The sequence below is a fragment of the Cherax quadricarinatus genome, chromosome 23 (assembly GCF_038502225.1).
Source record: "Cherax quadricarinatus isolate ZL_2023a chromosome 23, ASM3850222v1, whole genome shotgun sequence".
NCBI lineage: Eukaryota > Metazoa > Arthropoda > Malacostraca > Decapoda > Parastacidae > Cherax > Cherax quadricarinatus.
The window spans coordinates 4,323,924-4,396,012 of record NC_091314.1 but is presented as its reverse complement, the minus strand read 5'-3'; the positions used below and the strand labels follow the sequence as shown (position 1 = coordinate 4,396,012).

At 39.4% G+C, this 72,089-nt stretch overlaps 2 protein-coding genes across 5 annotated transcripts in view; one reads left to right on the top strand and one right to left on the bottom strand.

Moving 5' to 3' along the window:
- LOC128686141 (protein turtle homolog A) overlaps positions 1–19,544 on the top strand; it is a 509,174-nt gene extending 489,630 nt beyond the window's left edge. The window contains exons 14-17 of one of the 3 annotated variants that reach the window (XM_070087793.1): positions 6,667–6,749; positions 13,105–13,338; positions 14,271–14,453; positions 16,076–19,544. In XM_070087793.1, coding sequence (XP_069943894.1) covers positions 6,667–6,749; positions 13,105–13,254 — 233 coding nt within the window. In that variant the 3' untranslated portion in view covers positions 13,255–13,338; positions 14,271–14,453; positions 16,076–19,544. The remainder of the gene's footprint in view (positions 1–6,666; positions 6,750–13,104; positions 13,339–14,270; positions 14,454–16,075) is intronic. The other 2 variants (XM_070087792.1, XM_070087791.1) reach the window with 2 other exon arrangements.
- An 8,011-nt stretch (positions 19,545–27,555) lies between these two features.
- Trap1 (TNF receptor associated protein 1) lies at positions 27,556–68,875 on the bottom strand. 2 transcript variants are annotated; one of them, XM_070087794.1, is made up of 13 exons: positions 68,716–68,875; positions 65,895–66,103; positions 64,309–64,482; positions 63,517–63,680; positions 56,617–56,726; positions 51,280–51,516; positions 50,831–50,944; positions 47,062–47,247; positions 35,998–36,200; positions 32,283–32,424; positions 31,217–31,448; positions 29,425–29,497; positions 27,556–28,686 (listed from the first exon to the last, which is right to left on the bottom strand). In XM_070087794.1, the coding sequence occupies exons 1-13, from the start codon at positions 68,828–68,830 to the stop codon at positions 28,585–28,587; spliced, it is 2,061 nt and encodes a 686-aa protein (XP_069943895.1). In that variant the 5' UTR covers positions 68,831–68,875; the 3' UTR covers positions 27,556–28,584. The 2 variants fall into 2 exon arrangements, with proteins under 2 accessions (XP_069943895.1, XP_069943896.1); XM_070087795.1 differs by having other exon boundaries at positions 32,286–32,424.
- Between the last annotated feature and the right edge of the window lie 3,214 nt (positions 68,876–72,089).

The window sequence follows — 72,089 nt, the reverse complement described above, 5'->3', positions numbered from 1 at the left end:
GACTTATTCTTGGCGCACACGTCCGGACTCCCAGGGAATTTCACCCTCATCTTTCTTCCCAACTTCAGTGGAGGTTTAGGCTTCTCTCCTCTTTGTAACACCTGACCTGAGATTAAGACACATGTGCAACATCTGGGTATCTTTATTGTAGACGTTTCGCCATCCAATGGCTTTATCAATACAAATTCTAGGACATAACTTGAAGACAGTAGAACTATGTACAGAAGATGAGGTAATCAGTCCCTCAACCTAGGAGTAGGTGCGAAGAGCACCATAGTCGTGGAGATTCTGAAGCAGATACGATACGATAGGACTCACAGGTAAGTACCCACAAGGGGCGAGGGGCAAGTGGGGACAGTGCGAAGAATAGACGGGGAGAGGAATCTCTTGACCGAAGAGAGAAGAGTCAGGACTAAACCCAACTGCTAAGCCTGAATGACGATGATGAAAGACGATGTAGACAACAGGAACTCTGCAGGAGCTGACTGCAACTTGCTGGATGGAAGATTTCTGCTTCTTGATGGTGATTGGTGGCTGCAGGCGACAAGGGAGGGGCTCGACGTTGATTGGTCATTTCATAATGGCTTGGTGGTTACTTGGAATTGTGGCGTTTTTTGACGAAGAAAGCTTCCTTGGAGAGGCAAGTTCCATTTCTAAGATGTTTAAAGCGTTGGAGAGGAATTATCATGAGGCGAGTTAAGGAGTGTTCAAATTCAGGAGTTTTACACCAAATGTCAAGGTTCGCTATAATGGTTGAAAGATTAATGAGCTCAGCTTCTTTAGAATCTCCAACGACATACTTGACTGTCTTGTTGATGAGGTGAGATTTTAGTTCAGCTGGCTCCATGTCCTGAGGATAATTTGCTGTGGTACAGAAAGATACGTTGAACCATCTGGCATAGTGTTCTGGTCTAGTATCGAATCTTGGGTCTTGAGATGGTATTATTGGTGCTGGTGTTTGTACATTTATTTCTTCATCTGCAATGGACGAATGGGAAGATGGTTCTGGTGGAAAGGCTTCTGATTGGTCGGGTTCATTGAGGAGTGGAGGCGATGGAGACTTCTCATTGGACGTTACTGGAGTGACGTCACTAGGTGTTGGTGGTGTTGGAGCTGCTGATGCAGAAGTGTTGATTAGGTCCTTGGTAAATTTGAGTATATCTTCCGAAGATGGAGATGCTGGGAATATAAATGATGGCATGTTATTTAGTGCAAATAACTCGTTGATGGTAGAGTTAAAAGATCCAGGTACAGCCATATTTTGCATGTGAGCGTATAGTAGACAGTAGTGGATCTTGGTTACGTCACATGCTGGAGGAGTGATGATGGTGGAGGCTGGCTGAGTAGTAGCTTGAAGTAATTTTGTAGTGTTAGCTTGTATCTTTGCAATTGCTGCATACGTTGGTGTGTTGCTAGTAGGTTTTTTCTTTGCTGCTTCTTGTGTTTTCTTCACAATATCCTTTCGTGTAGGACATTTTGCTGCCAGTGTATGGTGGTCGTTACTCTTACAGTTTAAGCACGATGGTTGTGGTGGAGTAGCAGCGGTGCATGAACTGAAGGTGTGTCCCTCACTACCACATGTAGTGCAGAACTTCTTGTCTTTTACTGGACATGCTTTGGTGGTGTGATGGTAAGAATAACAGTTCCAGCAGTGTTGGATGTACTGATATATCTCTGCTTCGATGTAGGTTGGACTGATGAAGTAGTAGTAAACAGCAAGACCTTCGTTCAGAGCAGTGGCAGCCATGTTAACGTCAGTGAAGGTGACCTTGAGCATGGACGATGCATTCGGGATTTTTGTGATACTGTCAACAGTAGCCCAAGTATTTTGCGTCTCGATGGATGTCTTGAGTTCTGCAGGTGATTGAGACGTCAGAATCTTGTCCAGTTTTTTTAAGGAATACTGATTTCCTGGCCCTGAGGGCAGGAGATGACATAACAGTAAACCCTTGAGCGGTAAGTGTAGTGGTGGCATCTGTAGTGAGTAGCTTCTCTGCTTCAGCATCATCGTGACACACAAGAATGAATGCTTCTTTCAGGGACAAAATGGTGTTGAATTTAACTTGCAGTGCTCCTTGAACAACAGTTGCAAGAGCAATCTTCGTTGAATCATCAACGGTACCACTTGTTGGCTTGATCTTTACACGATTTGCGTAGCTCATCGTGCAAGTCAAGGTGAAGACGACGCTGGTAAGGTTCCCCTCCCCAACGGGGATCGTAGGGAGACAGAGTAGGGAAGACTTCACCCAGCTACAAGAGTGCAGAGGCCAACTGTCTGCCCAGGGGCAGGCAGCCAGCTACGCACCAAGTCCTGGAGCAGGATGAAGAGTTCCTCTTCTCTTGCCTGTTCTATTTGCTGAGTGTCGAGGTCTGATCCTCCCAACCGGGAGCAGGTACGTCTTTCCAGTGCAGAAGCCAGTCGAAGAGTCCGTCTCTGTCTGAAGCAGAAGAAAGGAGCCTGGCGCTTATATAGTAACGTCAGGTGTAGCAGACGAGGGCATATTCACTGGTAGGCGGGATTCCCCAGTGGAAGTAGGTCCTTCCCAAAGAGATGGGTTAGTTGTAGTAGTAGTTGTCGTAGTCGTGAAGGTTGTGTACATTCGTACACAACTTGTCAGACACTGCAACATCATGGAATCTTAATTCTGAGGACATGTACATAACCTTCACGACTACGACAACTACTACTACAACTAACCCATCTCTTTGGGAAGGACCTACTTCCACTGGGGAATCCCGCCTACCAGTGAATATGCCCTCGTCTGCTACACCTGACGTTACTATATAAGCGCCAGGCTCCTTTCTTCTGCTTCAGAATCTCCACGACTATGGTGCTCTTCGCACCTACTCCTAGGTTGAGGGACTGATTACCTCATCTTCTGTACATAGTTCTACTGTCTTCAAGTTATGTCCTAGAATTTGTATTGATAAAACCACTGGATGGCGAAACGTCTACAATAAAGATACCCAGATGTTGCACATGTCTTAATCTCATCTTGTCGGTATTATATACCATTCGTACACAACACCTGACCTCTCGAGCCAACCAAGACGGCTCCACTTCAGAATTTACCCTGATACAGGAAAACCCTTTTTCAAAAGTACTTAGTGACATCTGACACTGACCTAACTCTCGGTGACTTGGAAGAGTCAGTGTATAAGTGGAAAACATGAATTAATAAAGGGGATGTAAATAGCATGCTAAAAATATCTACCATAGACAGGACTCGCAGCAGTGGTTTTAAAGTGAAAAAAAATTCAGATTCAGGAAGGATATAGGAAAGTACTGGTTTGGTAATGGAGTTGTGGATTGGTGGAATGAACTCCCGAGTACCGTCATAGAAGCTAAGACGTTGTGTAGTTTTAAAAATAGGTTGGATAAAGACATGAGTGGGTGTGAGTTGAACCTGACTAGCTTGTGCTATTAGGTCGGATGCCGTGGTCCTCCCTTAAGTGAATGTGACCTGACCTGACTAGGTCAAGGCATTGGGAGAATTGGACCTGCCTCGCATGAGCCAGTAGGCCTGCTGCAGTGTTCCTTCTTATGTTCATCATCCTCCAGTGTGTGAGGCTGATAATTGAAGCCTGGGAAAAACTGCTTCGAACATCGAACTTTTCGCAGGTCGAATACCACCTAGGAACCAATTTAGTTCAAACACAGAGATTCCAGTGTATTATTATTAGTAGTAATAGCAATAGTAGCAGCATATCTTTAAATCCTTGCAGGTCATTCAGAAAAGAGGCCGGGAGCAGCAATTCAACCATGTGCCGGGGGAAACCATCCTTGATAATACCGATCCAAAGAAGCATAACACAGCACTTATCACGTTGAAGCAAACATCCTCCTCATCATCCATCATCCACTCATCTTGTTCACCTGTCATCATCCTGGTCACTCATGTTGTTCTCCTGTCATCTTGGTCACCTGCCATCATCCTGGTCACTCATGTTGCTCTCCTGTCATCTTGTTCACCTGTCATCATCCTGGTCACTCATGTTGTTCTCCTGTCATCTTGGTCACCTGCCATCATCCTGGTCACTCATGTTGCTCTCCTGTCATCTTGGTCACCTGTCATCATCCTGGTCACTCATGTTGTTCTCCTGTCATCTTGGTCACCTGCCATCATCCTGGTCACTCATGTTGCTCTCCAGTCATCTTGGTCACCTGCCATCATCCTGGTCACTCATGTTGCTCTCCAGTCATCTTGGTCACCTGCCATCATCCTGGTCACTCATGTTGCTCTCCAGTCATCTTGGTCACCTGCCATCATCCTGGTCACTCAAGTTGCTCTCCTGTCATCTTGGTCACCTGCCATCATCCTGGTCACTCATGTTGCTCTCCTGTCATCTTGGTTACCCGCCATCATCCTGGTCACTCATGTTGCTCTCCTGTCATCTTGGTCACCCGCCATCATCCTGGTCACTCATGTTGCTCTCCTGTCATCTTGGTCACCCGCCATCATCCTGGTCACTCATGTTGCTCTCCTGTCATCTTGGTCACCCGCCATCATCCTGGTCACTCATGTTGCTCTCCTGTCATCTTGGTCACCTGCCATCATCCTGGTCACTCAAGTTGCTCTCCTGTCATCTTGGTCACCTGCCATCATCCTGGTCACTCATGTTGCTCTCCTGTCATCTTGGTCACCTGCCATCATCCTGGTCACTCATGTTGCTCTCCTGTCATCTTGGTCACCTGCCATCATCCTGGTCACTCATGTTGCTCTCCTGTCATCTTGGTTACCCGCCATCATCCTGGTCACTCATGTTGCTCTCCTGTCATCTTGGTCACCCGCCATCATCCTGGTCACTCATGTTGCTCTCCTGTCATCTTGGTCACCTGTCATCATCCTGGTCACTCATGTTGCTCTCCTGTCATCTTGGTCACCTGTCATCATCCTGGTCACTCATGTTGCTCTCCTGTCATCTTGGTCACCTGTCATCATCCTGGTCACTCATGTTGCTCTCCTGTCATCTTGGTCACCCGCCATCATCCTGGTCACTCATGTTGCTCTCCTGTCATCTTGGTCACCTGTCATCATCCTGGTCACTCATGTTGCTCTCCTGTCATCTTGGTCACCCGCCATCATCCTGGTCACTCATGTTGCTCTCCTGTCATCTTGGTCACCCGCCATCATCCTGGTCACTCATGTTGCTCTCCTGTCATCTTGGTCACCTGTCATCATCCTGGTCACTCATGTTGCTCTCCTGTCATCTTGGTCACCTGTCATCATCCTGGTCACTCATGTTGCTCTCCTGTCATCTTGGTCACCTGTCATCATCCTGGTCACTCATGTTGCTCTCCTGTCATCTTGGTCACCCGCCATCATCCTGGTCACTCATGTTGCTCTCCTGTCATCTTGGTCACCTGTCATCATCCTGGTCACTCATGTTGCTCTCCTGTCATCTTGGTCACCCGCCATCATCCTGGTCACTCATGTTGCTCTCCTGTCATCTTGGTCACCTGTCATCATCCTGGTCACTCATGTTGCTCTCCTGTCATCTTGGTCACCTGTCATCATCCTGGTCACTCATGTTGCTCTCCTGTCATCTTGGTCACCCGCCATCATCCTGGTCACTCATGTTGCTCTCCTGTCATCTTGGTCACCTGTCATCATCCTGGTCACTCATGTTGCTCTCCTGTCATCTTGGTCACCTGCCATCATCCTGGTCACTCATGTTGCTCTCCTGTCATCTTGGTCACCTGTCATCATCCTGGTCACTCATGTTGCTCTCCTGTCATCTTGGTCACCTGTCATCATCCTGGTCACTCATGTTGCTCTCCTCTCATCTTGGTCACCTGTCATCATCCTGGTCACTCATGTTGCTCTCCTGTCATCTTGGTCACCTGCCATCATCCTGGTCACTCATGTTGCTCTCCTGTCATCTTGGTCACCTGTCATCATCCTGGTCACTCATGTTGCTCTCCTGTCATCTTGGTCACCTGTCATCATCCTGGTCACTCATGTTGCTCTCCTGTCATCTTGGTCACCTAACCTCCTACAATTTTGTTAACCCTAAAACCAGCATACCCAATAAGCATTACCTGACGGCATTAGTAAGCTTACATCGCTGTTTACATTGTTATATCTGTGGAGAAACATTGTTATATCTGTGGAGAAACATTGTTATATCTGTGGAGAAACATTGTTATATCTGTGGAGAAACATTGTTATATCTGTGGAGAAACATTGTTATATCTGTGGAGAAACATTGTTATATCTGTGGAGAAACATTGTTATATCTGTGGAGAAACATTGTTATATCTGTGGAGAAACATTGTTATATCTTGTGGAGAAACATTGTTATATCTGTGGAGAAACATTGTTATATCTTGTGAAGAAACATTGTTATATCTTGTGGAGAAACATTGTTATATCTTGTGGAGAAACACAGGTTGCTGATCTCTCTTTATTGTGATAACGTTTCATACTGTATAGAGCTTTTCAGAGTTCAGAACTTCGCTCCACATACGAAACGTTGACCCCATAAAAGCTTGTTCTCTTTCCTTCGATGTTTCGTCAGTACTTCATTTGGGGCCTTTTTAATACTATTATTATCCCTTCATAATATTCTGTTAATTATACATTATTGAAATTTTTAAATGTGCACACGACGTGTCAAGCAATCATTTTTGGTGGGCCTGTGGGATAACACTGTCTTTCCCAGAAACAGCTGAGCTCTTGGACACTCACGTATGTCCGGAAATCATACCTACGCGTGTGCCACCTCCGCCTTATTCTCGCTCGCAGGTATGTCCCTTCCCCATCTTGTGAACAGTTTATATTGATGTGTACTCTGTGTATGTACTAAGATTTGTGTGTACTCTTATATAATTTGTTCGAGAGGTTTAAAACCTATCTGCTGCATGAGGTTCATTTAAGGCTTTATTTCACCCACTTATTCCACTAGTCGAGGATACTTGAATCCCAGAGGGATAAACGGTGTATATACAGTTAAAGATGCAACACGACCACTGTGAAAAAATAGTTAGGTATATGGATAGGGCGTTCTGCTTGAAGGACAGGAGTAGGAGACAGAGAGTTTGCTTTCCTGGGGCTTATCGTTAGCCGTCTGGATGACATCATGAGAGGTAATGGGAGCAATCCTATTATCTGTCTCAGTGCTGGAGGCAACGATGTTGGCAGACGTAGGAGTGAAGACCTGATTAGCAGGTATAGGTCAGCAATAGAAATAATTAGGAGTAAGGGTGGGAACCCTGTCATATGTGGTATTTTGCCAAGGAGAGGAGTTGGAAATGAATGGTTGTCCAGGGCAATTGGTGTCAATTGCGGGCTGGACAAATACTGTAAGGAAAATGCGGTAACATTCATTGACAACTGGGACCTCTTCTATGGCAGAAATGACATGTATGCCAGGGATGGGGTTCACTTATCTAGGTCTGGGATGGTAGCACTGGCAACTGCAGTGGAGGGAGCAGTTAGGACTTTAAACTAGGAATAGTTAGTGGTATGGGTTTTGGCAGGAAAACAGTGAAGTCCCAGTGTAGTAATATTACGAGTTCTAGGGGAACTAGTAATAAGCAGAACGAGGTAGATATTGAAAACCCAGGGACTTTGGGTGATAAGGACAGTAATAGGTTTAGTAGAAAAACAGAAATGAGCAGGAAGGGTAAAGAGAAAGGAGAGTCTTTCAATGTTTATTATGCTAATTGCCGTAGTGCTAGGAATAAGATGGACGAGTTGAGATTAGTTGCTAGTGCAGGTAACATTGATGTATTTGCCTTAACTGAGACGTGGTTTAATTCAAAAAAGTCGGGACATGCCTGCGGAATGTCATATTCAGGGCTTTAAATTGTTCCAAGTAGATAGAAGTATCGGGAAGGGGGGTGGGGTGGCATTGTATGTCCGAGATCGCTTGAACTGTTGCATAAAAACGGGTATTAAGTCTGAAGTAACACATACAGAGTCTGTTTGGATAGAATTTTCAGAGGGGCATGAAAAACTGATTTTAGGAGTGATATACCGTCCCCCAAACTTAGATAGGGACCAAGGGAGACTACTATGGGAGGAAATTGTTAAGGCCACAAGGCACGATAATGTAGTAATTCTAGGAGACTTTAACTTTAGTCATATTGATTGGAATTTCTTGACTGGGAATTTAGAATCATACGACTTCTTAGAAGTAGTTCAGGATTGTTTTTTGAAGCAGTTTGTGACAGAACCTACAAGGGGAAATAACCTGCTTGACTTAGTTATGGCAAACAATGAATCCCTTGTTAATAATTTAGAAATTTCAGAGGAACTGGGTGCTAGCGACCACAAATCAATTACATTTAGCATTGAATGGAAGTACGATAGTAGCGATAACTCAGTAACAGTCCCAGATTTTCGCTTAGCAGATTACGATGGGCTTAGAGAACACTTATCATCTGTTGACTGGGGTAACGAAGAGAGCTATCAATATGACAGTTTTCTGAACACTATACATGCTGCTCAAAGAACGTTTATCCCATATAAAGAAATTAGATCAAATAGAAATGACCCAAAATGGATGAATAATAGGCTCAAATATCTACTAGGGCATAAGAAAGGAATTTATAGGCGTATCTAAAGAGGTGAGGGTCATCTTATGAATCAGTATATTGACATTAAGAAGGACATTAAAAAGGAGATAAGAAAAGCTAAAAGGGACTATGAAATTAAAGTTGCTAGGGATTCTAAAACTAACCCAAAAAGTTTTTTCCAGGTCTATAGAACAAAAGTTAGAGATAAGATAGGTCCCCTTAAAAATAACTATGGGCATCTTACTGACAAAGAGAATGAAATGTGCTCGATTTTAAATAATTATTTTCTCTCAGTTTTTACACAGGAAGACACTAACAATATTCCAGTAATTAATTTTTATAGTGGGCTAGAAGATAAATTATGTAACATCACAGTCACTAGTGAAATGGTTGTGAAGCAGATAGACCGACTGAAGCAAAATAAGTCGCCGGGTCCTGATGAGGTTTTTTCAAGGGTTCTTAAGGAATGCAAAATGGAACTCTGTGAACCATTAACTAATATTTTTAATTTATCTCTTCAAACAGGTGTAGTGTCTGATATGTGGAAGATGGCTAATGTAATTCCTATTTTTAAAACAGGGGACAAGTCGCTACCGTCAAATTACCGCCCAGTAAGCCTGACCTCAATTGTAGGCAAATTACTAGAGTCAATTATAGCTGAGATTATAAGAAGCCATCTCGATAAGCATAGCTTGATTAATGATACTCAGCATGGATTCACAAGAGGCCGGTCTTGTCTAACTAATTTATTAACTTTCTTCAGTAAAGCTTTTGAGGCTGTTGACCACGATAAAGAATTTGATATTATTTACTTAGATTTTAGTAAGGCTTTTGATAGAGTTCCGCACCATAGACTGTTAAAGAAAGTGGCAGCTCATGGCATTGGGGGAAAAATGCTCTCGTGGATCGAGTCATGGCTCACTGACAGGAAGCAGTGTCCATAAATGGGGTTAAATCCGAGTGGGGATCTGTAACAAGTGGCGTTCCACAGGGATCAGTCTTGGGCCCGTTGTTGTTTATAATATATATCAATGATCTTGATGAGGGAATTACTAGTGATATGAGCAGATTCGCCGATGACACAAAGATAGGTAGGATAATTGATTCAAACGTAGATGTTATGGAACTTCAGGAGGATTTAAACAAGCTCTATTCTTGGTCAGAAAAGTGGCAGATGCAGTTCAATGTAGATAAATGCAAGGTTCTGAAGCTTAGGAGTGCCCATAACCCTAATACTTATAAGTTAAATGATGTAGAACTTAGCCATACAGATTGCGAAAAGGACTTGGTGAGCAGCAACCTTAAACCAAGACAGCAATGTGATGAATGGTTTGAAAAACCGACAAGTTGAAGATTGAGACACTTATGCAGCATATGGGAAGCTTTATTCAGGAAACGTTTCGCCACACAGTGGCTTCAACAGTCCAATACAAAGAGGAAGGCGTAAGGAGAGGAGGAGAATGAGGTAATCAGTCCCTCAACCTGGAGTCGATGTGTTCAGTCCATCAATCTTGTAGATTGATGGACTGAACACATCGACTCCAGGTTGAGGGACTGATTACCTCATTCTCCTCCTCTCCTTACGCCTTCCTCTTTGTATTGGACTGTTGAAGCCACTGTGTGGCGAAACGTTTCCTGAATAAAGCTTCCCATATGCTGCATAAGTGTCTCAATCTTCAAGACAGCAATGCCTAAGCGTACGTAATAAGGCAAATAGATTACTGGGATTTATATCAAGAAGTGTAAGCAACAGAAGTCCAGAGGTCATACTGCAGCTTTATACATCATTAGTAAGGCCTCACCTAGATTATGCAGCTCAGTTCTGGTCTCCATATTACAGAATGGACATAAATTCGTTAGAAAACATTCAGCGTAGGATGACTAAAATAATACATAGCATTAGAAATCTTCCTTATGAAGAAAGATTGAAGACTCTTAAGTTACATTCACTTGTTAGACGAAGAATGAAGGGAGACCTGATCGAAGTGTTTAAGTGGAAGATAGGTATTAATAAAGGGGATATTAATAAGGTCTTGAGGATGTCTCTCCAAGAGAGAACCCGCAGTAATGGATTTAAATTAGATAAGTTTAGATTTAGAAAGGACATAGGAAAGTATTGGTTTGGAAATAGGGTAGTTGATGAGTGGAACAGTCTACCTAGTTGGGTTATTGAGGCTGGGACTTTGGGTAGTTTCAAATTTAGGTTGGATAAGTACATGAGTGGGAGGGGTTGGATTTGAGTGGGACTTTCACATCAGAGCTTATTTCTTGGGTGGCATTGAAAATTGGGTTGGGCAAATGTTTTGTTAGTGGGATGAATTGTAAAGGACCTGCCTAGTATGGGCCAACAGGCCTGCTGCAGTGTTCCTCCTTTCTTATGTTCTTATTATCAAGGAACTGTTCCTTGATAATGTGAGAAATCACGAAAGTGCTTGGAATTTCACTATTTTTTCACAGTGGTTGCTTTCCATATTGTGATATCACATGTTTACTGTGATCTGTTGCATGCCGTTAGAGATATATACCTCTTGGTGTATACATGAGAATGTTTTAGTCTAGAGGCAAGATTTATGTCATTCCCTGATTAACTCCCACGGGTTTAGCGCATATGTAAATAAATTAGAATGAGCGTTTCCTATTTTTCCACCACACATTTAAAATTGTATTCTTACAGGTCTATCCTAGATGATGATAATATACAGCTATTGGATGAATAATGGTGAATGTTTCCCTTTTTTTCGGGTCATCCAGCTCTGATAAGAGGCGGCCTTTGTGGTATTTTTTTTTTTTTTTTTTTTTTTTTTTTTTTTTTTTTTTTTTTTTTTTTTTTGAGATTCATATCTGTTGTAGAAGGATACGCTGCTGGTACATAGATATAATTTATTTATACATAGAGGGGAGGGATGCATGCTAATCTTTTAGCAAATTATTCAACATTTAAATTGCGTTTGTTAATTGATAAAAAAAAATGTTTTTGGTCAGTGTTGTCCATAAACATTTTTTTTAACGGATCATAATTGTATTTCATGAAGCTCATTTTATTCCCATGGCAGAAACATACACCGTGAGGTGTATATTCCTCTGGGTGTGTATTTCTGTATTTATACTGAGAGTTTACTTGAATCCATTGGACCGGTAAGCCAGCGGAAGGCCTCGGTCAGATGACCAAAAGCTCCAGCTGCTGGTCATCATATGACTAAGACCCGCGTCAGGAAACACTTGTCCTGTTTGCTGACCTAGCCTACCCTTGAATCCCTATTTTAGGGTTAAAAAGGTGAGAGGCAGCATTAATAACCCCCAGTAATAGTGGTAAAATTACCGACCAAAATGGTAGGTAAATGGACATAGATGCAACTAATATGACGTTTTATTGTGGCAACGTTTCGCGCTCCAGGAGCTTTGTCAAGCCGGCTTGACAAAGCTCCTGGAGAGCGAAACGTTGCCACAGTAAAATGTCACGTTAGTTCCACCTGTGTCTGTTTACCTGACTTAATAACCCTCGAGTAGTTAATAGACTTGAAAAGTGTGCTGATCCAAAACGTCAACATTTCCACTAACAGTCGTTGGACGGCGCTTTAAACCACCTTCCAAAAATAATGTTCTCTTTACGCCTTTCAAAGTTTTGACACTGAAGAGGCGTTCTTCGTTAAAGGAAATGAACCCATTTTTCCTTTCTTTGCATCGAACCTAATTAGTTAACTTGTCCCAGGCACTGTTACGCCCCTTACGTGTTTAGGGCTTCTCTGTGAATATCAACAGAATCTCTTCAAAAAGATATCAACGGAATTTTGATCTTTTGAACACATTTAACGTTTAAAATGTCTTGATCTAGGCTTCACTCGTGAAAAGATTTTGAAAGACCAAAAATAGTTGAGTTCAAACTCCCGCAAGAAATATAAAAGCGTAATATTCAGATAGTGTGGGTTCATCACGCCCTATCCATGCTGTCGTATGCAGAGAACAGCTAAGATAGGTTATTTAGGGTTTGTCAGGAAACAGGACAAGTGTCTCCTGACGCGGGTCTTAGCAATAAAGTTCTGAATTAGAGAAAAGGGCTTTGTGAACACCGTGGTGTCCGTAACAAATACGACTTCTCTATGCCTAATACAGACGACTATTCCTAACAAATGTGTTGTACTGCATGTAAGCAGAGACGGCATCAATTTCTGTATAGAAGAGGCTTAGGGATAGCAATCTGGTTGTAAGCAAGCACACGCTGTATGTCAGATCAGTAAAAATGCTTTTGTTCGCACCTAACCGGGCTTTACAGAAGCGAAATCTGGGATTTTGTTTTGCTTCCCAAGTCACAGTAGGTTATAGTCAGTGCTGTAGTTCTCTATCAGTAGATAGGTATTTTATCCCTGCAATGTTTGAGAACAAATGAGGCTGTGACATCGTTAGTCTAAGGATTTTAAACGCACAATTTGCCAATTTACTTATTTTTATTATTTTTATTTGGGGTAGTTTTGGAGGCTTAAGATTATGGAGGACTGGAGCCCTCCTCCAAGCCTCTGGTGCCTCCACTGCATACAAATTGCTGCACATGTACCTAGCAGCAATAATAGACTTTGATATTGCAGGCAGCACTGGTAGAATCTCTGCAGGTAGCGCCGCTGTCTGCTGTCGCTACCCCTAGCTCTCCTGCAAGTGGTGGTGGCGGGTCAGGACTTCCTCTGTACAGGGACACAGGTAGCCCCCTTCACCTTCTCCATGATGAGAGCTTCGTGTAGGCGTGGCCATCCCCCGCCCTCACGCCCACCACCACGCCCACCAGTGTTTTATCCAGAGTGAAGTCGGATTGAAGCTCTGAGGGGGTGAGTATGGCTGCTCACTGTCCCCCAGTCCTTTATTGTTTTCAATGAAAAGAGATGATTAAATGCATACGGATCTAATGGCGCCTGTGGAATGAAGATAATAGGCTTGAGCCCCCCAAAAATGTGGAAGTATCTCCAATTCCCTCGATAAAGAACCCTTCAGCATCAAGTTAGCCCTTTTGAAGGTTCTGACAAGTTTCCATACACTCCTACTTTTCCCATCTAGCACTGAAATTAAGCAGCTGTAATTAAATAACTTGTGGGTTGTATCCAGGTAAAATTAAAACTTCTACAAGAAAACTCCAGTTTTGTTGGAAGTATTAAAATGTATACAACGCAACATGGTGGTTTCAATGACGTTAATTAAAAAGTGTAATTGATTCAACCAGTAACTGGTGCTGTCCTGGGGTAACATGCAAGATTCTCTGGCCACAGCATTTAGTTTATTTTTTTAGTGACTTGTTTAGAGTCGCCTGAAATAAATTTAATCAATATCATTACTTCGTTGGGACTAATTTTTACTCTTCCCCTATTTCCATTATGCCATTTGTCTGTATTAAAATAATTATTGTTCTTATTTTTGCCTACACCCCAGTTTCTTACATTCTTATATTGAGACTATTTTCAGTCACTATATTTATAAACTATACAACAGTCAGGAAGCCCATAGGATGTACAACATTTCTTGTGGATATACACTTTTATTCTCGACTTAAAGCTCCCTATATTTCGAAGAAATTCTCAAAGTCAAAAGATAAAAGGCTATTGATCCCCTGTCAGCTATATTCCTTTCCTTTGTCCAGCCTTTACAGGTTCAAGCAATTACGTGAGCAGACATTGTCAGTAACTCTTGTCGCTTTTACTTTTATGAAAGGAAAAGAAAAGAAAAGACTGACTTGCTGACCACTTTGTAATGTTTGTTGGTGTGGCAGGGAGGTGGTGGTGTGGTGCGCGGGAGGTGCACACCTGCGCCTGTACAGAAGAACGTTGGTAAAGAAGGTGAAGGTTTATTAGGGTCAGATGTCTGGCCTTCTGGTGTGTGGGTGGGTGCCATCCCTGGCCCTCCCTCACCTGCCACACTCGTCTCATTCACACCGCCTCCTGTGTCGCATATGGTGAGTTGGCATCGTATTCATACAAATACAATTTTATATGCAGTAAGATTACAGTAAACAGGTGATATCACAATGTGTAAAACAAACTCTGTAAAAAATAATGAAATAACAAGCGATTTCGTGGTTTCTCACATTATTAAGTCCTTGATAAATAACAAAAAAAAAAGGCACAATACGGTGACTGGAACGATACACAAATAACCCGCACATGAAAGAGAGAAGCTGACGACGACGTTTCGATCCGACTTGGACCATTTACAAAGTGACTGTAAATGGTCCAAGTCGGACCGAAACGTCGTCGTCAGCTTCTCTCTTTTATGTGCGGGTTATTTATGTACAAGTCCTTGATAATGTGAAAAATTACGAAAGCACTAGAAATTTCACTATTTTTTTTTCACTATTTTTTATATATATTTAAGTGGTACAAAATAATGTAATTTACATGTAATAAAACATTGGTAAGCACAAAAGATGCACACTAGTATGCAATGCAAAAGTTATATTGCTCTTGGGGAATGATAGATAATCCGGTTTAATAAAGAGAGCATCATGGGAGGCAGAGATCTGTGGCTTGAGACAAGAAAATAAAACAGCGAGTAGCGGAGTATAAGGGAGTGCAGAGAAGACTAATGTGAATGAGGGAGGAATGCTGTAGAGCCGAAAACTCATACGCTCTAAATTAAAGTTTTCAGCTTAAAGCTAACTACGGCCTAGTTACCTCTACTTAAGTAAATATAAATTATTTAGCTAGATAGTGATGGCGAGGAGATGGGTGGAGGGAAGATTGTAAGTGGAGAGTGTATGAAACGGAAAAGTAAAACATTCGTGTTGGATAATCAAAATATTGTTTATATCTGTCATTAGTTCCAGGGGTCACTCCCCTCAGGGAAAGTTCCTTGATGTTGGTGAGGGGCTCTTGATTTAGGGAATTGGGCCTGTGCTCCAGTTCCCCGAATTAGCCTGAATGCCTTCCACATCCCCCCCAGGCGCTGCATAATCCTACGGGTTTAGCGCTTCCCCTTGATTATAATAATAATAATCCAGGGGTCACTAACATCCTAAATTGTTAAGAAACGTTGGAGAGCAAAAAACTATATGAAATGCAGGAAAGTAAAGTGTATAATGTATATAAGCTTGTTCAGTTTACCTGTCATCCTACATATTTGACAAAGAAAAGAGCAGCAATCCTGCCAGAGTCAAAAACATTAAACAGGGTTCTGTTATACAATTATATGAGGATCGTAATAAGAGATAATTCAGTTTAATTAGACTGCTGAGAAATTAATATGAAGAACATGTGCCAGATAGGTTTGCCTCCATTAGGGTCTAGTGTAATTATGACCTCATGAAAAAAGGATGACTTCTAAAGCCCAGCTGTAAGTGGCCAGAAATAAGGTGTTAATACACAGATAATCCGCACATAGGAGAGAGGAGGAACTTAACGACAACATTTCGGTCCGACTTGGACCATTTACAATGCGAGAATAATTTGTGTATTGTTCCAATAACGGTATTGTGCCTTTTTGTTCTTTAAGGTGGTGTAGTGCTTTTTTATAATAATAATAATAATAATAATAATAATAATGTTCTTTAAGGTGTTAATTCATACTACTCCCTTTCAGATGTTTCCAGCAAGCTGGCCAAGCTAAAACAATTGCATACACAACCAGTGATGGCGGCGAGATGACTACAGGTAGTAGCCAGTGTAAAAACACGAGTAATTTATATAGTCAAGATAGACGAATGAGTATTGTTCATGAGGCAGTGGTCAGGAGTAAGGCTTAACTAACGTGATGCTGTGATATTGTTTAAGCCTATAACTGATGCTTAAAATTGTGTTTCTGGTAAATTACAAGGAATTAATAAAGTGTTTTGGCAGGCATATGCAAAAAGGTTAAAAGGTATGATATAGAACTGTATAGTTTTGTATTGGCAAGGTTATTTAATGTTTTGTATGGTTGATGCCCATATGTATTGTTCATGGCATTCGAGGTCACTAAGAACAAGGATGCAGATACGCCTGTTTGTCAGGAAAAGCGTGTCATTTGCAATGACATGTTGAGAGGTTTCATAACCAACTTGTATTTACCTTCTCCATCAGTATATAACAACCAACTCCAAGCATTGCCCTCCTAATGGCACCATTAAGTTAATAAAAGCTGAACAAACAGTTCTCAAGAGTCTTTAATGGGATACAAATGAGGTTACCTGCTGGAGTGTGTCTGGTGAGTAGGTATAAGTGAGGTCACCAGCACGAGTCTATAGTGAGCAAGTATGAGCGGGGTTACCTGCTGGAGAATATCTAGTAAGAAGATACAAGGTCACTGCTGGACGGAATCTAGTGAGCAGGTATGAGCAAGGTCAGCATGCTGGACGTGTGCTTCCGACGCAGCTGTGATATGGGTACCGTCCATGTTAGTTGTCTACATCATGTAGCAGGAAACTTTGCATTTCCTGCCACATTAATTTTAGCTACTACATCACTAACATTTTTTTTCAGTGCTGTTGATTACCTCAGTGAAACTGTAGAGGAGGCAGCTGCATTGTAATTAACACATAATGGTGAAATGTATTAAATTACCAAAGTGTGTAACTGGCAGTGTAATTAACTGGAAGTAAACTAATTTACCTTTGTTCTCCAACAGTATATAACCTTCAAAATTAATCTTTTAATGAAGGTGATTATTGACTATGTAAGCAGTTTTCGTTAGTAAATTCACTATGTGAATGATGAGTGATTGCTAAAAAAAGTTAACTATTTGCAATGGCTAAATTTCTGGTGGCATTGTCTTGTTAGTATTTGCCACCAAGTGCCTGGTCAGTGTCATATGATCAGTATGATCAGGTATGTCCAGGTAGAAACCAAAACATTAGAGGCAGTCTAGCTATGTATGACTGTAATTTGTGTGTATATATATACATACACAGTACACAAATACACACAATACATATGCATACTGTAATTGTATTCATGGGGCAGTGCTAAACCCCTAGGGGATGTGTACAGTATAGTACAAAAAACTTATTTAGAACGTGCAATTTTGTCTCATTAATCAGTTAATTTGCCAAACACTGAGTGAATTCATGGTTGCAGTAATGCTGCAGAAACCAGTCTAAGCATAAAGAAACTAATATATTGATGTTAAATACAAATCGCTAAATTTAGGTTGACCTAAGATAGGAAATGTCTTGGTGCTGAAGGGCTCTTTATCCAAGAAGTTAGATGTACTCTCACTTTTCTCAGATCAAACCTGATTATTTTCCATCCCACATGCTGGATGACCTACGAGTTTAGCATCTTCCTCTGAATATAATACCTTATGTTAATTTTAGGAAAATTCAATGAGGTAGGTAAGGTTGAGGTGCAAAATTATTTTTATACCTTGTTAATTACCAAGAATATATCTATCAATGTACAGGATAATTTTCCTTAAATATTATTATTGGGCAGTTCAGCTGATTTCACAGACTGCCTTAAAAGCAATGCTTGTGCACACAAAATTATAAATCGTGTGTGTGTATCATATACAGATATTTATTTTTATTTATTAATTTATTTTGCTTAAATGTTACAGCTGGTTCTTTGTATTGCTGAAGTTGTTTTTGAATACAAAATAAACCCAAAGATAGACGATGCCATTTCTCTTCTGCCTTTGGGCTTGGTGAAACTGCTCCAAGAAAGAATGTAATGTCTGTCTGTGCTGCTCACTAACACAATACTACATGCAGAAAGAAGACTGGTGATGTAATATAGACTGGGAAGACAGAAGCTGAAAATTTTGAGCAGGAAAAAATTCATAAGGTAAGCAGAGTAGGGAATTAGGGTAAGATATAAACAACTATTGGAGGATAGATGGTCTAGTAAGAGTATAGGCAATGGGGTCGAAGATGTATGGGTTAGGTTTAAAAATGTAGTGTTAGTGTTCACCAGAAGTTTGTGGTTACAGGAAAGTGTGTGCGGGAGGGAAGAAAAGCGATTGGTGGAATGATAATGTAAAGAGAGTAGTAAGGGAGAAAAAGTTAGCATATGAGAGATTTTTTACAAAACAGAAGTGATGCAGGGTGGAAAGAGTATGTGGAGAGAAAGAGAGTGGTGCAGCAATGTAAAAAGAGAGCAAATGAGAGACTGGGTGAGATGTTATCAACAAATTTTGTTGAAAATAAGAAAAAAGTTTTGGAGTGAGATTAATAAGTTGAGGAAGCCTAGGGAACAAGTGGATGTGTCAATTAAAAATAGGAGAGGAGAGTTATTAAATGGAAAGTTAGAGGTATTGGGAAGATGGAGGTAATATTTTGAGGAATTGTTAAATGTGATGAAGATTGGGAAGCTGTGATTTCGTGTAAGAAAACCCTTACTGTCGCTCATTCAGTCAGTCTTGCCAGAAGGGCACTGACATCCCTGTTCAGGTGACTCTCAAAACCACATCATCTCCACCCCTCCTCAAGGGTGAGGCACATAGTTCCTTGTAGATACAGTACATTCATTTGAATGTTTATCAAAACTGTCTTAAATTTCAACCAAAGCAATATTTACATAATTTTTTAACATTTGTGAAAAGTAATTGATAAAACTAATAATTCCTTAATTTTTTTTCAACAAGTCGGCCGTCTCCCACCGAGGCAGGGTGACCCAAAAAGAAAGAAAATCCCCAAAAAGAAAATACTTTCATCATCATTCAACACTTTCGCTTTACTCACACATAACCACTGTCTTTGCAGAGGTGCTCAGAATACAACAGTTTAGAAGCATATACGTATAAAGATACACAACATATCCCTCCAAATTGCCAATATTCCAAACCCCTCCTTTAAAGTACAGGCATTGTACTTCCCATTTCCAGGACTCAAGTCCGGCTATATAAAAATAACCAGTTTCCCTGAATCCCTTCACTAAATATTACCCTGCTCACATTCCAACAGCTCGTCAGGTCCCAAATACCATTCGTTTCCAGTCACTCCTATCTAACACGCTCGCGCACGCTTGCTGGAAGTCCAACCCCCTCGCCTACGAAACCTCCTTTACACCCTCCCTCCAACCTTTTCGAGGACGACCCCTACCCCGCCTTCCTTCCCCTACAGATTTATACGCTCTCCATGTCATTCTACTTTGATCCATTCTCTCTAAATAACCAAACCACCTCAACAACCCCTCTTCAGCCCTCTGACCAATACTTTTATTAACTCCACACCTTCTCCTAATTTCCACACTCCGAATTTTCTGCCTAATATTTACACCACACAGGACATCTCCACTGCCTCCAACCGCCTCCTCGCTGCAACATTTACAACCCAAGCTTCACACCCATATAAGAGTGTTGGTACTACTATACTTTCATACATTCCCTTCTTTGCCTCCTTGGATAACTTTTGTCTCCACAGATACCTCAACTCGCCACTCGCCTTTTTTCCCTCATCAATTCTGTGGTTAACTTCATCCTTCATAAACCCATCTGCTGACAAGTCAACTCCCAAGTATTTGAAAACATTCACTTCTTCCATACTCCTTCCCTCCAATCTGATATCCAATTTTTCGTTACCTAACTCGTTTGATACCCTCACCACCTTACTCGTATCTCTGTTCACTTTCAACTTTCGTACTTTACACAAACTCTCAAACTCATCCACTAACCTTTGTAATTTTTCTTTTGATTAGAATCTCCCATAAGCACAGTATCATCAGCAAAAAGTAACTGTGTTGATTTCCCATAATTTAATCCCACCCCTCTCCTGAACACCCTAGCATTTACTTATTTTACAACCCCATGGTGACATTATACATCCCTGTCTAAGACCTACTTTTACCGGGAAGTAATCTCCCTCTCTCCTACACACCCTAACCTGAGCCTCACTATCCTCTTAAAAACTCTTTACAGTATTTAGTAACTTACTACTTGCAACATCTGCCACATTGCTCCCCTATCCATTCTATCATGCCTTTTCTAAATCCGTTAAATGCAATTTAAACTTCCCTACGTTTATCTAAATACTGTTCACATACATGCTTCCATGTAAACACTTGATCTACACATCCCCTACCCACTCTAAAACCTCCTTGCTCATCTGCAATCCTACTCTCTGTCTTACCTCTAATTCTTTCAATAATAACCCTACCGTACACTTTTCCTGGTATACTCAGTAAACTACTACTACTATAATTTTTACAATCTCTTTTGTTCCCCTTCCCCTTATATAAAGGAAATATACATGTTCTCTGCCAATCCCTAAGTACCTTCCCCTCTTTCATACATTTATTAAATAAAAATTCCAACCACTCCAACACTGTATCCCCCCTGCTTTTAACATGTCATGATCCTGTCAATTCCAGCTGCTTTACCAACTTTCAATTTTATCAACTTCAGTTTTAAGAGAAAAATACAAATTTCTTCATTTTCAGTACTGATAGGGCATGTCAGAAAGGTAAGGATCAGGAATACTAGAGCTCACCTGAAAATTAAGAGGCAGGTGAATCATAGGAATGTTAGGAAACATTTTTTTTTTTTACTGGCCTCATTTTTTTTAAGAAAAAAGTGAGGATGCATTCCTAGATTTTCCTGTCTTACATTGACAGTTGAATCATGTATGACCCTGTCTCGTCTATTTTCCCATAGGTTAGTACAAACTTGTCTGGCACTTCTGGCTGAAAATTAGTACTTTCCATGGTGGATCATCCACTGAACTAATCCCCCTAGTTGTACTTAAGCCAGAAGATGCTTCATTTCTTTGTAGTTAGAAGTTTTTGCAGTTTAAATTGAAAATCAGAATATAGTTGTGCTTGTATAAACCACCAGATGCAACTTTCCAGCAGTTCAAAGACCAGCTTTGGAAATTGAATACTGTCTTGAAAAGCTATCAAACCCAACCCCCAAAAATGGGACTCAAAGTGAGCAAAATTGCCAATGCACAGATTGCACCCAGACTGCTAACTTTGGGCCTGTGTAATTCCATAAATTTTCCATCAAATTTCATACTTCTGGTGCCATTACCTTCAGAAAAAGAATCTACCATTTCAGATTTTTTTTTAGGGGGGGGGATGTGGATACTAAGAGCAATATTAATTTTAGGGGTCTGGACAGTGAAGGGGTTAAACATCTAAATAATTATATCAGTAACTGACACCCAGTATGCGTTTTTATACAAACACAGGGGAAGGGGAAAGGAGTTAAACCTGTATCACATTTACTGGAAAGCATTAAACCCATGGGGGTCTTGCAGGGCTTGAGGAATGAGAGGTAATCAGGTTTGATCCAAGGAAGGGTAATGCCAGTATCTTGACTTATTCTCTTGTGTTCATTATTTTAAGATGTTGCAACTATTTCCATTGAAAATACATTCAGCTGCAGGTACCAGTCAATATGTTCAGTGATTAATTTGGCATGCCAGGAGCTGTCCACTTCCAGCATTAAAATTGAATCAAATTTCTGCATGTAGAATTCGTTTCCCATTTCTTGTTTTAAACACCTTGATAAGCCGTCTGATTGCCCCCTCTGCAAGCCCCACTCTTCACCACTATATATAACTGAAACTGATATATCACCCCTACTTTCACTATTTATAATTATGGGGAAGCACTAAATCCATACTTTTCTCTTTAGCACATGAATAATAATTATAATAATCAAAAAGAAGTGCTAAACCCAGGGTCATACAGCTCTGTAGCACATGAATAAACCTTCATATTTTTTCCCCATGCTGTCAGCTTCCTGCCACTCTATGGCCCTGTATGATCCACATGAGTATGGTGCATTTTTGAGATACTTTATACTGTATTAACAAAAAGTACTAAAAATGTATGGGTTATTGAGTGGTGTATTGTACTGGACAACAAAGCTAACAAGTGGGTATAAAAATGCAATGTAAATCAAGCTTTTAATTTTTTAGATAATGTTTCACTGGTTGAGCTTTATCAAGTCTACAAACCCTAAACCCATGTCTTTATACATTCCAGTGAGGTGGAGAGAGGAAAGATTACATATATAGTGGAGATAGAAGCTGGTCAGATCACAGATGGAGCCGTGTGAGAAGGGATTTGTAGAAATGCCTGGGTTGAAGTCCCTCTATTTTGCTCCCTGGAGTTTTATACCTGATGAGGGCTGCTTCCGAGCACTTCCTAACCCAATTGTCATTTCTTAAGATGAGTATGGCCTTATCCCACATGAGGTGTGAAAAGTTTATCTTTGATGTATACATTGCATTATGGAACCTGCATGCATAGTTGTAAAATATAACAGTAAGGCTGTGTGTGGTCCACTTCCATAATACTTGCACATTATGCAAAGGATGGTGTAAACACCATTGTAGGAAGTTCGGTCGAGGTTAGTGGGTGATGGCCATGATGGTTTTTGGAGCTTAATACCGAAATGACAGTGTTGAATTTTGGAGAGTAGGTGTGATGTAGACTGCTGTTTTATTATTATGAAGACCGTCTTATCAACTTTGCTATTTTTCCTGTGATCTATGTCTGCAATCAAGAATGAAATGAACTGGAAATTTAAGGGGTGTCACAAATGAAACTATTCTTCCTCAGTATGTTCACTACTACAAACTCTGTAGGCTTGGAAGAAGCCTAGTATAGTGAGAATTGTGTAAGACTGTCATTGTTAATGGCTCATGGTATGCTGTAAGCTTGTGTAAATAATCATGTTTTAAGAGACAGGCATCAAGGGTAAAGTGTCTTTCTCATTTTCAAGTGTGAACTAGATGGATGGTTTTGTGTTGCAGCACTCTTAAAAATTGAAATTCCTAAGTGATGAGTATTCTGTCTATGCGTTACAGTTGAATAACAGACAATGTTAGCAAAGCATTCAGTTTTCAGATCATCTCTGTCAAATGCCTGAAAATGTAATATTTCACTGACATTAACTCTAACTTCTACCTGGCTGCACTAGACTACATTCTGATCACTACTAGTACAGTCTTGAAGAGTTCTGTAGCCAAGTGCAGTGAAACAGTCATCCAGTTCATCCTTGAAGATGAAAAATACTACTTCCCTTCCCCAGTGTATTTCCTAAAACAATTTACTCGAGCTTTAATAAAAATATACCAGAAACCTACCAACAGTGACCACATAACTATGCATACCATACCAGAACCAAACTTTTTATAGGCTTCCTCCTAGCCTACAGCTTTTGTTGCAGATTATCTTCAGGAAGAATGCCATTCCAGCTGCAGTACCACTCAGATTCTTCCTCTATTTCATTCTTAATTGCAGACATAGAGCACTTATGCATCTATAAACCAAGTTTAAAGATGCACAAGTCCAACACTGACATCACAGTAAAAGCTTACAGAACCATGAAGGACATTGCCAGCCCAACCTATACAGAACTTCCAATACAGCCCGTTTCTCCATTATACTCTGCATAAGGTTTAATCAGTATTAGGGTGAGACTGTATGCAACTTTGATGTCAGATAACAGGAACACAGGTTCCATTATACAATACATGCATCATACAGACAAATTTGCCCATCTCACTGTGTGACAAGGTTAAAATCTTAACAGAATATACTAGGGTTAAAAAGAAATGCCTGGAGATAGTCATCAGGGTACAAAATATCCATGAATAGAATCAAAGCATTTTGATGTTTGCATACACCTATTTGGTAACTGTTCCAACACAAGGAAAGCCCACTCACATGACCTGACCAACTGCCTTGAAATTCACTACTTACTGAATGTCATAACTCCACCTCGCTGGATCACACCCAGTTAATATGCAGTCAGAGCTAAGCACTTCTCTCATCTCAAATAGGTGACAGCAATGCTAGGTAAAAGGGCACAAGTGCAACTAATATGACATTTTATTGTGGCAATGTTTCACTCTCCAGGAGTGTGGTCAAGCCGTTACAAACAATACATGGACACAGGATATATATATACTTATAGTGGGGTATAAGGCACAGTATATTAATTGTAGAAGTAGCTGTAATACTAGTGGTAGTAAAAGTTGACTTGTACAGGAGTTAAAAAGGTTACTAATGCTTATTGCTTGGGTACCATAAAAATAGGTTGGGCAAATATTTGTTAGTGGGTTTGATTGGAGAATGCCTGTTTCAGTGTTTCCTCCTCTTTTATGGTCTTGTGTAGTATCAGCAGTAGCAACTATGTGATGGCAGAGTTGGTTAATGTTTTGAGAATGATTCTTGCTAATACTTAAGAGATGATGAAGCTGCCTTTATTTTGCCTTGTTAGAAATAATGATTAATGATGATTCAAGGCATTTATGTCTGGAAATCATGTTCTTTGATCACTAGTTGGGCATTGTTAAATTTTATGAGGTGATTGGTGGAACTCAGGTGTTGTATGCATTGTTCAAGTTATTGTTCCTACATGCATGTGTTCACCGAGATGCGTTTCAAGGTTTCTTCCTGTTTCTCCTACATATATTCTGTCACAGGCCTCCACAGGGTATAGTGCAAACCTCTGCATTGGCTGGTTCATGGTGCTTCAATTTTGTCCAAGTTAGATCCCTTGTGGAAGTGCTGGTTGCGATGGCGACTAGTATTAGCTTGTGCGATTACTTTAGAAACGTTTGCTGTATAGTCCTTGTGGCTTAGCGCTTCTTTTTGATTATAATAATTTAGAAACATTCAATGCAACCTGGCTGTTAGGAAGGATTGTAATTTTGTTAGGAGTGGTGTTGGTGCATGGAGAATTAATGATTTGAAGGCCTCTTTTCCTGCAGTCTTTGATGGAAAAAGGAAGGAAAATGTAGATCAGTGAAGGTTTGGTATATATATGTACACTCCTCATCGAGAAGCTCAGGACTACAAATTCAGTATGCACTTGGAAAAAATCTCATGATGATGCCTATTTTGGTCTTGGTATTTTGACTGGAATAGAAGTGTGCGAGATCGCTTTTGTTTGTAGGTTTTTGGTAAACTTGAAATCTTAAGATAATCATCTGTGTGAATGTGTACATCTAGAAAAGGTAGCTTGTCATTGGACTCTTCGAGTGTAAACTGGATAGCCGGTTCCACTGCATTGAGCCTTACCTGAAAATTCTACATCAAAACGTTTGGGAGGTATTATGAGGACATCATTCATATAATGTAACAGTGATACTGGTGGGGATGATGTTGGCAAAGTGTTCAGCTTACAGGTGTTCCATATACAAGTTGGCTAAGATGGCGCTGACGGGGGACCCCATTCCCATACCATACGTTTATTTGTAGAGCCTGTTATTGAATGAAAAATTATTAAAAGAAATGCAGAGTTCAATCAAGTCAGAATCTCCGGGAGGAAGATTAAGGTCCTGATTGACTTTTCGTTATAGAACTTCAGTGGCTTGTGTGGTGGGTACTTTTGTGAAGAGGGAAGCTACATCTAAACTGCTTAGTTTCTTGTTTCAGAGGGAGAGGTCTCTGATGTGTTCCCTGAATGCTTTCAGTAATGCACCTAATACCCAGCAACCCTAAACCAGCACACATGTAGGGTAAACGTAAGACCCATAAATGTATTCCTCTCAGACCAATTGCATCAGGTATAGGCAATGCACCACACAAAGTAGCTGGAGTTCTTGCCAAACATCTTTCCTGCCTTCTGGGGACAAGCCCTGCTCATGTAAAGCATTCAGGCAACCTCAACCACATCAGAGCCCTCTCCATCCAAAATGAGAAACTAAGTGGTTTGGACGTAACTTCCCTCTTCATGATAATGCCCACCACAAGCCACTGACGTTCTATGATGTAAATTCAATCAGGACCTTAATCTTCCAATGCCTCCCGGAGATTTCATTGACTTGATTGAACTCTGCATTAATTTCAACCGTTTTTCTTCCAATAACAGGCTTTACAAACAAATCTATGTATGGGAATAGAGTCCCCGATCAGTACTGTCTTAGCTAACTTGTATATGGAACACTTGGAAGATGAACAGTTTGCCAGCATCATCCCTACCAGCGTCGCTTGGTTAAGTTACATGGACGACGTCCTCATAATAACTCCCAAACATTTTGATGTGTGGAATCTTCAGGCAAGGCTCAACAGTTGAACTGGCTATCCAGTTTACACCTGAAGAAGAGTCCAGTGACACGTTACCTTTTCTAGATGTCCTCATTCACAAAGATAACAATCTTAAGATTTCAAGTTTACCAAAAACCTACAAACAAAAATGATCTTGCACATTCCTATTCCAGCCAAGGTACAAAGACCAAAAAAGGTATCAGATTTTTCCCAAGGCATACTGAATTTGTAGTCCAGAGTTTCTTGACAAGCAGTATACATATGTATACGCTAAACCTTCACTGATCTACATTTTCCTTCCTTTCTCATCAGCCCTTCAAATCATTAATTCTCCATGTACCAATACCATTCCTAACAAAGTTATAATCCTTCCCAACAGCCAAGTTGCACTGAACATTTCTAATGACCCTTGTCAGTTTAGTGCTTTCCCTGATTTGATTATAATAATGAACATTTCTAAAGAACTCTTGCAAGGTAACACTAGTCGCTACTGCAACCAGCACTTCCATAAAATCAAAGCACCATGAACCAGTCAATGCAGGGTTTTACACTACCTTGGGGAGGCTGCGACAGAATAAGTGTAGGAGAAACGGCAAGAAACCTTACAACACGTCTCCATGAACACAATGCATGTATGAACAATAACTTGAACAGTGGCAGAATTCTGACGTAGGCAAGCAATCACCTCACGAAATTCAACAATGCCCGACTAGTGATCAAAGAACCTAATATCTGCAAATGCCTCGAATAATCGTTAATCGCCATATCTAACACAGGCAAAATAAAGGCAGCTTCATCATCTATAAGTATCAGCAAGAATCCTCCTCAAAACAAACCCTGCCATCACATAGTTGCTGCTGCTACTACATAAAAAAAAAAAAAAAGAGGAGGAATACTGAAACAGTTCTTCTTCACTCCACCCTTCTAACAAATATTGGCCCCAAGCAATAAGCTTTTTAACTCCTGTACAAGTTGACTTTTACTACCACCACACACATTATATTATAACTGACAAAGCTCCTGAAGAGCAAAATGTTGCCACAATAAAATGTCACACTAGTTGCACTTGTCCTTTCCTTTTACCTAACATTGTCAGTAATAAAGGCTTGCAACAGAAGGTATGACAAAACATTCCCCAAGAACATTTTAAATCTCTTTATTAAACTTGTGTATAAAGTTTTCATATACAAACTGTTCATCTCTTTGACAAGTATAACATGACAGTTTCTTAACTTTAGTGACAAGACATTTTTTCTGCCTGCCTGCTCAGCAGACTTCAGTCAAAATACTGGAGACAAGAGATAGTGAAAGTGTAGATGCGAAGTGATCAGTCACTCTTGTACAACTGGCTCCATAGCATCGTGAGAAAGCAGCCTTTTACTGTCAAGAGTGAGAATGGCATTGCAGAAGACAGGGCTTACTAGTGGAAGAAACAATTAGAGTATTACAGAAAGTCTACTGGCCTATGCCAGGCAGTTCCTCAAAACCAACTCTTCTCACTCATAACTAGTGGCTGAGCAACAAAGTTGTAAATGACCTCTCTCGATATACAATGGGCATGCTGTCAAGTATAATTATATTGATATAATGACTAGAAGAGTAAATCATTAATGATACTTGACAGCATGCCCATTGTATATTAAGAAAGATGTCATTTACAACTTTGTTGCTCAGCCACTAGTTGAGTGAGAAGAGTTGGTTTTGAGGAACTGCCTAGCATAAGCCAGCAGACTTTCTGCAGTACTCTAATTGTTTCTTCCACTAGTAAGCCCTGTCTTCTGCAATGCCATCCTCACTCTTGACAGTAAAAGGCTGCTTTCTCATGATGCTATGGAGCCAGTTGTACAGTGACTGATCACTGCTTGCTGCAGTACTCCTCAGTTCCTGTGTTATTTTCCTAGTGAACCCACCTATGATGCCAGCCTCACTTCTGGAAGTATAAAAAGCTTCTCTCTCATGCCTTAGTTTCACAATTATAATAATGAACATGCACTAAGACTGAGGGACTGGTCACCTTATATCTACATGGCCACTTCCCCCATATGTATTTTCATAAGAAGCCTGTCGAGTAGGCAAAATGTCTCATCAATAACGATAACCTATTACTGCATGTATATTACTCCTCCACTGGTCTAAGTAACCATTAACAGACATAAACTAGCATTAGACTTAATGCTTCTCCAAAGCCAACTGAAGGAGTTCGTTCATGGAAGATAGCACTATGCGTGGATCTTCTACTAGACCTGCTAGAACCATGGCATTGCTGAATAACTGAAAAATAAAATGCAACAATATTTAACTTACACATTTAAATAAAAATCAAAATATTTTCAGGAACTTATAAAATTTAAAGTAAATACTTGGAAAGGTGTCACATTTAGAAAAAAAAAAAATTGGAAAGAATCACCAGATAGCAGCACTAAGAATCTTAAAGCTTTCCATGAATATACTGTACTGCATTCATAGGGAAGCACTAAACCTGCAGGTGAATCAGTCTTTTCCACAAACATTAACTTGAGCCGTACCAGCACTATGACCCTTGTGGGTTTAGTGCTTGGTTTTTATATTAATCTTCACCTGTACACATTACAGGTGGATGTGTACTTGCCTCTCAGCACTGTATGACCCTTATGGGTTTAGCATTTGGTTATTATAATAATGGCCCTGCCTCAACTTGCTTCTCTGCAGATTCACTCCCTTATAGGGCCCTATCGTACCTATTCAAAAAAACCTGCATGGAGTCTGCTTTCACTTCCTCGCCAAGATCATTCCACTTCCTGACCACTCTGGGTCTAAAGAAATACTCCTAACATACTTGTGGTTCATTTATGATCAACTTCCAGCTGTGTTCCGGAGTTCCCTTTTCATGTCATGGGTACTTTGTATGTTATATAATGTCCCCTCTCCTTTCCCAGTTCTTCTGCCCTCCAGTGTCTTAGTGCTTCTCACTTTTCAATGATTTAAATTATTATACTTAATGTCCATACACAAAACATTTTTTCTACTTGCCTGTTTCGCAGTTAATTCTGCCAACCGAGGATTGTTGATACGCAGTTCATTCAGCTTCATTATGATAGGGTGGCTGAGAAAATAATCTCTGGTTAGAAAAATCAAATGCAAGGGGGTATGCAGTATAAGTATTATCCAAGAAATAACCATCACCTATCTTTGAACAAGACCAAAGATGAATCTCGTATAAAAGAATGGTTGTTGGAAAGATAGTGACAATCACTAATGTACAAAGTTGGCTATAACTACTCATCATATTATACTTTTAACTTTGTCTTTCTTGATATTACTGTACAGCAAAAGTGGTTACACAGAATGCAAAATATTATATTTACAGGGAGCCGCTTTACCTGTAGGTGTCATACAGCAGCTGGGGGAATGGAAGGCATTCAAACTTGATTTAAGGAATTGGAGCACAGGTCTCATTCCTTAGTTAAGGAGCCTCTTGAGGGGAGAATGCAAAACACCAACAATTCTAATCTGTATTATCTGATTATCAAAATTCAAATTATTTAATTTCCAAAAAATCCCCTAGATGGCACCATTATAAAAAAAAGACTGCAAAACCTTTGAGTCATTCAGTATTGTTATGGTAAAGGGAGTTTCAATTTAAGGAAAAGCATGATGAGCTATATGCAATGAAGGCATAATACAATAAATTAGTTTCAGTTAAAAACCTGTCAGAGTGCACATTAAAGATGGAGCTCTCAATGAGAAAGGCAGCCAGGCCAAAGGTTATTCATTCTGATGCAAAGTATGCCACTTTGAAATAAAACCTTTTCTTGGCAGTGACACCCTGAACGTTTTCATTGTCCAGACCCCTGATCTGATACTTGTCTACAGTACCCAAGAAGTTTAAATTTTTTTTTTTTATGAAATGGTAGAGAATCTTTTTCTGAAGGTAATAAAACAAAAAGTACGAAATTTGATAGAAAACTGATGAAATTATGCCTTCGTGAATTTTGCTGTGTAAGTGATATTTACGCATTGGCATTCTGCCCACTTTTGCGTCCTATTTTAGGCCATTACTCCAGTAGTTATCGACTGAGCACAAGGAACCGCCCAATCAACTACCCAATAAAGTGATCAGAAATTGGTAATTTGGCCAATTTCATACAAATTTCAAAATGGGGTCCAGAATAAACAATGCATACATTCCCAGGCTACATATGAATTCCATTTTGATTTTACATTTCACACAATTTTTATTCACACACAAAAAAATAGAGAGAGAAGAATTACTGTTATGTGGTACTGTAATAATTGTACAAATAACATCAGCACATTCGTGAATGCATATTAGATCCAGGGACGAGGGACATTTGTTTACTCTTGAATATCAGCAAAAATCGAACATTTCCGCTAATCTGAGCCGAGTTTCAAGCTATTTTCAGTCCTGAATCCAATCAAAATCATTTCTATTTCTGTAATGTACCTTCCATTCTATCAACTGAGCTCAAGAAACCAAGAATACAACCATAAAAACCACATGAAAATTTACCGCAAAGGTGCCGTTTTAAACCAAAAAGAAAAAAAGTTTTTTCTCATCATGCACTACATGCTGCAGGATTTTTTTTTTTTGTGGTGCACACTTACCACATAGACCCATTCTCTCATGTCTAGGCCCAAATTTTCTGCTCACAGCTTATCTGAGTGAGCTGAGCTCATGGTGTAGTACTACGGCACTAACAATGACCTCAAACCCATAGTACTATGGCCAAAAAAATTGAAAATGGATTGAGCAACAATCCTTTTTAACCTCTGCCAAAAGCCAACTCATACAAATCCATACCTTGGATTAATTTCCAACTGTGGCTGCAAAAGAGAGTATCTGGTCTCTTCAGGGATCTGTGTGAACTGAGTGCGTACGAAGTGTCTGGCTGCTCCCATCTCCTCCACAGTGACAGCACACGGATGTGATTCCAAACGAGGGGTGGCCTTCACTCCCCAGCATCGTCCACTCAATACAGTCTTAAGCCAGTCCATCAACTCGTTTGCCTGGGTACGACGTAAGCCACTCTCAGCTGACAGACAAAAGCAGAAGACAACATATTTCATCCCATTTAAAATAAATTTATTTTGACGTAGTATTTACACACCACAAAAAACCTGTAATACGAATGAAGGATTAATCTATTCCAGCTTGAATGAAATGCTAATATAATGATTGGTTAATTATCAACTTTTTTCAAATTAATAATACTGTAATCCCAATGAAACCCAAAAAATTATATAATCTTCCTTAAAAATATTTGACAAGCAATATGGTGATAAAATATGTGACCTAAAATTCCAATACAGGTCGGCAATCAGCTATCCAGTTCCATCAGTAATCTGGCACTAATTTCGGACACCATAATTTCAAATTTCATCATTATACTAATTCAGAAATTGTGCAGATGGTTGTAAATCCACACCAGGAAGCCAGTGGAGGAGAAAGCAGTGATGAAAATGAGGAAGATGTAGCAGAAAGTGTGTCTATTGATGAGTTAATTAAGTGTATTCTAACCTAACCACTCTGTAATCCAGCAAACTCTATAATCCAGCACACTGCAGGTCCCAATGATGCCAGATTAGTGATGGCCAACCTATACTTAAGTGACAATAACACCATTACAGATTATCGTGTGAGTTCGCTGAACCTTTTTTGTTTTCTTGAAAGAATAAAAAATATCTAGATATAAAGTTAACGGCAAATGTGCAATAGAGAGGAAACATCCCCATCTCCCATTTATACATCTGACTTCAGATTCATTCAGTTTTATAAAAAGTAAACTACCCTCCTCCTGAAATCAATAATTATAAAATAAGCAGAGGGTTAAGTACCCTAGACACCTAACCCCTTCCTGATTACATACTACCTTCATAGTCAACAGCATCTTTATCCTGACGCATTTCTTTTTCTACTGAAATGATTTTCCTGTTAGTGAATTCACGTAGCTGCATCAGAACCACTTCATCATATGGCTCATAGCAGAAGAGCACTTCAACATTCCGCTTCTGTAAAAACATTATTGTAGTGAAAATAAATTCATTATTGAAACTAAAAACTGCCCAACACAGTAGTCTCAACTTTCTACATACTGTCTAAAATAACATTAAATACAGTAAAACTGTGATTTAATGGAACAGGGGAGAGATGATCTGATATTGATAATTGTCTGGTAATTCCAAATAACATATAAAAAAAAAAAACACCATTTTCATAACCTCTGTATCATCAGGGCTACAATGTGAGGAAACGGGTGATAATGCTCTTTTTTTTTTTTCAACAAGTTGGCCGTCTCCCACCGAGGCAGGGTGACCCAAAAAGAAAGAAAATCCCCAAAAATAAAATACTTTCATCATCATTCAACACTTTCACCTCATTCACACATAATCATTGTATTTGCAGAGGCACCCAGATACAACAGTTTAGAAGCATATATAACATACCCCTCCTTTAGAGTGCAGGCATTGTACTTACCATTTCCAGTACTCGAGTCCGGCTATATAAAAATAACCGGTTTCCCTGAATCATAGTGGACCCCCACCTTATGATATTAATCCGTTCCTGAGAGCTCATCGTAAGCCGAAATTATCGTTAACCAAATTAATTTTCCCCATAAGAAATAATGGAAATCAAATTAATCCGTTCCTGACACCCCAAAGTATGAAAAAAAAATTTTTACCACATGAAATATTAATTTTAATATACACAAACTGAAGAAGACATGCACAATTACTACTCTACTAAGAATAGAATACATGACACTTACCTTTATTGAAGATCTGGTGATTGATGGGATGAGGAGAGAGTGTGGAAGTTATTGTTTAGAAGGGGAATCCCCTTCCATTAGGACTTGAGATAGCAAGTCCTTTTCCGGGGTTACTTCCCTTCTTTTAATGCCACTAGGACCAGCTTGAGTGTCACTGGACCTCTGTCGAACAACAAATCTGTCCATAGAGCTCTGTACCTCCCGTTCCTTTAAGACTTTCCTAAAATAGGCCATAACATTGTCATTCTACAGGTTGCCAACACGCCTTGCAGTAGCTGTGTCAGGGTGATTTTCATCCGTAAAGGTTTGCAGTTCAACCCACTTTGCACACATTTCCTTAATCTCTTTTTTTCAATTCCATATTAATTCTTGCCCTTTTTACCACAGGGATGACGCTAGAAGTTTTCTTGGGGTCCATGGTGACTTATTTTGCAGTTACAAGCACTAAAAACACTGGGATAATGTGAAATGTACCGAATGTATGCGTAGATGGGACCGCACTGGCTGGCTTGTAAACACTGGTGCTGAGGCCACACGTGGGACGCGTCCCAGACGAATCACGTAAGGCGAGTTTTTAATCGTGAGGCGAGGCAAAATTTTTGTGTTCAAATGCTTCATATGGCGAATTTAACGTAACGCGATGCGTTCATAAGGCAGGGGTCCACCATATATACTGTCTATATAGTTTTTGGAACCCTTCAGGTCTCAAAAACCATACATACAGTATATATATGAATTTTTTACGAGTAACAGATCTAAATGGACTGAGGTTGTCTCTTTCCGCCCCCCCCCCCCCAAGTTAATGCAAGACTCCACAAATCTCAGTAGTAGTACCAGTTCCTGGTAACCAGTTACCAGCAACCAGTGTACCAGTAGATGACTCACTACCAACCGTCTGTGTGAATCACCGACTGTTATTCACGTTGCTGCTGACCATAGCATGTTTTCAAATGCCGTTCACCCGCTGGGCACTGGTGGGTCAGTCTGAGATAGGGAGCAGAGAGAGGCAGGTCGGCTGTTGGCGCTTCCCATACTTCCCGTTATATATTATACGTACAAACCAGCCTACGTGAGTATTTTTACCCCATTCACGTTATTGAACCCACATGATAAACTGGTGACACCGGTGTGGGTGTGGGTTTACGCGTATTTCAGACGTTAGAAGACTGTTTGTGGGTTGCCGGCAGGTCAAAGGTGAACCGTCTGCCACCTCCAGCTAGTAGCTACCCTTACTCACCTCCACCCTGTGTCGCTCCAGCCTGCAAGCCTGTTGCAGCCACTTTTCAAGCTTCCTGGCTTAGTTCGTGTGCTAATTGCTTCGATCTCCGAGGGGTTGACCCGGATTTTGCAATTAAGCCAGTCAATAAGCCAGACTGTGGAAGTGAACGCTAGTCAGCCTGCCTCAGCCTACCATCCAGCCTGTCTCCTGTCATCCACCTGCTCCTTCATGCTGTGTGCATCGTTACATGTCTTCCAGTCAGCCATTCTCGTGGGTTAAGCCAGTCAGCCAACCCAGCTGAGAGAGAGAAGTAAGCCACGCAAGTTCCTCTGAAGTATTGTCTCATATATCGCTTTGTGCTCCCAGTTGGATGCTAAGAGTGGTCTTCACCATCCCTGTGGCATAGAGTGGCTTAGTTTTAAGCCACCTGTAAGTGGTGAGACTGTGCGCCAGTGAGCGCCAGCGAGTGAGTCACGCTCCCTTCACCCACCCACTCCCCACCTCATCTACCTGTGGCTTTTTCCACCCTTGTACCGGGCCCTAGTACTGTTTTGGCTCACATAATTGGTCAAGAGATTGTAGCTGGGCGCCAACGATAAAGCCAGTTATGTGAGTTCACCTAGAAAGCGCATTTCTTCGACAACAGTGCGAGTGTAGGAGGCGTCATCACTCGTCATCCCGTCTACCACTCCAGACTTCAGTGATAATTTTCTGTTTAGAGACATTTTCCTGCATTTAAAGACATTTGCGTGTGTGAGACATTTACAGTGAATTTCTTGTGTACTCTAAGCCTTGTGTTTTCAGTGTAGAATCAGTGTTTCTTTGACTCATTATTTTTACATTATTTTTCAGTGTTTTTGTATATCTGTCATGCCTGTGTTTTTTTTTTTTTTTTTTTTTGCTACTCTCTGTCTATAGTAAGTATTATTGTGTAATACCAAAGGTGTTTTGTTAGAAATAAAATACAAACTAATTATTTTTACTTCTTTCTTCTTTCACTTAACTGATAATTCCTTGCTGTAAATTCAATATTATTGTACATTATTTATATACATGAATAATTGTTGTCCTCTGAACCTCCAACCAGTCTAGTGACTGTTGCACCCATGTAACCCTTCAACCCATCAATAGCAAAATGAAGTGATATCTCAGGGTACTCTTTTCAACATTCCGAACATTTTTCTCAAAATTTTCTTTGTTTGCGCTCATAAGATGAGGGAGTATTACTCTGGGCATACTTGTTCAAAAACCTCACCTAATAGCCAATAATGTGATGCTAAAGATAAACAGAAAATCCATCGGAAAATGGAGAGCAAATAATGACTCGCTACTTCTTTACCCAATAGACTTTGTCATTAATTTCTGAAATCCATTAAACAGGTCTGTTAAATCAAGGTTTTACTGTAATCATTAGTAAATTCCAATATTTTCTTTATAATAAAAATTCAGTAATTGCATTTTATTTAAGTGTAAAATGAAAATAATCAGTTTTACTGTCATTTTTTTTTTTTGAGTGCAAATTTATCAAAATATTACAATAAAAAAACTAAAATACGATAGTAGCAAGAGTAACGAAATTTAAATACTGTACAATACCTTGAGCGCCTCAAAATATGGAGAGGTCTCTGCCAATTCCCTTGAAGGAGCTGCTAGGTAATAAATATCTTTCTGGTTATCAGCCATGCGGCCAATGTATTCTGGAAGTGTAACCTTCTCCCCTGCAGGTTTTGCCGAAGAATCATACATAATTAGCTTGGCAATCTCTTCTTTCTCCACCTGCTCCTGTGCTGAGAGAATACCTGCAAGAAAATTATAATTTTATAGCACACAACTGCAGTAGGGTCCTGGCTTACTTATGAACAGGGTACTCCCTAATTAATTAATATTTTATGACTGCTGGTTGGAGTTATGATTAGTGCAAACATTAAATAAAATTTATTTTAAATTATTTATCAGTTATTTTTTACCAAATGCATTCAAACTTCTATATTTTATACATGTATGGAGAACTTACATTTGTTTGGAAGAGAAAATGATCAAGAACTGAAGAGGTTTAAAGATTTCGTATGGCTGGATTATAAATATAATTTTTTCCTCAGTTAATCTTTTACCAAATGCATTTGAAGTTCGTGTGTTCTTTTTTTATGCATAATTGGAGAATTAATTTCTTTGGTAAAGCCTGGCTAAGAACTATACATTAAATAAATGTTGTTCTGTTGCACTGTGGTAGCTGCTACTGTTGCCTATGTACTGAACACATCATTAGTCGAGATGTGGGACAACGGGAGCAACACAAAATTACCTTCACCTCCCTATATACTCACGCACCTAATACCCTCACTATACCAGTCAAGTAGTAGTGATATGTAAGAGTCTTGCTTTATGTACAATGAAGGAGAGGGTGGGAGTGAAAATGAGAGAGGCAGTAAAGCTGTGGCCTGCCCCTACACATCTGACACCATATTCCTCCTACACCACACAACCATAACAGTGCAGACTGGTAAGCATATGTAATGAATCTTGCATTAGATATGCAAGAGCGGGTGTGTCAATAAGAGAGTGAAAATGAGAGGCAGACAGTCCAGTTGCTGCCCATCTCTACATGATTTACTACATTCTTCCAACACCACACTGAACCACAACAGTAAGGGAGTGGAAAGCATACAGAGTCTTGTATTAGATATGATTTGGGAGCAAACAGGAGAGAACACTTAAGCCCAAAGCTGTCATACAGCATCTGAGACAATAAAAGGTATTCAATTCAAAGAATTGAATCACTGTTCCAATTACTTAGATCAAGAGTCCCTCACCATTGTCAAGGAACCTGAGAGAGGAGGAGGGGGGGGAAGAGAAAGGGAGCATTATAAAATGGGAGGGAGGCAGAGAAAAGGAGAGGGAATAAGTGAAAGAAGTCTTGTCCTGAGTGCCACAATTTGTTATTAATTTAACTGTTTAAAAATTAATTATATTAGACAAGGAATAATATTTGCATCTCATTACTAAGATGGAGCTCTACAGTATGAACACTTTAATAGTACAATAAATGGTATAATAAATTTACTTTAACTTAATTAAAATTGACAATCACAAAAAGCATATCCATAAAGGATGAGAGATTTTGGGGTGGGATATCCAAGGAGCATAATTTACATTAAATCCTGAAATGGTTTTTCACTTTTTAATTTAAAGGTCATGCCTCAAGTCAAAACAAAGAGAGTACAGGTCCGCCATCACAAATCCGGCAATCAGTTATTCGGTTCCTTCAGTTATTCGGCACTAATTTTGGCTAGCATAATTTCCAGGGTTGGCACACCAACCTGCTGGTACTGTTTGGTGGCACTACTTGCTGCATAAGTCATTCCAATTTCTTTTTCTCCATTTACTGTTATAACCTGCTTACTTTTAGCCCTAGCCATGGTTCCAATGAATAAAAGAAATGCTTCTCATTATGTAAAGCACCGACATAGTACATTATCCATTAAAGATAAGGTGGCTTTGAAGCCACTGTCGGATGCCATGAGCTCAGTCATGAAGCAGGAGAATATGCTTTATTATTACGCTAATATCAACACTACAGCTTATTTGCCTATCACAATTGATCTAATATGACATAATAAACAATATAAATAACATAAAACATGTTAAATACTCCAGAATAAATAACATTTGGCATAATACCGAGCAGTTTGACAGAGGTATGAACAGGATATGGTATACAAATATCATTCTCCTATCCCTGTCTTGGGGGCTTATATTTGAGAAAACAGAGTATAGCACAGGGCTAACTGTGATATACACTTGTACTGCACCATAAACCTGAAACAAAAAAGTTTTTTTCTCTATATAGATTATCACACATAGCAGCATGTGTGTAGAGAACCTAGGATAACCCAAAAAAATCAACGTGGCTTATTTCTAGTACCTGGCTTGGATTAGCCATATATGATTTTTGGTAAATATTTGATTCCCAGCCAGGGTAGAAACATTAAGCGTGTTTCTTTACACCTGTTGTCTATGTTTACCCATCAGTAAATTGGTACCTGGGTGTTAGCCGACTAGTGTGGGTGTTATTCTGGGACACTGACCTAATTTTCTTGAAATACTCTGCATAACAAGCAGCTTTCTATACAGTAGTATGTCACTGATGTCAGCTCGGCCTGTATACCATGTACATGTACGTGTAGTAAATAAAGATATTATTATTATTATTTTTTTTTTTTTTTTCAACAAGTCGGCCGTCTCCCACCGAGGCAGGGTGACCCAAAAAAAAAAAAAAAAAAAGAAAATCCCCAAAAAGAAAATACTTTCATCATCATTCAACACTTTCACCACACTCACACATTATCACTGCTTTTGCAGAGGTGCTCAGAATACAACAGTTTAGAAGCATATATGTATAGAGATACACAACATATCCCTCCAAACTGCCAATATCCCAAACCCCTCCTTTAAAGTGCAGGCATTGTACTTCCCATTTCCAGGACTCAAGTCCGACTATATGAAAATAACCGGTTTCCCTGAATCCCTTCACTAAATATTACCCTGCTCACACTCCAACAGATCGTCAGGTCCCAAGTATCATTCGTCTCCATTCACTCCTATCTAACACGCTCACGCACGCTTGCTGGAAGTCCAAGCCCCTCACCCACAAAACCTCCTTTACCCCCTCTTTCCAACCCTTTCGAGGACGACCCCTACCCCTCTTTCCTTCCCCTATAGATTTATATGCTTTCCATGTCATTCTACTTTGATCCATTCTCTCTAAATGACCAAACCACCTCAACAACCCCTCTTCTGCCCTCTGACTAATGCTTTTATTAACTCCACACCTTCTCCTAATTTCCACACTCCGAATTTTCTGCATAATATTTACACCACACATTGCCCTTAGACAGGACACCTCCACTGCCTCCAACCGTCTCCTCGCTGCTGCATTTACCACCCAAGCTTCACATCCATATAAGAGTGTTGGTACTACTATACTTTCATACATTCCCTTCTTTGCCTCCATAGATAACGTTTTTTGACTCCACATATACCTCAACGCACCACTCACCTTTTTTCCCTCATCAATTCTATGATTAACCTCATCCTTCATAAATCCATCCGCCGACACGTCAACTCCCAAGTATCTGAAAACATTCACTTCTTCCATACTCCTCCTCCCCAATTTGATATCCAATTTTTCTTTATCTAAATCATTTGATACCCTCATCACCTTACTCTTTTCTATGTTCACTTTCAACTTTCTACCTTTACACACATTCTCAAACTCATCCACTAACCTTTGTAATTTTTCTTTAGAATCTCCCATAAGCACAGTATCATCAGCAAAAAGTAATTGTGTCAATTCCCATTTTGAATTTGATTCCCCATAATTTAATCCCACCCCTCTCCTGAACACCCTAGCATTTACTTCTTTTACAACCCCATCTATAAATATATTAAACAACCATGGTGACATTACACATCCCTGTCTAAGACCTACTTTTACCGGGAAGTATTCTCCCTCTCTTCTACACACCCTAACCTGAGCCTCACTATCCTCATAAAAGCTCTTTACAGCATTTAGTAACTTACCACCTATTCCATATACTTGCAACATCTGCCACATTGCTCCTCTATCCACTCTATCATATGCCTTTTCTAAATCCATAAATGCAATAAAAACTTCCCTACCTTTATCTAAATACTGTTCACATATATGTTTCAATGTAAACACTTGATCTACACATCCCCTACCCACTCTGAAGCCTCCTTGCTCGTCCGCAATTCTACATTCTGTCTTACCTCTAATTCTTTCAATTATAACCCTACCGTATACTTTTCCTGGTATACTCAGTAAACTATTCCTCTATAATTTTTACAATCTCTTTTGTCCCCTTTCCCTTTATATAAAGGGACTATACATGCTCTCCGCCAATCCCTAGGTACCTTCCCCTCTTTCATACATTTATTAAACAAAAGTACCAACCACTCCAACACTATATCCCCCCCTGCTTTTAACATTTCTGTCATGATCCCATCAGTTCCAGCTGCTTTACCCCCTTTCATTCTACGTAATGCCTCACGTACCTCCACCACACTTACATTCTGCTCTTCTTCACTCCTAAAAGATGGTATACCTCCCTGGCCAGTGCATGAAATTACCGCCTCCCTTTCTTCCTTAACATTTAAAAGTTCCTCAAAATATTCTCGCCATCTACCTAATACCTCCCTCTCCCCATCTACTAACTCCCCTACTCTGTTTTTAACTGACAAATCCATACTTTCCCTAGGCTTTCTTAACTTGTTTAACTCACTCCAAAATTTTTTCTTATTTTCATAAAAATTTCTTGACAGTGCCTCTCCCACTCTTTCATCTGCTCTCCTTTTGCACTCTCTCACCACTCTCTTCACCTTTCTTTTACTCTCCATATACTCTGCTCTTCTTATAACACTTCTGCTTTGTAAAAACCTCTTGTAAGCTACCTTTTTCTCTTTTATCACACCCTTTACTTCATCATTCCACCAATCACTCCTCTTTCCTCCTGCCCCCACCCTCCTATAACCACAAACTTCTGCCCCACATTCTAATACTGCATTTTTAAAACTATTCCAACCCTCTTCAACCCCCCCACTACTCATCTTTGCACTAGCCCACCTTTCTGCCAATAGTCGCTTATATCTCGCCCGAACTTCCTCCTCCCTTAGTTTATACACTTTCACCTCCCTCTTACTTGTTGTTGCCACCTTCCTCTTTTCCCATCTACCTCTTACTCTAACTGTAGCTACAACTAAATAATGATCCGATATATCAGTTGCCCCTCTATAAACATGTACATCCTGGAGCCTACCCATCAACCTTTTATCCACCAATACATAATCTAACAAACTACTTTCATTACGTGCTACATCATACCTTGTATATTTATTTATCCTCTTTTTCATAAAATATGTATTACTTATTACCAAATTTCTTTCTACACATAGCTCAATTAAAGGCTCCCTATTTACATTTACCCCTGGCACCCCAAAATTACCTACTACTCCCTCCATAACATTTTTACCCACTTTAGCATTGAAATCCCCAACCACCATTACTCTCACACTTGATTCAAAACTCCCCACGCATTCACTCAACATTTCCCAGAATCTCTCTCTCTCCTCTACACTTCTCTCTTCTCCAGGTGCATACACGCTTACTATAACCCACTTTTCACATCCAATCTTTATTTTACTCCACATAATCCTTGAATTTATACATTTGTAGTCCCTCTTTTCCTGCCATAGCTTATCCTTCAACATTATTGCTACTCCTTCTTTAGCTCTAACTCTATTTGAAACCCCTGACCTAATCCCATTTATTCCTCTCCATTGAAACTCTCCCACCCCCTTCAGCTTTGTTTCACTTAAAGCCAGGACATCCAGTTTCTTCTCATTCATAACATCCACAATCATCTCTTTCTTATCATTTGCACAACATCCACGCACATTCAGACTTCCCACTTTGACAATTTTCTTCTTCTTATTCTTTTTAGTAATCTTTACAGGAAAAGGGGTTACTAGCCCATTGTTCCCGGCATTTTAGTTGACTTTTACAACACGCATGGCTTACGGAGGAAAGATTCTTATTCCACTTCCCCATGGATATAAAAGGAAAAGTAATAAGACCAAGAACTATTAAGATAAAATCAAAGAAAACTCAGATGAGTGTGTATAAATAAACGTGTACATGTATGTGTAGTGTGACCTAAGTGTAAGTAGAAGTAGCAAGACGTACCTGTAATCTTGCATATTTATGAGACAGACAAAAGACACCAGCAATCCTACCATCATGTAAAACAATTACAGGCTTTCGTTTTACACTCACTTGGCAGGACGGTAGTACCTCCCTGGGTGGTTGCTGTCTACCAACCTACTACCTACTTTATTATTATTATTATTATTATTATTATTATTATTATTATTATTAATTATTATTTATTATTATTATTATTATTATTATTATTATTATTATTATTATTATTAATTATATTATAATTATTATTATATTATTTTCTCAGTTGTTTGTTGGGTTATCTTATTGAAACTTAGGCAATGTATGATGGAAAGATACTTCTTAACGTACACCATAAATGAAAGAAATCAGACCATAAATAGAGGAGTTCACTTCTCAGCCATTAGCGGCCGCTTAGCAGTATACAGTGGTCCCTCGCTTTTCGTAGTTCTCGGCAATCGTAAATTTCGCCAATCATAGGGGTATTTTCGTATAAACATGGACTCGCTTTTCATAGGTTGACTCACGAATAGTAGTTCGTCTGGGACGCATACGCACGGTGTGAGCCGGGGCGGCCTTCCTACCCAGCCAGTCTGGCATTGTTTACCAGTGAGTGAAGGTCCCCTCAAGTGTTCCTGCTAAATATTTCATAATATTCCACTCATTTTAGTGCTTGCAAGTACTAAATAAGCTACCATGGCTCCAAAGAAAGCTAGTGCCAAGCCTGTGGTAAAGAAGCTGAGAAGTATGTACAGTGAAAAAGTCTTGGGCCATTTTAGGGAAGTGTTAAAGAGACGCCAGAAACAGAGCTCTCTCCACAGTTACTTTGCGAGACAGGACTAGAGTGACTCTCAAGGTGGTCCTAGTGGCATTAAGAAACAGAGAAGAGAAGCAACCCCAGAGAAGCAATTGGTACCTGAGGTGTTGCTGGAAGGGGATTCCCCTTCCAAACTGTAAACAATCCAATCTCTCTCCTCCTCCAGTCTCCCATACACTAAGAAGAATCTCCAATAAAGGTAAGTGTTATGCTGTTAATGTTTCATTCATCATTTCCCATTGTATTGTTTATGTACTACATGTATATTTCATGTAAAAAAAATTTCTGTTTTAATACTTCTGGGTGTCAGGAACGGATTAATTATATTTAGATTATTTCTTATGGGGAATATTGATTCGCAAATCGTAAATTTCATTTATAGTAGCTCCTCCAGGTACGGATTAATTACGAAAAACGAGGGACCTCTGTACAGTGGACCCCCGGTTAACGATATTTTTTCACTCCAGAAGTATGTTCAGGTGCCAGTACTGACCGAATTTGTTCCCATAAGAAATATTGTGAAGTAGATTAGTCCATTTCAGACCCCCAAACATACACGTACAAACGCACTTACATAAATACACTTACATAATTGGTCACATTCGGAGGTAATCGTTATGCGGGGGTCCACTGTATTTCTGTATGGTTTTTATGGTTATGTTCTCATTTTTTTGGTCTCATTTGATAGAATGAAAGATATATTGCAGAAATAGATATGATTTTGATTGCTTTCATGACGAAAAGTACCTTGAAATTGCGCTCACAGTAGCGGAAATGTTCTATTCTTCAGCGAAGCTCAAGAGTAAACAAATGACGTCACCGTCCAATACCTGTCCGCCTCCCAGTCCAAATTCCAATATGGCGTCAAGAATGGGTTGACATTATTTACACAATTATTACAATAATGCAGCAGTATGCATAACAGTAAATCTTCTATTTTTTTGTGAATAAAAATTCCAAATGGTAAGTATGAGTAATATATGAGGTGCCTGTAGCCATGACTAATGAACAGAGAAAATGTTATTTTAATGCCAGGAATGTCTGCATTGTTTATTCTGGACCTTATTTTGAAATTGGCATCTGTTGAAATTTGTGTGAAATCAGCCAAATTGCCAATTTCTGACCCCTTTATTGGGTAGTTGAAATAAGTGAATGGGCGGTTTCTTGTACTCAGTTGACAGACTAGAAGTAAATAAGTTTATTCAGGTATACACAAATATAGATGCATAGATTATCATACATAGCAGTGTATGTATAGAGAACCTAGGATAACCCAGAAAAGTCAGACAAAGTGACTTATTTCCAGTACCTGACTTGGGCTTGCCATACATGATTTTTGGTAAATATTTTTTTTTTCTCGGTTGTTTGTTGTAAGTAAGTAAGTAGGGTTATAATTGAAAGAATTAGAGGTAAGACAGAATGTAGAATTGCGGACGAGCAAGGAGGCTTCAGAGTGGGTAGGGGATGTGTAGATCAAGTATTTACATTGAAGCATATATGTGAACAGTATTTAGATAAAGGTAGGGAAGTTTTTATTGCATTTATGGATTTAGAAAAGGCATATGATAGAGTGGATAGAGGAGCAATGTGGCAGATGTTGCAAGTATATGGAATAGGTGGTAAGTTACTAAATGCTGTAAAGAGCTTTTATGAGGATAGTGAGGCTCAGGTTAGGGTGTGTAGAAGAGAGGGAGAATACTTCCCGGTAAAAGTAGGTCTTAGACAGGGATGTGTAATGTCACCATGGTTGTTTAATATATTTATAGATGGGGTTGTAAAAGAAGTAAATGCTAGGGTGTTCGGGAGAGGGGTGGGATTAAATTATGGGGAATCAAATTCAAAATGGGAATTGACACAGTTACTTTTTGCTGATGATACTGTGCTTATGGGAGATTCTAAAGAAAAATTGCAAAGGTTAGTGGATGAGTTTGAGAATGTGTGTAAAGGTAGAAAGTTGAAAGTGAACATAGAAAAGAGTAAGGTGATGAGGGTATCAAATGATTTAGATAAAGAAAAATTGGATATCAAATTGGGGAGGAGGAGTATGGAAGAAGTGAATGTTTTCAGATACTTGGGAGTTGACGTGTCGGCGGATGGATTTATGAAGGATGAGGTTAATCATAGAATTGATGAGGGAAAAAAGGTGAGTGGTGCATTGAGGTATATGTGGAGTCAAAAAATGTTATCTATGGAGACAAAGAAGGGAATGTATGTAAGTATAGTAGTACCAACACTCTTATATGGATGTGAAGCTTGGGTGGTAAATGCAGCAGCGAGGAGACGGTTGGAGGCAGTGGAGATGTCCTGTCTAAGGGCAATGTGTGGTGTAAATATTATGCAGAAAATTCGGTGTGTGGAAATTAGGAGAAGGTGTGGAGTTAATAAAAGCATTAGTCAGAGGGCAGAAGAGGGGTTGTTGAGGTGGTTTGGTCATTTAGAGAGAATGGATCAAAGTAGAATGACATGGAAAGCATATAAATCTATAGGGGAAGGAAAGAGGGGTAGGGGTCGTCCTCGAAAGGGTTGGAAAGAGGGGGTAAAGGAGGTTTTGTGGGCGAGGGGCTTGGACTTCCAGCAAGCGTGCATGAGCGTGTTAGATAGGAGTGAATGGAGATGAATGATACTTGGGACCTGACGATCTGTTGGAGTGTGAGCAGGGTAATATTTAGTGAAGGGATTCAGGGAAACCGGTTATTTTCATATAGTCGGACTTGAGTCCTGGAAATGGGAAGTACAATGCCTGCACTTTAAAGGAGGGGTTTGGGATATTGGCAGTTTGGAGGGATGTGTTGTGTATCTTTATACATATATGCTTCTAAGCTGTTGTATTCTGAGCACCTCTGCAAAAGCAGTGATAATGTGTGAGTGTGGTGAAAGTGTTGAATGATGATGAAAGTATTTTCTTTTTGGGGATTTTCTTTCTTTTTTGGGTCACCCTGCCTCGGTGGGAGACGACCGACTTGTTGAAAAAAAAAAAAAAAAAAAAAAAAAAAAAAAAAAAAATAATTAAGTTTATTCAGGTATACACAAATACAGTTACATAGAATTATCATACATAGCAGCATATGTGTAGAGAACCTAGGCTATCTCATTGAAACTTGGGCAATGTATGATGGAAAGATGCTTCTTAACATACAACAAAAATAAAGAAGACAGACGATAAATATGGGAGTTCACTTCTCGGCCATTAGCTGCCCCTTTGCAGTATATTTTCGTATGGTTTTTATGGTTGTATTCTCATTTTTTTGGACTCATTTGATAGAATGGAAGATATATTACAGAAATAGACATGATTTTGATTGCCTTCATGATGAAAAGCACCTTGAAATTGAGCTCAAAGTAGCGGAAATGTTTCATTTTTTAACTTTGTGTAAGTCAAGTTGGTTAATTTTATTAAGTGTATTCTAACCTAACCACTCTGTAATCAGGCAAACTCAGTAATCCGGCTCACTACAGGTCCCAATGATGCCGGATTTGTGATGGAGGACCTGTACTGCAAAAAGTGGTGAATAAATTATGTTATACACAGATGTCCATTCAGCAAAAAATGCTAAATAACTGAAGCATCTAAATTTAGGAGTTTGCATGTCCCAAGAAAACTAGTTAACCCTTAAACTGTCCAAACGTAGATCTACATTTGCTCGCGTAGCGCTCTGAACGTAGATCTACGTTTTTTTACATTGTTGTTTATGGAGAAAATCAAGGTCGGAGCGCTACGCGTGCAAACGTAGCTCTATGTTTGGGCAGTTTAAGGGTTAAATGTAAAAGGAAGGTGAAAAATTTAAACACACTGTATATACAGAAGCTCAGATTCATAAAGAAAATAGCTATTACAGTATATTCTTATAGTTTAATAAATATTTCTAATGTTGGTTTTATATATGTTGATTTTATATAGCATGAAATAAAAAATATATTGTGATAACTGAATACATTCTATAAAGCAAGAGAGAGAAATATTATACTTTCCACTGATCCCCTATCTACAATGATTCAAATGTCCTAAAATAAAAGGAATAGTTACTGAATATTAGCATAAAACCATAAAATATTTATCAAAAGCCCTAAATTTACATTAGCATACCTTCCTTAATGAATATTCCATAATCCATGAAGAATTTGGTATAACTTTCATTATCTTTACGCGATTTGTCAAAGAGGAAGCGAATTACACGATTTTGAATGACAGTACGTAGTTTGCGAATCAATGCTGAGTCCTGAAGTAATTCTCGACTTAGATTGAGAGGAATGTCTTCACTGTCCACAACACCTGAAATATTAACAACAAAAATTAAATACAAGTCACTTATGAAAGTACAATACTACTGTGCAGAGAAATTTTTATTCATAAATGGTTGTACATGTATACATATTTATAATTGCTACTTGGGAGCTTAAAGTCATCAATTGAAGATATGGTATAGAGGGCAGGAGCCATTGTTTGCTTTAGATATTATTTACAAGATGTATTCAGAGTTTATTGCAATTTTCAATGATGAATGCCAGAACTTCAGCTAGTGCTCAGCTTTTGCTAATTTAGTGAAAATGAAATTCTTAATGCATAAATCCAGTCTGCTATGTAATGTAATTTTTCTGTATTACACATGAACAGGCTGTATTATGAGATGCACACTATTTTTGTCACTAATTCTTTTAAATGATTGAGAACAGTTGATCTCACTGAAGAGATTACCCATAAAAAGCTTCTTTTTGAATATGGTGAGAGATTATCTACACACAAAAGATTAATGATGATTTAGCACACATTGTATTGGGGGAGGTGGGTGGTTGATGCGAGACACCAGGTTCAAACAAATGTACAATAGTACAATATTATATTACATTCATTTAGAAGACCTAAACCCATGGATATAAGTTCCATATCCTCTCAAACATTTACAGAGAATAGATTCAGCAGCAAATGTTATGTAATACAGTGGATGTAAGCATCAAATGCAGAAACAAATTCAGAAAGTGCTTGGTCCTTGCCCATTCTGGTACAGTGGATCCCCGACATTCGATGGCATCGACATTCGATAAATCCAACATTCGATGCATTTTAACGCAAAAATTTCGCCTCGACATTCGATACGATTCGTACGAGACGTGTCCACATGTGGCCTGAACTGCCCCGTGTGTGCCAGTGTTTACAAGCCAGCCAGTGTGCGCGCATCTAAGGATACATTCGGTACATTCCATATTATCTATATTATCAGTGTTTGGTGCTTGTTTCTGCAAAATAAGTCACCATGGGCCCCAAGAAAGCTTCTAGTGCCAAGCCTTCGAGAAAAAAGGCACTAATGACTATTGAAATGAAGAAAGAGATAACTGCAAAGTATGAAAGTAGAGTGTGTGTGTCGGAGCTGGCCAGGTTGTATAGTAAACCTTAATCAACCATCTCTACTATAGTGAGCAGGAAAACGGCAATCAAGGAAGCTGTTGTTGCAAAAGGTGCAACTTTGTTTTCGAAACAGAGATCGCTAGTGTTAGAAGATGTTGAGAGACTGTTAATGGTGTGGATAAATAAAAAACAGATAGCAGGAGATAGCATCTCTCAAGCAATCATTTGTGAAAAGGCTAGGCAGTTGCATGATGATTTGGTAAAGAAATTGCCTGCAACTAGTGGTGATGTGAGTGAATTTAAGGCCAGCAAAGGTTGGTTTGAAAGATTTAAGAATCGCAGTGGCATACACAGTGTGGTAAGGCATGGTGAGGCTGCCAGTTTGGACCACAAAGCGGCTGATTTTTTTTTTTTTTTTTTTTTAACAAGTCGGCCGTCTCCCACCGAGGCAGGGTGACCCAAAAAGAAAGAAAATCCCAAAAAAAGAAAATACTTTCATCATTCAACACTTTCACCTCACTCACACATAATCACTGTTTTTGCAGAGGTGCTCAGAACACAACAATTTAGAAGCATATACATACAAAGATACACAACATATCCCTCCAAACTACTAATATCCCAAAATCCCTCCTTTAGAGTGCGGGCATTGTACTTTCCATTTCCAGGACTCAAGTCCGGCTATATAAAAATAACCAGTTTTCCTGAATCCCTTTATTAAATATTACCCTGAAAAATATATGCATGAATTCAAGGAGTACATAGAGGCTGAAGGATTGAAACCTGAACAAGTGTTTAATTGTGACAAAACAGGCCTGTTTTGGAAGAAATTGCCAAGCAGGACCTACATTACTCACGAGGAAAAGGCACTCCCAGGACATAAGCCTATGAAAGACAGGCTTACTCTTCTGATGTGTGCCAATGCTAGTGGTGATTGCAAAGTGAAGCCTTTATTGGTGTATCACTCAGAAACTCCCAGAGCGTTCAGGCAAAAGAATATCCTCAAGGCTAATTTGTGTGTGCTGTGGAGGGCAAACAGTAAAGAATGGGTCACTAGGGGCTTTTTCTATGACTGGTTACACCATGCATTTGCCCCCAATGTGAAAAATTACCTAATTGAAAAGAAAAAAGACCTTAAGTGCCTCCTGGTATTAGACAATGCCCCTGGTCATCCTACAGACTTGACAGAGTGACTTTCTGGGGACATGAGCTTCATTAAGGTCAAGTTTTTTGCCTCCTAATACCACTCCTCTCCTGCAGCCCATGGACCAGCAGGTCATTTCCAACTTCAAGAAACTGTACACAAAATCTGTTTCAAAAGTGCTTTGTAGTGACCACAGAAACTCAACTGACTCTAAAAGAGTTTTGGAAGGATCACTTTAATATCCTCAATTGTATAAACCTTATAGGTAAGGCTTGGGAGGAAGTGACTAAGTGGACCTTGAACTCTGCTTGGAAAAAACTGTGGCCAGAATGTGTAGACAAAAGGGATTTTGAAGGGTTTGAGGCTAACCACGAGAATCCTATGCCAGTTGAGGAATCCATTGTTACATTGGGGAAGTCCTTGGGGTTGAAGGTTAGTGGGGAGGATGTGGAAGAGTTGGAGGAGGACAATGAAGAATTAACCACTAATGAGCTGCTAGATCATCTTCAACAGCAAGAGGCCAGACCTGAGGAAACTGCTTCGGAGGAGGGGATAGAGAAATTGAAGAAGTTGCCTACTTCAAAGATTAAGGAAATGTGTGCAATGTGGCTTAAAGTGCAAACCTTTTTTGATAACAATCACCCTAACACAGCTATTGCAAGCCGTGCTGGTGACTATTACTTTATGAAAGTCATAAAGGAACGAGAGGTACAGGCCTCTATGGACAGCTATGTTGTGCGAAAGAAGTCCAGTGACTCTCAAGCTGGTCCTAGTGGCATTAAAAGAAGAAGGGAAGTAACCCCGGAAAAGGACTTGCTACCTCAAGTCCTAATGGAAGGGGATTCCCCTTCTAAACACTAATACCATCAACACTCTCCCCTCCTCCCATCCCATCAATCATCACCAGATCTTCATTAATGGTAAGTGTCAATTATTCTATTGTTATTAATCTATTGCTACTGTTGTTACTGTAATTATTCTATTGCATTAAACTTAATATTTCATGTGGTAAAAAAAATTTTTTCATACTTTTGGGTGTCTTGCACGGATTAATTTGATTTCCATTATTTCTTATGGGGAAAATTAATTCGACTTTCGATATTTTCGACATTCGATAGCTCTCAGGAACGGATTAGTATCGAATGTCGAGGGTCCACTGTATATGATTTTATTCCACTTTAATATCATTGTTATTTGTATCATTACAACACAAAAGGATGCACTGACTGGCTCTCCTAAACTTTTCAAATAAGTTAATATTCCAGACGTACAATTTTTTTTTTTTACACACTGGCCATCTCCCACTCAGGTAACATGACCTGAAAAAGAAACTTTCACCAACATTCACACTATCATTGTTTTGCATACCTTTCAAGAACCTTAGCCACTTAGGAACAACGTTCTCTGCTTTATTCATGATGAGAACACGGCGGCAGTAGAGGGATACACTACTCTCTGCATCACGATTCAGGTCAAATAAACCTAAAAAATCAAAATAAATTCATGTAATGAAAATTGCATTCATCAAAAAAGTCTAGCCAAGTAATTGAAGAAACTGTGAAGAAATATTAGTGATCCAATACAATTATATTGGCAAAAAGTACTGTAGAGGTTTAATACAACAGAGTACAACAAAAGACTTAGCTGGATAATAATATACATGTATCAGAAAACAGTACTGTAGGGATTCAATACAACATACAATGACAGTAAAAGGGGTTCAGTATAACATACAATGACAAACGTTATTACAGGGTACAATACAACATTCTCTTTCATGTGAGAAAACAAATTTTCCTAAGAGCCTCACTACACACCTGGTTTACCCTCAGGAATGTATAAGACACATCGAAGATCAATGGGAGCATCAGTGCGATAATGAAGAACGAAGCGTGGTTTGTCGTATGCTGAGCCCACATAGCGGTAGAATTCATCGTGTTGATCAGGAGACACTTCTTTGGGATCCATAAGCCAGATGGGTTTAATGTTATTAGCTTGCTCGCCATTCACCTCAACAGGAGACCCTACGAAGCTGCTGTACTTTTTTATGACATCTGCAGAATATATTATATTTATTTTTCATGGGAAAATGCTAAAACTCTAAAGGGGTCATACAATACCAGGGAAATAGGAGACAACCAGACTTGATTTAAGGAAGAAAGTAGCTTCAATTCCTTGGATCAGAAGCCCTACACCTTGAAGGGTCACATAATATAAATGAATATAATTATCAAGTATTAGCTGTATATAAAATTCATCACAGCCACATTATCTGAAGTAACAAATTATTTTATTTACTTTGCAAAGCTGCCAAAAATGGTATGTACTGTGCTTCTCTCTCTCTCTCTCTCTATATTTTTTTTTTTTTCAACAAGTCAGCCGTCTCCCACCGAGGCAGGGTGACCCAAAAAAGAAAGAAAATCCCCAAAAAGAAAATACTTTCATCATCATTCAACACTTTCACCACACTCACACATTATCACTGTTTTTGCAGAGGTGCTCAGAATACAACAGTTTAGAAGCATATTCGTATAAAGATACACAACATATCCCTCCAAACTGCCAATATCCCAAACCCCTCCTTTAAAGTGCAGGCATTGTACTTCCCATTTCCAGGACTCAAGTCCGACTATATGAAAATAACCGGTTTCCCTGAATCCCTTCACTAAATATTACCCTGCTCACACTCCAACAAATCGTCAGGTCCCAAGTACCATTCGTCTCCATTCACTCCTATCTAACACGCTCACGCACGCTTGCTGGAAGTCCAAGCCCCTGGCCCACAAAACCTCCTTTACCCCCTCTCTCCAACCCTTTCGAGGACGACCCCTACCCCGCCTTCCTTCCCCTATAGATTTATATGCTTTCCATGTCATTCTACTTTGATCCATTCTCTCTAAATGACCAAACCACCTCAACAACCCCTCTTCTATCCTCTGACTAATACTTTTATTAACTCCACACCTTTTCCTAATTTCCACACTCCGAATTTTCTGCATAATATTTACACCACACATTGCCCTTAGACAGGACATCTCCACTGCCTCCAACCGTCTCCTCGCTGCTGCATCTACCACCCAAGCTTCACACCCATATAAGAGTGTTGGTACTACTATACTTTCATACATTCCCTTCTTTGCCTTCATAGATAACGTTTTTTGACTCCACATATACCTCAACGCACCACTCACCTTTTTTTCCCTCATCAATTCTATGATTAACCTCATCCTTCATAAATCCATCCGCCGACACGTCAACTCCCAAGTATCTGAAAACATTCACTTCTTCCATACTCCTCCTCCCCAATTTGATATCCAATTTTTCTTTATCTAAATCATTTGATACCCTCATCACCTTAATCTTTTCTATGTTCACTTTCAACTTTCTACCTTTACAAACATTCCCAAACTCATCCACTAACCTTTGCAATTTTTCTTTAGAATCTCCCATAAGCACAGTATCATCAGCAAATAGTAACTGTGTCAATTCCCATTTTGAATTTGATTCCCCATAATTTAATCCCACCCCTCTCCCGAACACCCTAGCATTTACTTATTTTACAACCCCATCTATAAATATATTAAACAACCATGGTGACATTACACATCCCTGTCTAAGACCTACTTTTACCGGGAAGTAATCTCCTTCTAAGTAATCTCTCTCTATATATATATTCACCTATACTTTAAAAAATCAGGATTCAAAATCCACCGATCCCAAGTTCCAAGGAAAGTGCTACGACCAAGCCAAAATAGAAAAATAAAGAAAAACATGAAAGAGATTCCAGGAGCAAGGGGCTAGTAACCCCTTCTCCTGTATACTGTACATTAATAAAGTTGGAAAGAGAGCCAAAGCAGTCATAGTACTAGGAGGAGAGAGAGCACAATTCTGTAGTACCCACAGTCAGTGGCCAGGCTTCAAACACCTTTTATTGTACAGCAATACACGAATGAAAGAGACTGCCTGCACATGTTAAAGCCAGTCATAGCATGAACCAGTTCAAGAAGAGCACCAAAAGGTGCCTAATGAATGTAGCGATGGAAAGAAAGGAGAATGATTTTTTTTTTTTTTAGCTAACACACATGTAAATATAAATAACCCATTTTACCTTATTCCTAGTATATCTCCTTTATAGTATAAGATATTATCTTCTTTATAGTATAATAAGATATTATCTCCTTTATAGTATAATAAGATATTATCTCCCTTATAGTATAATAATAAGGTATTAAAAGAACCCTAATGGAAAGTCACTCTGACTTTTTTGGGTTATCTTAGGTTCTCTACACATATGTTGCTATGTATGATAATCTATGTAATTGTATTTGTGTATACCTGAATAAACTTATTTATTCTTTTTGAGCCACCCTGCTTCAGTGGGATACGGCAGGTTTGTTGGAAGAAAGATGAAAGAGATTTCATTCTTTCTTCCTGTAACTACTGCTTTAAGCCACATCCTCCAAGCTTTTCACTGGGTTTAATTTACACCACTTCCCATACACATAAAGTTGCTATTGCAGCATGCAGATTAAGGATGTGACTTTTGAAGAATAGCTGAAAACACAATACGTATAGTAATACCTGACTTACGAGTTTAATTTGTTCCTTGACCAAGCTCGTAACTCAATTTGCTTGTACGTACAGTGGAACCTTGACTTACGAGTGTCCCAACGTATGAGTTTTTTGAGATACGAGCCGTCGCTTGGTCGATTTTCTGCTCTGAGTTACGAACCAGCTCCCCCCGTTTCCCCCCCAACCCAAAACCTGCTCATCTCACTTGTTTATCTATGATTTCATGCTTTAATCCCATGGAAATCATCCTCTTTTTCTTCTCAGCACTGTCCTATACACTTACTTTCTTAGAACCCATGCTTAGAAAAATGAAATTTGGCCAAATGACCGTAAAAAATGTAAGCAAAGCATGAGAGATACTCCCATGCCGAGGTAAACAGTGCACTGAGTTGGTGGCATTCTGAAGCTCTCATTATTATTATTATTATTATTATTATTATTATTATTATTATTATTATTATTACATAATAATACATATTTATAATACAGTAATAACGAGTGAGCTTCAGTTCCCTAAATTAATAATAATAACAATTATATTAATAATGTAATAATAATAATAATAATAATAATAATACATACATACATAATACGTAAAAATAATTCAGAATGCTGCCACATGTTAATGCAGCTGATGGCAAAACATCCGGTAAGGAGTCCACATGTTTACATCGCCATAGGAGCATTTCTCTCGTGCTTGCTTGCATTTTTTAAGTCATTTGGCCAAATTTCTTTTTTCTAACCATGGGTCCTAAGAAAATAAATGTTAAGGACAGTGCTGAGAAGAAAAAGAGAATGATATCTATGGGATTAAAGCAAATGGAGACGAATGGTTTTTAATACTTGACGTGCTGTTGGAGTGTGAGCAAAGTAACATTTATGAAGGGGTTCAGGGAAACCGGCAGGCCGGACTTGAGTCTTGGAGATGGGAAGTACAGTGCCTGCACTCTGAAGGAGGGGTGTTAATGTTGCAGTTTAAAAACTGTAGTGTAAAGCACCCTTCTGGCAAGACAGTGATGGAGTGAATGATGGTGAAAGTTTTTCTTTTTCGGGCCACCCTGCCTTGGTGGGAATCGGCCAGTGTGATAATAAATAATAATAAAAAAATAAAGCAATATGCATCAGATAAGTTCAGCAATCAAACAAAACAAATTGCATCATCACTCATCATATTATGGCTTGTTTTATTCATTCTAGAGTATATATCATGTTTCTCTGTTAATTATATTGTTTGTTGTGTCATATTAGATGAATTATGATAGATAAATAAGCCGTCGAGTTGTTATATTGAAATATTTTGTCCTGCCGCTGGGATGGATTAATGGCATTTCATTTAATTTAAATGAGGAAAATTGATTTGATATACAAGCAAATTGAGTTACAAGCTAGATCACAGAACAGATTAAACTCGTAAGTCAAGGTTCCACTGTATATCAAATCAATTTTCCTCACTGAAATTAATTATAAGAGAAAATGGAATGTTTGTGAGGCTAATTGCACTAGATCACTAGTTTCATAAGGAAAACACTGAAACGAAAGTGATTTTCTTCTGTTTTTCTATGATTTCATGCTTTAATTCAATGGATATCATCATCCTCTTCTTCTCAGCACTTTCCTTTGCACTTGCTTTCTTAGCACCCATGGTTAGAAAAAAGAAATTTGGCAAAATAACTGCACAAAAAGCACAAAACGCAGGGATGCTGGGTGGATGTTGTGGAGTTCGCTGTGCCAACTAGTGGCGGCGTATCTGAAGCTCATTCATAACTTGGATTTGGGCTTGCAACTCAAAGCAAAAAAAATCAACTGAGTGACAGCTCGTAACTCTGAAAACTCATAAGTTGGGGCACTCATAAGTTAAGGTATCACTGTATACAGTAGGGCCCTGCTTTTTGGCATTTCGCCTTACGGCGATCTCAAATTACGACCAAAATTTTCTATACAGCAAGCGGTCTTTCAAATACAGCACGTGCCACCTGGTTTGTTTACATTCTCCATGAGCATATCTCTCTATTATGTAATAATTTTCACTCTTGGGCACATCAAATGTCTTATTTTAAGTCAATATAGACATTTTCATTAATCCATCTATGATATTTTCTTCAAAATTATATAAGAAACACGTTACATATAATATAAACATTTTATGTTTATATACTATGGAGGTGTGGTAGCCGGGCGGAGGAAAACATTACATCACTCCCCTTAATACATAACGCTTTTGTTTACAATTCTCGGCTGAATTATTCATTACTTCTCCCTTTGTTTATGATGGCATCTAAAGGTAGTTGTTAGAAACTAAAAAAAAAAAAAAAAAAAAAAAAAAAAAAAAAAAAAAAAAAAAAAAAAAAAAAAAAAAAAAGACATGCAATAACAAAGTATTGTGACTACAACTTTCAAAGAAAAATAGGGTGATTAAGATCATGTGCAGAATAAATTGAGGAGCCAATGAGAATGTGATAATAAAGAACACAGGGAAGATATGACATTTTCATTTATTTCCTTCATGAAAATGCTTCAGAGAAACTACTGAAATCTTCCAATCTACTACCTCAATTGAAAACAAGACATTTTATCAACAGTACCTTTAATAGTTTGCTCATTTGCAAACTCTCGGTTATCAGTTTTAAGATGACAAACAATCTTGGTCCCTGGCTCAACACCTTCACACTCCTCTATGGTATATTTCCCACACCTGTCAAACGAATTGAAATTGTGAAAATCTGTTTGAACAAAAGCCTATGAACTCTTACTTTGAATACTACAGATGGCAATAAATGTCATAAAACAATTTTGCTAAGGAATATGTAGCAGCCATTTCACTGAAACATGTTGCAAAAGAGTAAGGTTATGAGGATAAAAAGATTAGGTGATGAAAGATTGGATATCAGATTGGAGGGAGAGAGTATGGAGGAGGTGAATGTATTCAGATATTTGGGAGTGGACGTGTCAGCGGATGGGTCTATGAAAGATGAGGTGAATCACAGAACTGATGAGGGGAAAAGGGTGAGTGGTGCACTTAGGAGTCTGTGGAGACAAAGAACTTTGTCCTTGGAGGCAAAGAGGGGAATGTATGAGAGTATAGTTTTACCAACGCTCTTATATGGGTGTGAAGCATGGGTGATGAATGTTGCAGCGAGGAGAAAGCTGGAGGCAGTGGAGATGTCATGTCTGAGGGCAATGTGTGGTGTGAATATAATGCAGAGAATTCGTAGTTTGGAAGTTAGGAGGAGGTGCGGGATTACCAAAACTGTTGTCCAGAGGGCTGAGGAAGGGTTGTTGAGGTGGTTCGGACATGTAGAGAGAATGGAGAGAAACAGTGACTTCAAGAGTGTATCAGTCTGTAGTGGAAGGAAGGCGGGGTAGGGGTCGGCCTAGGAAAGGTTGGAGGGAGGGGGTAAAGGAGGTTTTGTGTGCAAGGGGCTTGGACTTCCAGCAGGCATGCGTGAGCATGTTTGATAGGAGTGAATGGAGACAAATGGTTTTTAATACTTGACGTGCTGTTGGAGTGTGAGCAAAGTAACATTTATGAAGGGGTTCAGGGAAACCGGCAGGCCGGACTTGAGTCCTGGAGATGGGAAGTACAGTGCCTGCACTCTGAAGGAGGGGTGTTAATGTTGCAGTTTAAAAACTGTAGTGTAAAGCACCCTTCTGGCAAGACAGTGATGGAGTGAATGATGGTGAAAGTTTTTCTTTTTCGGGCCACCCTGCCTTGGTGGGAATCGGCCAGTGTGATAATAAAATAAAATAATAATAAATAATGTTGCAAAAACCCTAAGTCTTTAAGGGATGATCCACAATATTTTACAATAGAATGAGCAGCATTATCTTAGAGCAGGCTTGCACATTCACTAGAGCTTTCTGATTGAGAAACTGCTCACAGCTTCATGTTAATTGAATAATGATTGTAGGATCATCATAACTTCTGTCAACACCCTAAACACTTAACTTAGGAGGATATTTCATTGAAGATGGAGACAGCCAATAAATAACATGGAACAGCATAAAACTTTTTTGTGTGCAAGGTCAAAAGGCCCCCATTCTGACATTCTTATTAACTTGGGCAGAATTTTAAAATATACAGTGGACCCCCGCATAACGATTACCTCCAAATGTGACCAATTATGTAAGTGTATTTATGTAAGTGCATTTGTACGTGTATGTTTGGCAGTCTGAAATGGACTAATCTACTTCACAATATTTCTTATGGGAACAAATTCGGTCAGTACTGGCACCTGAACATACTTCTGGAGTGAAAAAATATCGTTAACCGGGGGTCCACTGTATATTATGAAGACTATGTTAAGGTTGAAAAAAAAGTTGAAAAACCACCTGTTACTGCTAGGGAGAAAAAAAAAAAAACAGCAAAATTTATTCAGAATGGGGAGAAAGAGTACCTTATTTACTGAGCAATTCCTCCACAACCATATTTCTATGTGTGATAAAAACCACTTTTTTACTTTATTAATTTATAAAACCATCTTTCTTTCTTTCTTTCAACACACCGGCCGTATCCCACCAAGGCAGGGTGGCCCAAAAGGAAAAAACGAAAGTTTCTCCTTTTACATTTAGTAATATATACAGGAGAAGGGGTTACTAGCCCCTTGCTCCCGGCATTTTAGTCGCCTCATAAAACACACATGCCTTACGGAGAAAGAATTCTGTTCCACTTCCCCATGGAGGTAAGAGGAAATAAACAAGAACAAGAACTAGAAAGAAAATAGAAGAAAACCCAGAGGGGTGTGTGTATACATATGCTTGTACATGTACGTGTAGTGTGGCCTAAGTGCAAGTAGAAGTAGCAAGACGTGCCTGAAATCTTGCATGTTTATGAGGCAGACAAGACACCAGCAATCCTACCATCATGTAAAGCAATTACAGACTTTCGTTGTGCACTCACTTGGCAGGACGGTAGTACCTCCCTGGGCGGTTGCTGTTTACCAACCTAATATCTAGGATAAAACCATCTATTACTAAATATTCTAAATGTTTTTCACTGCCACATATATGGCAGTGAGGAGCTGTTAAATGTCAATGAAGAGAGGAAGACAATAATTTCATGCATTAGGCAGAAGTATATCTTTTAAGAGTGAAGAAGAGCCAGATGTGTGTGTGTGATTGATGTGAGGTGCCTCAGACAGTGGGAAGAATGGAGGTAGAGCAGCTGGGATTGATGGGATCAAGACAAAAGCATTAAAAGCAGGTGGGTATACAGTTTTGGAAAGGCTGGTGCATTTGTTCAATAAATATATGAAGGGGAGAAAAGGTACCTTGGGATTGGAAGAGAGAATGCATAATTCATTTATATAAAGGAAAAAGGATAAAAAAGTGTAAAAATTATGGGGGGAGGGGAACAGCCTGTGGAGAATACCAGGTAAAGTGTATAGAAGAGTTATTGCTGAAAGAATTAAAGGTAAGACAGACAGAGAGCAGAATTGCAGGTGAATAAGGAAGTTTGAGGAAGAGCAGGGGATGTGTAGACCAAGTGTTTACATTGAAGCAAATAAGTGAACAATATTTAGATAAAGGTAAGTTTTCATTGCATTTATGGATTTAGAAAAGGCAAATGACAAAGTGGATACGAGAACAATGTGGCAGATGTTGCAGGTGTATGAATAGGTGGTAGGTTACCTAAAGCAGTTAAAGAGGGTTTTATGAGGATAGTGGGACTCAGGTTAGGGCATGTAGCAGAGGGTTATTATTTTCCAGTAAAAGTAGGACTTTGACAGGGATGCATGATGTCACCATGGTTATTTAACATACTTACAGATGGGGGTTGTGAAAGAAGATAATACTAGGGTGTTAGGGATAGGTGAGAGATTAAAATATAAAGTATCTAGTACAAAATGGGAATTGTCACAGTTGCTTTTTGCCAAAGACACAATGCTCTTGAAGGATTCTGAAAAGAAGCTGCAAAGACTGGTAGACGAATTTGGTAGGGTGTGTAAAAGAAGGAAATTAAAAGTAAACATAGGAAATACGTACTAAGGTGATGAGGGGTAACAAAAAATTCAAATATTAGTTTGAAAAAAAAAAAAAAAAAAAAAAAAAGAGTATGGAGGGAGTGAGTGTTCAAATGTTTCGGAGTGGACTTGTTGGCAGACAGGTCTATGAAAGATAAGGTGAACCACACAATTGACAATGGTAGAATGGTGGGTGGTGCACTGAGGCATCTGTGGAAACAAAGAAAGTTATCCATGAAGGCAAAAAGGCGAATGTATCAGAGTACAGTGGACCCTCGGATAACGGCATTAATCCGTTCCAAAGAGCTTGCCTTTAACTGATTTTGACATTATCCGAATTAATTTTCCCCATAAGAAATAATGGAAATCCAATTAATCCGTTCAACACCAAAAAGTATTAAACAAAATTTTTTTTACATGAAATATACATTTCCCTACACAGAAAACAATGAGACATGCAGAATAAACAATATTTAAATGACACTTGCCTTTATTGAGGATTTATTGATGAGTGATGAGATGGGAGGAGGGCAGAGGATGGAGGAGTTTACAGTTATTTGGAAGGGAAATCCCCTTCCATAAAGACTTTAGGTAACAAGTCCTTTTCTGGGGTTACCTCCCTTTGTTTTTTAATGCCACTGTTTTGTAAGCACATTTGCACCTTTCGCAACAACAGCTTCCTTGATTGCCTTTTTGTTGGCAAAGATAGTAGTGATGGTTGAATGGGGTTTGTTATATAACCTGACCAACTCGGAGACACGCACTCCACTTTCGTACTTTGTGATCTCTTTTTTTAATTCAACAGTATTTCTCACCCTCTTTGCCACAGGGCTGGCACTAAAAGCTTTCTTTGGGCCCATGGTGGTTTATTTAGCAGTTACAAGCACTAAAAACAATGGAATAATGCAAAATATATCGCATGTATGTGTGGAATTGTCCTCACTGGCTTGTAAACAATGGCACACTACCTGTACATGGAGTGGACAGGCGGCCATGGAGGGCTCAGGCTGCACGGACACGTTCGGGACGAATGCCTTTAATAGAGTTCTTGGGCGTTAGCCGAGCCAATATTTTGCTGCAAAAACGTGCTGCTATCCGATTTTGCCATTAGCCGATGCCACCTTTATCCAAGGGTCCACTGTATAGCAATACCAACATCCTTATATAGAGTAAGCATAGGTTTTAAACTTTGCAGCAAGGACGAGGAACACAGTGGAACTGTTATGTCTGAGAGCAATATGCAATGTGAATATTATGCAGAGAATTCATGCTTTGGAGATAAGAAAGTGCAAGTGTTACTAAAAGTACTATCATCCAGAGGGTTGAGGAGGGGTTATTAAGGTGGTTAGGTTATTTAGAGAGGATGGAACAAAATAGGATGACTTAGAGAGAGTATAAATCTGTAATAAAGGAAAGGAGGGATTATCCTAGGAAAGGTTAGAGGGAAGGGGAAAAGGTTTTGTATGCGAGGGGCTTGGACATCCAACAGGTGTATGAGAGTGGAGAAGAGTGGTTCTTATGACATGACGTGCTGTTGGAGTGTGCGCATGGTAACACTTATGAAGGAATTCAGGGAAACCGGTTAGCCAGACTTGAGTCCCGAGGGTGGGACATACAGTGACTGTACTCTGAAGGAGGGTGTGGGGATATTGCAGTTTAGAGGGTCATCTGAGCTGTAATGTCAATGCACTTTTGGCAACATGGTGATAGAGTGAATAATGGTGAAAGTTTTTTCCTTTTTTGGGTCAAACTACCTCAGTAGACGATGGTTGGTGTAAAAAAATCACTAATTTGTCATTGCTGCTATATACTTGAATTTTTTTTTAACACATCAACCATTTCCCACCGAGGCAGGGTGACCCAAAAAGAAAGAAAAACCCAAGAAAGAAAAAACTTTCAACATGATTCAACACTTTCACCATCACTTGTATATAATCACTGTCTTTGCAGAGGTGCTGATACAACAGCTTAGATGTCCCTCCAAACTGCCAATATCTCAAACCCCTCTTGAAGTGCAGGCATTGTACTTCCCATTTCCAAGACTCAAGTCTAGCTAACCGGTTTTCCTGAATCTCTTCACAAAATATTACCCTGCTCACACTCCAACAGCTCATCAGGTCCCAAAAACCATTCGTCTCCATTTACTCCTAGCACGCTCATGCATGCTTGCTGAAAGTCCAAGTCCCTCGCTCACAAAACCTCCTTTACCCCCTCCCTGCTTGAAATGTGGTTATTTAATAGAAGCCATGTATTACAAAAACACCAATTGGTTTTTTACATTAGGTGTTAGTAATATAAAAGTTCGGGATACATAAATACACATTAAAATAAATTAATCTTTAATATAAAAATCAATCTTTGGTCTAGGAGGTATTTAAAATATATATACATGTTACAATAATAAATTATGATTAGCATTTTACTAAAATAATAAATAATAATTCGTGACCCTACACAGGGTACAACTCTCTTGATACTCCTGTGTCACTATATATCTATGCTAAAATAATAAATTAAATAACATTTAAAATAATAAATTACAATCAACTGCATTTCTCACGACACTTATCCGAGTTGTGACGCTCTTTCTCCACCGTGTCACTTGACACCCTTTTCTCCGTGTAATACACACTTTCGCAACCGTGTCACACTTGACACCCTTGTCTCTGCGTCACACTACCCGCATAGCGTCTTTGTCGAGGCCAGTCACATGACACTATTCAAAGTACACTACAACCAGGCCATCTTCAGTGTCACACGACACCCTTTTCTTCTCAGTGTTCCACTACGGTCCTGTAGCATATCTCAGTGTTCCACTCCATCATACTTGCTTAAGTGTCACACTACGGTCCTAGCCCAGTTCAGTGTAACACTCCAACCTTTTCTTCATGTAATGTCCCACTAAACAGCATCCGATGACTCCAGCCCACAGTTGACCAGCGTAGGCGGTGAGTCTGCAGACATCACCGGTAGTCCTGTAAATACTCTCTAAGGCCGGTAGAAGTACACCGTAAGATGGTCTGGTGAGTACTATCTACCGCCTTCAAGACCAGTTGACACACCGCAAGGTGGTCCGATGCAGCACACACTATGTTGCAAGCTCACTGAATGCGGCCGTCAAATAACTGAGGCCAACAGACTCAGTGAGCTGCGGTGAGTGCTTCTTCTAAAATCAGTAGAAGCCAGTAGAATACTCTACTGCCAGTAGATGTGTACCATTAGGTGTTCAGGTACCTACTGCTTCTAAGGCCAGTAGATGTGTACCATTAGGTGTTCAGGTACCTAATGCTTAGATGCATACCGTGAGGTGTTCAGGTACTTAATGCTTCTAAAGCCAGTAGATGTGTACCGTGAGGTGTTCAGGTACATAATGCTCTAAGGCCAGCTCAGCAGTCCCCACAATGGGTTTGATGACGTACCCAATGGTACTGCCGGCCGGCAGGTTAACTATTTAACCGCTAGTTTGGCAGGGGGCCGTAACACCATGTCTATACAACAAGGTCATACTATGTCAATACTTACCCATCTGATGACCAGCAATATCCAATGCTACCAGGTAAACGCGACTTTGTGTAGACATCAACTCGTTCTGCGACCATAAAAGCAGAATAAAAGCCAACACCAAACTGGCCAATAATACTCTGTGGATCTGCAGTGCCACCTTCCTGTAGTTGCTGAATGAAGGCCTACAAAAATAATTCAAATAAGCTGTATTTTAATAACTCTGAAATAACCACTTATTGTAATTACCTTTTCATCCCAAGAAGGTGGCCACTTTCTTGGTATGAATAACTATCCTAGTTTTTAGAAAAATAAAAATCTTTGGTAAATAAAACTTAAAATTAAGGGTCTATAAATTTTTAGATATAATGATGTCAAGTGTACCAGCTCCCTTGTTGTACTGTACTATTACTCTTATTTTTTAATAAACTGACATGAAAGAATATTGAATAACCTGTAACATGCAGATAAATTAAATAAGGTCGAGCCATGGCATATCAAAATTTAGTCTGGTATTCTGCTCATTATAACTTCATTTGTTACCTGAACATCTGCCCCTAACCTCCCTCACTATGTGTATTTCCAACTGTATACCTTTTAAGTATATAAATACTTGCTTTACTTATTTCAAATCAATGATTTCCATGATCTCACATTTGCAACTGATACAAGTGTATAGTAAACTTCAGGCTTTTACCTTTACCTCATAGTTATTATAAAAAGCAATAGCTCCTAAGCTTTATACATAAAGCATATGTAAATAAACAAAGCACAACCACACTATTACTAAGAACACAACCATGGGCATCTCACCTTTGAGCCTGAGCGGGCAATGGTACCCAAATTGTCTATCAGTTCTTCTTTGGTCATACCAATACCAGAATCTTGAATGATTAGTGTTTTATCATACTTGTCTGTGGTGATGTGGATTTTCATGTCAGCCTCGGAGGAATCTAGTTCTCTTCCTTGCAGGGCAAAATAGCGGGCCTGTTTATGAAAGAGACATGTAGTGTATTTGCATTTTTAATATAAAACTTGATTCTCTCTTCAGTTACACATTTCAATTTTCAGAAGACAAATTCAGTTTAGTAGGTAGTAGGTTGGTAAACAACAACTGCTCAGGGGGTACTACAGTCCTGCCAAGTGAGTGTAAAACAGAAGCCTGTAATTGTTTTACATGATGGTAGGATTGCTGGTGTCTTTTTTCTGTCTCATAAACATGCAAGATTTCAGGTATGGCTTGCTACTTCTAATTAGGTTACACTACACTTGCATGTACAAGCATATATATACACACACCCCTCTGGGTTTTCTTCTATTTTCTTACTAGTTCTTGTTCTTGTTTATTTCCTCTTATCTCCATGGGGAAGTAGAACAGAATTCTTCCTCTGTCAGCCATGTGTGTTGTAAGAGGCAACAAACATCCCAGGAGCAAGGGGCTAGTAACCCCTTCTCCTGTATACATTACTAAGGTTAAAAAGAGAAACTTTTGTTTTTCTTTTTGGGCCACAATGCCTCAGTGGGATACAACCGGTTTGTTGAAAGAAGTTCAGTTTGGGCTACTGACATGAACAAAGTGTATTATTTCAACATAAGATTTAAAGTATGTTATCAAATCCTAAAGTACAGTACAGGGGTACCTCGGGATACGAACAGCTCAAATCTCGAACAATTATGTAAGTGCTTTTGTAAGTGTATTTTTGGGGGTCCGAAACAGATTAATCTAATTTACATTATTCCTCATGGGAACAAATTCGTTCGGTATCGGCACTTTAAACAGCCTTCTGGAATGAATTAATTTCTTATCCCAAGGTACCACTGTATATTTGTTTTTATACTGTATGTCACAAAGTAAAATACATTATTAACTGCAGTAGTTATATGCCAATAACTTTCATCTTATTTACTGATCTAGGACAATCTACCTAACTTAACAATTTTTCAACAGTGTGGCTAGAATGACAAGAGCCTGCACAAGCAATAGCAAAATCTTCTATAAATAACAAACATTGTTGTGAGCTCCTCTCTTCTATGTGCAGGTTATTTGTGTAAAATCTTCTATATATAAAAATTACCAAATATGCAAAAGAACACAATCACATAACACACACACACATCAGCCAATGACTTGCCAGCACAGGTCACATAAATACAACCATGAAGTTTATCCTGTCCAAGCTAATTCAACTGATAAAAGTGGCTTCCTACCCCAACTTGATGATTAATCACCACAATACTATCTAGGCTTATGGCATATCAAGTGATCCCTGTTTACTACAGTATAACTAAAAATTATTGACGTCTATGGCTCTATCATAAAGTGCTGTAGCATCTAAATATGGCACTAAGAAAACAATTGCTGCATAATTGTGATAAAAAAATCCTGAGAAATTTCTTACCTTCTCAATAGCATCTGAAGCATTGGATATCAGCTCTCTGACAAACACTTCCTTCTCAGAGTAGAGGGACTTTGCTACAATATCCAAAAGCATGCGAGTCTCAGCCTGGAACTCGTATGCATCAGGTTCACTGGTCTTGGCTGCTTCCTGAAGTAATCGGGAAGCGGTGTGGATGCTTCGGCATGCAGCAATTCTGCATCCATATTGACCTGCATTGAAATTCATTTTATTACTATGCAAACACACACACACAGTGTTCACATAATGTCACAGACTAAATGTGACAGTAACCGATAGCCAAGCATTTGCAGCGATCCATAAGTCACAATAAATCAGCATAAAGAACATTTGAAGGATAATATTGCACATTTCTACTATTACTAAATGAAGATTTATAAAGTACACAGGTGAAATGTTGACAAATATATACACATATAGATCTGTATCTCTCAGCATTCATATGCTAAAATTTACTTTAGTCCCTAGTTTGGGAGTGGACTAGTCTTGACAGTGATGAATAGGTTAAACAGAACTTCAATGACCATATGAATAGTTGATAAGCCTTTTGCTGTGTATTTTTAGTTATTATTTGGCTATGTCATACTCCAAATATAATGTACAAGTATTCATTGCACAAATTGTTATTTTGGAAGATAGTAAAATTGTACATTCACTTTGGTTGCACAGCATATCTGGTCTAATGAACACTTATTAATTAGTTGTCATAAGTCTGACCAAATGTAAACAGATGCACAAATGCATATATACCTATGGTGGGGTAAGGTTAGGTTACGTTAGGCTATTTTAGGTCTGGTTAGGTGGGTTTCATTAGGTTTGGATACTTTTTTTTTTACTATTTGTGCAACAAAATATCTCAATTATAAAACAAAACTATAATTAATGGATGAAATGCAACAGGGAGCAGTCATCTATTATCATCGTTTCCTTTGGGGTCCTTAACAGCAGTGTCACAAAGGTGTGGCATGATCACCGGCTTTTCAAATTACCAACATCAGTAAATCTGTTGCCTGCAACAGGTTCTGAGACTTGTTAATTAGCAGCCTTGAGCTATCCAACAAAATTTAGATTTAGTTTAGATTATGTTAAGTTAATGTTGCCAATAGTGCTACTAAATTTACACATGACAAAAACTCTTTGCTAGTAGGAAAATATAAAACTTATCTAAATGACTGGCATCCTGGTAATGTCAGTGAGACCACACAGGCATTACACCCCAAAAATTAATCATTTAAATATAATATACATATATAAAGTCAGGGCATACAGAATAAAATAAGTAATAGCAATGCTAAACAAAACTCAAACATCAGCCCAAGTACGTACAATATTACTGTGACGAGAGATATTTTGTTCGAATTTTTAACCCTGGAGGGTTAGCCACCCAGGGTAACCCAAGAAAGTCGGTGCATTATCAATATCAAGAACTGTGTCTTATTTCCACTGGGGTCCTTCAATCTTGTCCCCCCAATATGCAACCCACATCATTCCACTAACACCCAGGTAGCTCAATTGCTAGCACACTCAGCTCCCACATTGAGGTCCTGCGGTAAATCCCCGGTATGGCTGGAAAACATTAAGACATGTTTCCATGAGACACCTGCTATACGTGTTCACCCATCAGTAAAATGAGTACCTGGGTGTTAGTCAACTGGTGTGGGTCATATCCTGGGACAAAATTGGTCTAATTTGCCAGAAATACTCTGGAATAACCCAGTAATGCCAATCAATACAAATTAATTCCACTGGGGTCCTTTTTAGGTGTTCCTCCTAGAGGCAGCCCACAACTCAACTAACTCCCAGGTATCTATGCCTACGAAGAGGAATAGGAGGCATTTAGGTCTGATCCAAGGAAGTGTAAGGAAGCTTCAATTCCCTGGATCAAGAGCCTTTCACCTGTCTTGAAGATGAGACATGATTTTGTTTGGATTTTTAACGCTGGAGGGTTAGCCACCCAGGATAACCCAAGAAAGGCAGTACGTCATTGAGGACTGTCTGTCTTACTTCCATTAGGGTCTTCAATCTTGTACCCCAGGATGCGACCCACACCAGTTGACTAATACACAGGTACCTACTTGCTTGCTAAGTGAACGGGACAACAGGTGTAAGGAAACATGCCCAATATTTCCACCCTTGCCGGAGATTGAATCACAGACAGTGTGTGAAGCGAGAGCGTTACCTACCAGGCCACGGGCCACCCTGGCCTGGTAGGCAAAGCTACCAGGATTTAAACCCCATTAGTGGTTAATGGGGTTTAAACCCTATCGACTACACTAGGGGCTATTAATGCTGCATGGTAACCCTTTTCACCACCAGACAAGAATATTTTTAATCCCTAAAACAGAAATTTAAGTAAATTCTCAGCACATAAATGCTGTGAGAAATAAAACCCCCACAGACCATCAAGGTCCCCAATGGAAATGTCACTGCCTTTTTCGGGGGGGGGAGGGTTATGCTAGGTAATTTACACTATGTAAGATAATTGCGCACGTATATACCTGCACCTAAATAAACTAACATATACGGTATATATCCCATGAAGTTATTATTATAATCAAGGGGGAAGCGCTAAACTCGTAGGATTATATAGCGCCCGTGGGGGGGGGGGGATGGAAGGTATTCAGGGTTAATTCAGGGAACTGGAGCATAGATCCAGTTCCCTAGATCAAGAGCCCCTCACCAGCATCAAGGAACCTCCCTTGAGTGGCCTCCCATGAAGCACAATCTGAACCACAACGATGCTATCACCTCCCTCGTTTATCATTGTTAATATATACCTCATAGCAAAGACAAAATGGCTTACCTGCAGCATATCTTCTTGACGAAGAGGCTGCAGCTCGCAGGTTGTACAATAAGGTTGTAGGAAGCGTCTGTCTTAATATTAGCAGCCTTGTGAGTAGTGTTGGAGGAAGAGCCATGTTAGTCAGGCTGCAGACGACGTCCTTCTTGCTGCACACATCATTAATTACACTTTTATACCTAAATATATATATAAATCTTTATTTACCGTGAAAATAGGTTGGCAAATATTATTTTATAATGGTGGTGACTTAAACAAAAAAGCCTCGAGTTATAAATTGGTTGTAAGTCATTTCGACTTTTTTTTTTTTTAGGTGACCTACGTAATTTACACAATGTATGATAGTTGTACTTATGTGTATCTATGTCTAAATAAACTTATGTACTTATTCTCGCAATTATATTCATGGGAGAGGCAGTCAGTTTTATGCAAGAAGAGGAAGAATGTGTCCAGTTGGTCCTTAAATCCTATTCTGTTATCCTAGGTTGCTTTCTGCGAAAATAAATGAGTAAAAATTTAAACTTGTGTTGGACCTGAATAAAAACTTATCCGTAGCTCGAGTGTGTAACCGACTTCTACTTAAAACCTCCCCTCAAGGAAGGTTCCTTGATGTTGGTGAGGGGCTCTTGATTTAGGGAATTGGATCTGTGCTCCAGTTCCCCGAATTAAGCCTGAATGCCTTCCACATCCCCCCCCAGGCGTTGTATAATCCCCGGGTTTAGCGCTTCCCCCTTGATTATAATAATAATAATAATAATAATAATAATAATAATAATACTTAAAACCGCACATTATCAAAATAAAAAAAAAGAAGCGCTAAACCCACTAGGGTCATACAGCTAACACTGCATGCTAAATAAATTGTTTAGCACTTCCATCAATATACAAAGCCAGCAAGGCAGTAAAAGTGTCTTAACAAATTAAGAAAAATTTGGCACCATCACTGAAGAGGCATCCATACACAGAAGCGGCGGAATTTTATCTTGGACATTTCAGTGGCATCCAGCTCCTCCTTGATTTTCGTGCATTTATCATTTTCTTAGTTGATTGCTGTATAGTCCTTGTGGTTTAGCGCTTCTTTTTGATTATAATAATAATCTTAGTTGATTATATTCTACTTCCTACTCTTCCAAACTTCGAAATGTTATAGATAAAGGTGTTTTCACAATACACTGTATCTAACTGGTATAATAAAAAAAAATGAAAATCTAAACCTTATTCCACGTCCACAATGAATTACTCATAATTTTCCCCTCAAGGAAGGTTCCTTGACGCTAGGGAGGGGCTCTTGATCTAGGGAATTGGATCTGTGCTCCAGTTCCCTGAATTGAGCTGAATACCTTCCATCCCCCTACATGCGCTGTATAATCCTACGGGTTTAGCGCTCCCCATAATTATAATAATAATACTCATAATTTTATATATACTGATTGGGCATTTGCGAAGTGTAATTTGAGTACTTCAGATAACTACATTATTATTATTATAAAGGGGAAGCGCTAAACCCGGAGGATTATACAGCGCCTGGGGGGGGATGTGGAAGGCATTCAGGCTTAATTCAGGGAACTGGATTATTATTATTACAATCAAGGGGGAAGCGCTAAACCCGGAGGATTATACAGCGCCTGGGGGGGGGGATGTGGAAGGCATTCAGGCTTAATTTGGGGAACTGGAGCACAGATCCAATTCCCTAAATCAAGAGCCCCTCACCAACATCAAGGAACCTTCCTTGAGGGGACAGGGAACTGGAGCACAGATCCAATTCCCTAAATCAAGAGCCCCTCACCAACATCAAGGAACCTTCCTTGAGGGGTTAATTCGGGGAACTGGAGCACAGATCCAATTCCCTAAATCAAGAGCCCCTCACCAACATCAAGGAACCTTCCTTGAGGGGTCAGATAACTACAGCTATTAAATGAATATTATATTTATCAGTGTTAAACTTCTGGACCTGGTGGCTAAAGCTCTCGCTTCACACGGCGAGGGTCTGGGTTCGATTCCCAGCGTGGGTAGAACCATTGGTCGTGTTTCTTGACACGGTTGTCAGTGTTCTCCATCAGTAAAATAGGAACCTGGGAGTTAGTCGACTGGTGTGGGGCACACCCTGGGACAAAACTGACCTAATTTGCCCGAAATGTTCTACATAACAAACACCTTTCTATATATCTTTATTTACTACAAGCACATGTACATGGCATACAGACCTAGCTGACATCAGTGACACACTACTATATAGAAAGCCGCTTGTTATGCTGAGCATTTCAGGCAAATTAGGTCAGTTTTGTCCCAGGATGCGACCTACACCAGTCGACTAACACCCAAGTACCCATTTTTAACTGATGGGTGAGCAGGGACAGGGACAGCAGGTGTCTTATGGAAATACGTCCCTAATGTTTTCCAGCCCTACCGGAGGAGATGAACCCCAGACCTCAGTGTGTGAGCTTGAGTGCGCTAACAATCAAGCTACATCATTGATGCCAGCTAGGGCTGTATACCTTGTACAAGTACTTGTAGAAATAAAGATAACTATCAGTTTCTACAAGTATTATTATTGATAAATTAGACACATGTGCAACTCTTGGGTATCTTTATTGAGGAAACGTTTCGCCACACAGTGGCTTCATCAGTCCATACCAAGGAGAAACGTGAAGAACAGGAGGAGAATGAGGTAATCAGCCCCTCAACCTTGAGTCGATGTGTTCAGTCCATCAAGATTGATGGACTGAACACATCGACTCAAGGTTGAGGGACTGATTACCTCATTCTCCTCCTGTTCTTCAAGTTTCTCCTACGTATGGACTAATGAAGCCACTGTGTGGCGAAACGTTTCCTCAATAAAGATACCCAAGAGTTGCACGTGTCTAATTTATCAACATGTCGGTTCTCTGAACCATTCATCTACAAGGTATTATTATTAATACAAGGGGAAGTGGAAAAGAATCTTTCCTCCGTAAGCCATGCGTGTCGTATGAGGCGACTAAAATGCCGGGAGCAATGGGCTAGTAACCCCTTCTCCTGTATACAATTACTAAAAAAGAGAAGAAGAAAAACTTTATAAAACTGGGTTGCTTAAATGTGCGTGGATGTAGTGCGGATGACAAGAAACAGATGATTGCTGATGTTATGAATGAAAAGAAGTTGGATGTCCTGGCCCTAAGCGAAACAAAGCTGAAGGGGGTAGGAGAGTTTCAGTGGGGGGAAATAAATGGGATTAAATCTGGAGTATCTGAGAGAGTTAGAGCAAAGGAAGGGGTAGCAGTAATGTTAAATGATCAGTTATGGAAGGAGAAAAGAGAATATGAATGTGTAAATTCAAGAATTATGTGGATTAAAGTAAAGGTTGGATGCGAGAAGTGGGTCATAATAAGCGTGTATGC

Bases quoted from the DNA above. Each gene is read 5' to 3' on its own strand.
- Trap1 (XM_070087794.1), bottom strand. From the start codon at position 68,830: ATGGCTCTTCCTCCAACACTACTCACAAGGCTGCTAATATTAAGACAG. The intron at 36,201-47,061 runs GTATGCTAATGT...ATTTTCTTGCAG, and splicing joins TGGAATATTCATTAAGGAAG to GTATTCTCTCAGCACAGGAG. The intron at 32,425-35,997 runs GTATTGTACAGT...ATGTTTTTACAG, and splicing joins CATATTTTGAGGCGCTCAAG to AAGCGGAATGTTGAAGTGCT.